The sequence below is a fragment of the Boleophthalmus pectinirostris genome, unplaced genomic scaffold, assembly GCF_026225935.1.
Source record: "Boleophthalmus pectinirostris isolate CB_2022bp ecotype Guang Dong unplaced genomic scaffold, ASM2622593v1 HiC_scaffold_11, whole genome shotgun sequence".
NCBI classification, from domain to species: domain Eukaryota; kingdom Metazoa; phylum Chordata; class Actinopteri; order Gobiiformes; family Gobiidae; genus Boleophthalmus; species Boleophthalmus pectinirostris.
This window is the reverse complement of record NW_026570994.1, coordinates 1,647,623-1,719,111: the sequence shown is the minus strand read 5'-3', so window position 1 is coordinate 1,719,111 and position 71,489 is coordinate 1,647,623. Positions and strand designations below refer to the sequence as shown.

The 71,489-nt window shown below is 39.7% G+C and overlaps 4 protein-coding genes and 1 long non-coding RNA gene across 8 annotated transcripts; 1 reads left to right on the top strand and 4 right to left on the bottom strand.

Moving 5' to 3' along the window:
* Positions 1-29,843: 29,843 nt before the first annotated feature.
* mrps9 (mitochondrial ribosomal protein S9) lies at positions 29,844-41,943 on the top strand. The gene is made up of 11 exons (XM_055166505.1): positions 29,844-29,953; positions 31,548-31,730; positions 34,342-34,404; positions 35,121-35,151; positions 35,242-35,321; positions 38,986-39,071; positions 39,151-39,226; positions 39,684-39,852; positions 40,130-40,238; positions 41,159-41,328; positions 41,767-41,943. The coding sequence occupies exons 1-11, from the start codon at positions 29,855-29,857 to the stop codon at positions 41,856-41,858; spliced, it is 1,158 nt and encodes a 385-aa protein (XP_055022480.1). The 5' UTR covers positions 29,844-29,854; the 3' UTR covers positions 41,859-41,943.
* Positions 41,944-43,444: 1,501 nt separating this feature from the next.
* LOC129411636 (uncharacterized) lies at positions 43,445-43,882 on the bottom strand. The gene is made up of 3 exons (XR_008633398.1): positions 43,791-43,882; positions 43,599-43,697; positions 43,445-43,469 (listed from the first exon to the last, which is right to left on the bottom strand). It is a non-coding gene; the product is annotated as an uncharacterized LOC129411636 (long non-coding RNA).
* Positions 43,883-53,284: 9,402 nt separating this feature from the next.
* On the bottom strand, positions 53,285-56,295 carry LOC110161368 (zinc finger protein 892-like). The gene is made up of 3 exons (XM_020926102.2): positions 55,972-56,295; positions 55,787-55,886; positions 53,285-54,822 (listed from the first exon to the last, which is right to left on the bottom strand). Exons 1-3 carry the CDS (start codon positions 56,225-56,227, stop codon positions 54,096-54,098), a joined length of 1,083 nt encoding a protein of 360 aa, XP_020781761.2. The 5' UTR covers positions 56,228-56,295; the 3' UTR covers positions 53,285-54,095.
* A 1,615-nt stretch (positions 56,296-57,910) lies between these two features.
* Positions 57,911-64,631, bottom strand: LOC110161373 (uncharacterized). Of its 4 annotated transcripts, XM_055164727.1 has the most exons (6): positions 64,255-64,631; positions 64,070-64,169; positions 62,273-62,327; positions 61,686-61,774; positions 61,326-61,546; positions 59,477-59,615 (listed from the first exon to the last, which is right to left on the bottom strand). In XM_055164727.1, the coding sequence occupies exons 1-5, from the start codon at positions 64,514-64,516 to the stop codon at positions 61,348-61,350; spliced, it is 705 nt and encodes a 234-aa protein (XP_055020702.1). In that variant the 5' UTR covers positions 64,517-64,631; the 3' UTR covers positions 59,477-59,615; positions 61,326-61,347. The 4 variants fall into 4 exon arrangements, with proteins under 4 accessions (XP_020781767.1, XP_055020695.1, XP_055020702.1 ...); XM_020926108.2 differs by lacking the exon at positions 61,326-61,546 and having other exon boundaries at positions 57,911-59,615; XM_055164722.1 differs by lacking the exon at positions 59,477-59,615 and having other exon boundaries at positions 59,638-61,546.
* Positions 64,632-66,118: 1,487 nt separating this feature from the next.
* Positions 66,119-68,994, bottom strand: LOC110161369 (zinc finger protein 771-like). Its single transcript, XM_020926103.2, has 3 exons — positions 68,657-68,994; positions 68,472-68,571; positions 66,119-67,815 (listed from the first exon to the last, which is right to left on the bottom strand). Exons 1-3 carry the CDS (start codon positions 68,919-68,921, stop codon positions 67,089-67,091), a joined length of 1,092 nt encoding a protein of 363 aa, XP_020781762.2. The 5' UTR covers positions 68,922-68,994; the 3' UTR covers positions 66,119-67,088.
* Between the last annotated feature and the right edge of the window lie 2,495 nt (positions 68,995-71,489).

Genomic DNA, 71,489 nt, shown 5'->3' with positions numbered 1-71,489 from the left:
AACACAGACTCAGAATGATGTGCAACGTTGGTTTACAAATGTATAAAAGCACTTACGAATTGTTTCCTTTGGCCAAGCGAACTGTGTGGTAAAAGTCTGATTCTGTGCGTAAATGTGCACACCAAACTGTTACAACAACGTATTTCAATGTCCACGTATAAAAATATTGGCTAAAATGCTTGACACAGGCCTTGGGTTACTGCGTCCTCGGTTTGTTTACATTTGGCACTGTCAGGCCTCACCTTCAACATGGACCGGTCAAGAATGTATTTCCAGGACAACGTTTAGAAAATCACAGAAAATTCATTCTAAGCAAACGCCAGTGCTGTAAACAAATGTTAATAAAATAAAAGTGATATAATGTGTGTTATCATGTACAGTGTAGGCCCTCGCAGACTGGTGTTTGTGTGAGCTCGGTGTGAGTGCTGCTGTGGCCCGTCTGCTCCTCTGTGTGGCGGGGTGAGAGAGCGCTGACAGCCGCTGGAGCACGGGGCACTGGGTCACTCGCGTTTATTGATTGTGTCTCTTGTGCACTTTGCTGCAGATGAACGGTGAAGCGCTGTTGACATGATTCATATCAGGAGTGCTCTCTTAAACCACAGCTCACATCTCTGTAGTGTCTGAGGCTCCACTCTTTCTGCACATGCTTTGTGAGCAGTGGTATAATGGGCATTACAGCAGGCCTCTTCTCTTCACGTTAAAGCCATGAAATCTTCACGGCTGCGCTTCAAACTTTCTTTCTCTTTGAGTCGTCTTACGCCTATTCAGCAAAACTCACAAAACGTGTCTTCTCGCTGCTGGATTTGAATTTCGCGGATGATTTCCCATACTAGTTGCTTAGCAACGATTTGAATGTTATAGAGAAGTAGGCATCATTTTTCTTTGTCTCCATTAGTGAAAGTGGCAGCCACACACTCTCATGTAGTGTCAGATGTTCAGAGTGGCTCTGGTTGGCTCCAACCTAAACTCTAGAGTAACAGCGAGCTTAGATTTCTGACAAACACAGCGCCTGAGCTGCACGTCACAGCAACTGGGCTACAGTTTAAACTATTTATTATAAGAACATAATATGTGTGTGATAATTATAGTGAAACTAATACTTTGCACGAGCTCATCACGCAAAACAGCTTTTACCCAAAAAGCTATGTTTACATTATTATTATAATGCATATTATAACAATTATTTCAGTAGGATGTACGGTCTTTTATGTCACAAATTGGAAAATAAACTCTATATTATGTATTTAACCCCTTCCCCAATAAGCAAACAACATGAAATAACAGTTGAATATAATATTTACAGTTTAACAGTAATAAATGTATTACGCGTAAAACCGCACCAACAAACTGGGCCCAGGCTAATTCATCCAAGAGGCTTTCTAGTTGCAAAGTATCAACACATTATAGTTTTATTAAAATAAATTGAAACATAGAAATTGGGCATTACATATTTATATAGAACCATTTCGAAAGGGAGGTCACGTCCCCGAACAGTTTACTCACATTGATATCCGTTAATACTCTTAAACGTTTCCAATAATTGCGCGCACATGTTATAGTATACACTGGGACCGTGGGTTTCATTTCACTCGGGTAAAAATAGCAGAGGAGGACGTGCTGCTGTTACAGTCTACCTTGCCTTGCCTACCTTGACACGGGCTCATTATGCATGCAGCTCCAGCGCTCCTCTCTGTAGCAGCAGTCACATGATAAGCCCGCTACGCTCCCCGACGCACAAGACCTTCACCGCGCTCCAGCTTTCCCCTCGCTGCTACCAAGTTAACTCGAACAAATCCCATCCAGACCTGCGCGCTTTACCGTGCCTGCACATATACCCATCTCCAAAAAAAAAAAAAACATCCCTCAGTGTGCCAACAGCCCGTGTGCAGAAATATCCCAATCTAAGAAGAGATTTTAGCGGCACAAAAAGAGTTTAAATCTTATAATGGGTTTTGATCCGCCTATTCTCCGACAGCTTTGCCTTTTTCATGGCTCTTCAAAACCGTGTTGGCAGCAGCATGACGCACGCCAGGCCTGCTCAGAGCTGCGTTCAGGCCTTGGAGCACTTCTCTGCAGTTCCATAGCTATGTGGGTTTGGGTGCATATTTCACGTGCACGTTATCCTAGCGCGCTTTTGAAAGTTCACGCGAATCTACAAGCACGTTGAACCCAGCACATGTTATGTTAGCTGGCTCATCATTCATCAATCACTCGGCACTGTCAAAGCTGGAGCGTGTAATCTATTAGAATGACCTCTAATCACCTAAATTTGCTTTACACATCCGCTTAAGGAAAAAGGTCTCGTGTGTAAAGGTTCCGTGCGTAAAAATCACATGCTTTGCTTTTTATGACTTATAGGTCACCGTTTTTTGTGAAATACACAGTTACAACGGATACAAACATTTTAATATCCATGATTTTTGCGTAACAGCGTAAATACAGGAATATTTCCAGTTTAATATGTGTTTCCAAATGTTGCGTCCAACTGCACAGCATTCTGAGCGTTAAAGACTGTTTTAAACTACATTGAACTTTTATACATGTTTTAAATTGATACGGTTTTTTTGGTTACGAACACGCACTGTTTATAGGTAGATCACAATACACATCAAGACACTTCCTATAGATAATCAAAACATGTTAAATAAATAATACATATTTATTTATGTCTCAGTGCGTCTGGAACATGTCCGGTGTTGTGGTCACCTTAGCCAGTGTACCTGTGGTCGCCAAAACAACATTACGCACGCCTCTCCCAGTCTCCCATCCTCATACTGTATTTACTCCACGTGTCGAGCGCATGAATATGGATTATTTCTGAGCTCTTCTCCGCGGGGAGCCTTCCTTTTTTCCACGTCCTCATGGATTTATGTGAGCAGCGCAAAGAAAGAGAGAAAGAAAAAATGAAGGAAGGAGAGGCAAGGAGGCTCAGGCGAGATACGGTGTCTGCGTGTGTCTGCTGCTTTCTGATGACAGTTATTTTACAGTAAGTATAGTAGGATTGCCTCACACTGATCACGTGGCTTACGTTACGCATACTGTCATTATTATATGGAGTTTATGATGTTCACCTTAGTTCACTTCACACTTCATTACCGTGGCTTGGAAATGAGGGAAAACTGGTGATTTATTTTAATGTCTTCAGGGAAAATGCATACTACTGTTGTTGTTATTATTATTTAAATTGCATTATTATTATTATTATTATTATTATTATTATTATTATTATTATTATTATTATTATTGTATTATTTTATAGAATATTTTATATTGTTTTACATGGTAAATACAAACACAAAATAGGATTAACCTACATTTTCATTATATGGGCATGGTTTAATTTTGCAATATATTTACAGTTTTTATTACACAGTTTTGAGGGGGAAAATAGCCAAAATACAGATGCGTAATTTCATACCATGAAGGCGAAAGATTTTAACTTGAAAAAAGTGTTTATTTACGGATCTAAAGTATTTATTTTTGTCTGAACTTTAGAGCCTTCAACTATGACTATTTATGTTGTAGCGTAAGTTAAAAAAAAAAAAAAAAAAAAAAAAAAAGAGAGAAAAAAATATTATACATTACGTACTTATTTGGTCTAATTTGAGGTTACGGTAGAAAACCACCTCAAAATGGACCATGGTAGCCTGAACCTGGTTTAGTCCTTGTTTGTTCTGGTTTGGAAACGGTCTAATTTTGGTTTAGAATTGGTTTAGTCCTGGTTTAGTCTTGGTTTAGTTCTGGTTTAGTCCTGGTTTAGTCCTGGTTTAGTTCTGGTTTAATCCTGGTTTAGTCCTGGTTTAGTCTTGGTTTAGTCCTGGTTTAGTTCTGGTTTAATCCTGGTTTAGTCCTGGTTTAGTCCTGGTTTAGTCTTGGTTTAGTCCTGGTTTAGTCCTCACATTCACAGTCAGCCACTGCACGAGCCCTGGAGTCTTCTAGAACTTCTATGGCGCGCTCTCGACTATGGCCAGGTCAGGGTACGCTACAACAAGGTAATTCAATAGGCTATTTTAATCCAATAAACTTGATTTCATGGGCCTATAACATAACGTGTAAACTTATATGGCACACTACATGACCTTAAACCAAATTCTTTCATTTAACAGGTTGTAACAGCTCAGAAGAACAACATTTTTTCAGCCAAACTTTGAAATTCTACGCCTTTTTAAGTCTATGAGGCTATTTCCCGCGTCGTGTACAATGTAGCGAGCGTGCTTCAAAGTAGCCTCCACTTATGTCTAGTAAGTAGCCTAACACATGGCAAAGGTCACCAAATAAAGAAGAACATTTTATTAAAAGACTGAAAATAAGTGAATACGTCGAGTTTGAACGTCGTCAAGAAAAAAAAACAAGGTAAGTGTAGGCGAAAATATAGCCTCCAGTTGTGCTTTATGGTTCATTAGCTAACATTTAGGCTAGTTCAGTTATGAAGAGGCTAGGCAAGCTACATTTTATGAGCATATTTGCACTTTTTAATATTGCTGCATAAAGGGTTGACATTACGTAGTTTATGCAAATTAGACGACAGAATTAATTTGATAAATCTATGGAAACTGTAGGCCTATAAACATTAATAATAGCCTACTAACAAAATAGGCTTATAGTAAGGCAATAAAATAGACTGTAGATTTGCATTACAGAAGTGGTTTTAACTGTGTACTTTTGTCAAAACTGGATTTAGATAAATTAGGCTTGCATTGACTCTAGACCTCTCAAATGACATGTTTTCATAAGCCTACATATTTATTTAATTTTACGATATTTAATCTTATAAAACATAGGCCTATTGCAGCCTATTTATACTCTGTTCATTCATGTCATACTGGAACAACTTTTCAAAACGTCACCAGGCCTAATAACCTAGTAGTCAATATCATGGCTCTTGTAAATGTCACACTCACTGCATTTAAAATCAGCTGTTACGTTGTAAACATAAACTCCATGTATCATTACGCATACACTTTACATAATTCTCCATAGACCCATCACTCGTCGATGTGGGACGTGTCTGTGAGCTTCTCCGGCCTTACAGCGACACCCCGTGGTCGTCTGAGGTACAGCCCGCTCTTTATTCACATTATCTCACAAAATCATCTGGTTTCATTTACAAAACATGACATTTAAGGTGGCTTCAGACTGGATTAATTTTTTAACTTTTAATTGGGTCTTCTTTTAAAGATTAAGGATGTTCTTTTATGTTTTAAGCTATTGTTTTAGTGTGTAATAAAATGTTAGGCATTTTCAGCTCTCAAAGGATTTTTTTTTTTTTTTTTTAAGTAGGGAGTATTTATCATGGTGTTGATGAACGCAAAACATAATAGATTTGTTGTCTTTATACTTTTTTGCATTTTATCATAGCAACAAGAAATAAGCCACATATTTCAGCACAGTTAAGGTAACTTTATTAACAATAGCAGCACAGTGGGATACTGAATAGTAAACCTAGAAGAGCCCCTATGTAATGGTTTCTTGTTATTGTATGAAACCATCACTTACTTACCTGGCATATGTATTTCATTATTAAGACTATATTACATAACGTACGGTAGTTGTATAACACAAAACTGACAAACTCAGAGACAAATAGACTAACTGTTGACAGTGTAATTATGCCATTTGGCTGATGTGGAGTTGTAAAGTGTTATCATTAGACCAGTTTTGGACAGAAGAGTTTCAACTTGTTAACCATCACTCAGCACTTTGATTGATAATACTGAATATTATTTAGGGTTAAACCATCATTACAGTTCAGTGAATGTTTTAGTACTTATGACCTATTATAATTTCTATAATGCTGTTATTATTATTATTTCTTTATCATGTAGGCTATCCAATATAAGCAAACTTTATTTTTGTAGCACTTTACAACAATAACAACTGAACGAAAGTGCTTTAAGTGCACAAAAATATGTTCTGCCATGTCCATCTTGAAAACAAAATAAAACAACGGGTGTTTTGCATAGAAGTTTATCCCGTAGGGGTGGGACGAGACACAATTTCCTCAAAATGAGACGTGAGACAAGATTGGGTCCTCGAAAACAAGACAAGACAAGATTTTGTCACACTTTGTAATACATAAATTGTGCGTTCCAGTTCACAATGTTGACCTCATTTTAGATTTTAATATTTCTGTTGCTGTCGCATTGCTTTTTTGGAACTGCAGCTTCTCAAGAGGTGTGCCTCACTAGTACTCAACCCTTTTTACCTTATTCAAATGTAAACACATGGACAAAAGATCATTTTTCTCTTGTGTTCACAATCTTGTGTCAGTTTTATCTCACAGGATTATGTGGTATGAGAACAGGTATTTCTTTGCCCTTTTTGTCTGGCCACCTTATCACTCTGTTTAGGGAAAAATAAAGGAAAAGACGTTATGTAAGCAGTCTATGTAGTTTAATATAGCCAGGCATTCAGTAACATGCAATATTTAAAACCTATGCCCTCTCCATGTTTCTCTACAGTCTACAGTGAATCCAACTACAACACATTCTTGATCCTGGGATGAAAGAAGGCCCGGCTCCGCTTCACCGGTCGCCACGGTAACCAGGAAGCTAGTTAGCGATCTTTCACTTGGTCTTGTGCTGTTTATTTGTATGACACACAGGAGACAGATCTGGAGTGCGGAGCGGAGTACAATCGCACCCGTGGGTGGGACCAGGCACTGATTGGGCCCCTAATCATTCCAGCTTCAAGTTGACATTTAAACGGTAGGTACGAGAAGAATGTGCGTGATTTGGGTTTCACAAGTGCAGGGGGGAAATATTATTATGTGGAACTGTCATTAGCACCACGTTTAGTAATCAGAATTTTGCAAAAGCACAGATTTGGGAAGGTATAAAAATTAGAAGGAAAGGTGTAATATGGGTTGAATACATTATTGTGATGTGAGATGTAGGTTAAGTTACATGAAGCAAAAGGCACAAAAACAGCTTCCCAATGAACATTTCCTCAACAACTAGGCTACATCTAATCCGACTGTTTTGTAGCTGACACGAAATAATTATTCGATAAAATACAGTGATAAAGTCATGCCTTGGTTGCACACCTATCAGTCACTCAAACCAAAGTACAGATTTTTGTAGTAAAAATACTTGCCTCCAAAAGCCTATTTTTGGTTTTCTCTTCAAAACAACACAGATTCACACACATCCATCACACAGCACACACAGTACACACAGTGACATATCATGACATACAGATGACATAACTGATGTGAACAATCTATGGTTTAGGTTTTATTTTTGAGAATATTAGACAACCCAAAATATATTTTCTTAAATAACTTCACTTTTGTACTTGAACTTGCTTTTATTTTATTTTTTTTACTTTACTAATAAATGCGGTGTATCTGTTGGTGGATAATTTGACCCATCTGTGCTGGGTTAGGGCTATAGTCCTTCAGTCATCTTGTTTTTTATTGACTAATTATTGTATCAAAACTTATAAGGAAATATAAGGAAAACCAAAACAGAAAGGGGAATGGAAAGATTAATGTACCTTTTCACTTATGAAGATGCTATATATTGTACTAATCGTTAACATAGATTTTACAAAAGATCTTAATTTTGGCTGGGCACTGGGCATGTCTTCAGTTGACAAAGAATTTATTGTGTCGACTACAGTCCGGCAACTTGGCTGGAGCAGTGGACTTAGAACTACAACTTGCTGATGGTTTATTGTGCATTATGTGAGTTAATATCTATATGTTATTCAGACTCTCCTCCCACCTACAATAGTCTTCTTGATCCTTAACAGACTATACAGTCTATAGCAAAACTTCTTGATCTCCCTCAAACTCAGAATTGAACCGGCATCCCCACGCGTCCGCCCGGGCTCCCGTCTTATTGCTCACGCTCAAACGTTTCCACGGCCAAAGTGTCAAAAAGCCGGCGAGCGATTCAAAGAACTGGACGCCCACTGCCTCTCAGCCAGCCCAGCCGTGCCAATGCTGCCAAGAATCAAAGAGAGAGAGAGAAGATTCACTCTTCGCCAACGGTGACTTGTAACCTCCAAAAGTAGAAGAATCTCCGATGCCGTGCCAGTACTTTGTGTTCAGGAGTACACATCACACAGAGGGTGTACTTCTTAAACAATGCCTTTAAAGAGCTCAATAACTTTATAGATCATACATTTGGTAAAGAAGAGACAAACCGTGCCAAGTCTTGTTCTTCGGATAATAAGACATGAGTTTGGACAGATGGCGCAAAGAAGAGGGAGAACTGTCTTTTTCTTATATCATTTATCTGTCTGGCCTAGTTTTATTTTTAACAGGAGGTTATTGATTTCTATATTCACATATTTTTTCATACATTTGTGTAAGACTATAGGAACTAACTTTGGTTACTCTTTAATTGAATAGTTACTTGAAATTTGTTTCAACCAAAGACTCAAAGCACTGAAACTGTTAAGAGCACTGGGGGACAGCATCCAAAGCTCTACTGACTAATACATTTTCATGGGTAAATATTACACATTATGACATTGCCAATATCTACCTTGTGTTTTTCAATTATAGGTCTTTTAATTGTGTTGAAAAAACTTTCCTCAGGTGGGCTGAGTTTTTAGCACTTTTGCCTCACAGCAAGGAGGTTCTGAGTTTGCATGTTTCTGAGTCTGGGTGGGTTTCCTCCTGGCACTCCAGTTCCCCTCATCAATCCCAAACATGCACCATAGGTCAAAGCCTCCAGCTAAGGTAGTCCTTACCAAGCCTAGCTCAAGATCTGGAGATGGGTCCCTGAGCCCTGCACTGTGGTGTGCACTGTGCTCACTGCTCCTGAGGAGATGCCCCAGTGGCATTCAAGGATGGGTCGAATTCAGAGGACAATTTATCTACAGGGACAATAAAGGCTTACCTTAACCTTAGATCTGACCTGTAACTTGGCCTGGTAGTGTCATCTGTTTGTCTCCAAAGATAAGCTACCATACTGTGTATTATTTCAGGCAACGTAATAGCATCTCCAGGGTGAGCTACAACATCCTTGAAGTTTGTGCTGCATCACTCACCAGAAAAGTTACATAATGCACCTTTAATGATCTCTTATTTCATTATGCCGCATGTGCTGTATTTTTTGCTAACCCGTGTATGCTTTCCAGTGTCCTGAATGTCCTGGATCGCTGACACCCCCCACACACCCCCAGCAGCAGATGGATCAATGGGACAGGGGCGACTCACTCCCTCACCACCACCACAGCAGCAGTAGAAGCAGAGGCTCTGTCCCAGCTCAGGTCAGGCATCCCAGCAGGACCCCCCACCACCCCCCGCCGGCTTCAGCAGCAGTTACCAAGGTGACAGCATGTCAGGGAGCCACCAGGGAAGGGGAGGGTGGAGGTGCGGAGGGGGGGCACCATGCATCACCGCCTCTGATGGCTTTGTCAATACTGGTTAGACCCACAGGGAGCCCGGGCCGCAGTGACACACCGGACAGGCCCCTCCGGAGAGCACACACACACACACACACACACATACACTGTACACACAAGGCACAAATAGACATCAAGTTTATTTACTCTAGGAGACTGGAAAATGTACTCACAAACGCTGGTGTTGAACAATATGGCATAGGTAGTAGTGAAATGGCAGAATGCTTACTTCAGAAATATTGTTCTCAGATTTCAGGAAAAATTATTGTGATTTTTCAAACAAATATTGAGATAAGCTTTGTAATATATCAAGTTATAGGTCAGTGCATATTCTCTACACAAGCTTTTTAGAGAAGTCTGAAATGTTAACTGCAACATTATTCACTTGTATTCAGTATTTTAAAAAATGCATTCCTCTACATGCTTGTGTAGAGATCTGACTACCATATTATACATTATTAGAGAACATAAAACAGACAGGGTATTTTATAGTTAAATAGTTGCAGTCTTTGCAACCAAAACTGGATTTGATTGCAATCAATATTTTAGCCCTATCACATTCTAGTTATACTTCACATCAAATAATATGTTTGTGCTTTTTTCTAGCTACTTCTGGCTACAGGTGCCTCGGCTTGATAAACATAAACATCTGTTAACTTGCACCATGGCAATACCCAAGAAATATAGGTTATGTGTTGTACCCAAAAACACAACAATAGTGTGAACTTCAAACCAACAACCTTCCTAATAAGACAACTGCTTTAAGACCTGAGCCACTATCACTGACAACATTAAAGGATCGGCAAAATTAAACACACATCACATATTTCTGTATACTTTGGATTAAGCATTGCTAAACCCAGTAGCAAAAGCAAGGTAGCAGCTCAAATGCAAATGTGTTGTGAGCGAGGTGATTGCGCGGCTGGTCCGTCTGGCTCCGTGTGCCATTAACCCAAGCGGAGGGGGCCTAAAACGCACCCGCAGCCTCCACAGTTCTCGTGTCTAACCATTTCCAGCCTGGTTTTAATAGATTACTAATGATCGCTTCCAGGTATTTCAAAGTTACACATTAGGGATGCAACTTGGTAATCCGAATGCTTTTCCTGTTGTGTGCGATAGTGTTTTCAGACGTGTTTGGATTTAAGGCAGTGGTGGAAGAGAGAGAGGGGTTTTAAGGAGGTTTGCGACCAGAAATAAGCACCAAATCTCGGGTTTCTATCTGAGGTGTAAGTAGTGGAAGTGCGGTTGGGGGGGGATATGCCAAGCTCCCCTTATTCCCTCTGTATCCAATCTGACCAATCCTCTTAACAGCTCCTCCGACTTGAGCTATGCCCTCCCCGGAAAAGCTGCTCCTTCTTCTTTCATTGGGCCTATTATGTCAATGTTTAATGCGCGGAGAGGGAGCGCAGAGGTAAAAATAATATGACAGAAACGCTTAGTGCCGAGATGTCGAACGTTCAGGATTCACACTTGTGTTGGGAAGTACAGGCAGTGCAGCAGATATTTCTTACTGTAAATGCGATCGGAAAACAGAGCTGTCAGATTCTGGAACACTGTGTAAAATGTTGAAGGGTAGAACTGAACGTCGGATTTTGGGTGGCAAAGATAGAGCAGTGGAATAGTGGTATTTCTCTCCATTTGACAAAAGATTACCAACATTTCCCATGATTTAAGAGGGACAAAAATCCAAACTTCCATGAAGTGAATACCACATTTTGTTTTAAATACAATATATTAAAAACATATCTTTGTTTCCTTTCAACTTGCCTTGTAACATGCAGTGTTTAGACAACTGAATTTTCTTTTTTACTTTAGATCTTCTTCCAAATGCCATATTTGTCTATTTATGCTGGCTTGGGTCCAGTACAAAATGTGAAATCCCAGTGCAACCCCAACCTCTGGGCAGGTATGAAACTAGATACAGTACATATAATTCCTTGGAAAACACAGCCAACAGAAAGAATTATCTTTACAGTTAGTAGATTAGGTCAATCACAACATCTATAGTTCAAAATTTAGCTGGAGGAGAGGTCAGAATTTTATGATAGAATTTGTGATTTAACTGGCAGATGGTTCATATCGCTGTATTTACTAGTCCTGTCCACATGAAACAAAAACTGGTACAAAGATCAATGTAATCTCTGTCATCATAAATAAACAAAATTGAAATGTTGTTTTGGCTTCAGAAAGTGGTGCCATTATTCAACCCAAAAATGTGATTGCAGTTGAAATGATTTTAGGTCATGAGATTTCTATGGCAAATTTGTGGATCCAATCCCAAACAAATAATAATAAGATTCAACATATATGGATCATCTCTCCTAGAGCTATATGAGACACCCTGCCCTTTATCTGAATTTATGATGTCCACAAAGTCTAGATTGAGAACCAGCCTCTTGAGTTATAGATAAGTTTATAGACCTATTTTTGGGTGACAGTGGCTTGTGCTTTAAATGTTTAAATAAACCAACAACCAAGTGTATCGTGTTATTGTGCCCTTGAGCAAGGCATTTTACCCACATTGCTTTTACACTAACCTCCCAATTCATTCATTTATTCCATCCAATCTCTACTGACCCAAATCCATTCTCCAGTGCCCCACTATTGAGCCCCTGCCTATAACACTGCCGTAGAACCAGGTCTGGTAGTAAATCTGTACAATGTAAAATTCATGCACACAGCTGTAGGAATATTTATGATCAGCAAACATGGAGGCTGCTTACGCTCAAACACCATGCGATCGTCTTCCGCTGCCACTGAAAAGCCTCGCGCGCCGAAATAAAAGTAATTAATTGGTGTTATACACGAAGGACATAATTATCTTTCCCCGTAACTGGCACATATTTAATTACTGGTAATTGTTCCCGAGCCTTGTTCAAAAGTGTTGCACGCCAGACAGTTGTGATATATTATAGGCTAATCCTGTTCCTGATACTCAGTCAATTAGGGAATGTGTGTCAAAGAGCAGGCAGTAAACAGCAGAAAGAGAGAGAGAGAGAGAGGGGCCGCTGGGACAAAAGACATGCCAGACACAGATATTAACAAGATTATAAAACTATTAACCACATTTCTGTTGTTTACATTTGGTAGAAAGCAAACACGTTGATTTAAAGTGTAATAGGCAGATAAATGCTAACACATGTTTCGCCTAAGTAAAGTATGTTTTTCTTGGCGGCCAATTAGTTAAGTCCACTTTTAAATTTAGTTTAAATAATTGTTAATTAATGTGTTTGACAATTTGGTCTTAATGTAATTTGTTTAGTGTATCATTTTTCAGCTCGTAGGCTGTATGCAATGTAAGCATTCTATTTTTTCATTTAAACTTTAAAAACAATGCATCCGGTTATTCTATGCATCATCCGTTCCTATAGTCCTTCAGTGATCTTCTACCAAGACCTTTGTTAAATGGAGGCAGCAAAGGCAGTATTTCATCAACTTTTAGTTAGATTAAAAATGTATATAATGAAATATGTAAGGAGGTGTACAAAAGATACACATTTAGTGAGGATGGGTGAGATATCAATTCCAGTGTCAGTATGTGTAATATCTTATTTTCCCAGAAATCGTATCAGTCCAATATACAGTAAATGTGTTTTTTCTGCACTGTCCCAGTCTGTGTGTGCATATGTCACTCACTCCCAGTTTGTCTTGCAACAGATTTGTCTTTTTGAACAGACAACAAAAATGGAAATAGAGTAATTAGGATAAATATGGCTGTATGTTTACACAGTCAGGCAACAAATTATTTTATACTCCAGAAAAATACATTGTCTTATTTTTACAAAAGTGAAAAGTTAATGTGTGAACTATAACTTCATATAAATGTGTGGGCATTGCTCTGGGTTTTAAAATCTTTATACTAGAAATAATTGGTTCATCAGCCTCAACTGCAAGACAAATATTGTATAACAGTATCGCCTCGAAAAATCCACATGGGACCATCTCTACTGAAAATAGCAGACTGCTAACCTCTAGCACATGCACCACACTCAGTAACTTCACCCATTACATCCTTGGCTCTCTGCAGTTCCTTCAGCTCCCCCACCCCTACACACCTCTCATGTCCCCTGCCCTCAGGTGCTAATGCCCGCCGGCCCGGAGCGCAGCCATTCCCACTCATTTCGCAACAAAAAGGCCACATCTACTGATTAACACCACTGCTACTTTTCTCGCTAGGCTAGGTCCCATTTAGAGAGGAGCTAAATTTACTCCCCCACGGTTTGCCGTAGGGGGCGCCAGGCGGGGGCGGTTGTGAGGAGGGGGGGTCCGGTTGCTGCTGCCGGTGGGGCCCTTGAACATGAGGTTTAATAAGTAAACAGGAGAGGAAAGGAGAACAGCGCTTGTGATCACTGGCTTATTTGGTCATGCTAGCCCCCCGGTACACGCCGCTACCAGCTGATTAGCCCTGCCGATTGTACCTTGTAATTGCAGTGCCTTGACCCCCTCTAGGCAAATATTAGATTTTAGTGGTTTAACCTTTCCAGTCATCAGTTTGCGGGGGGGTAAATTGCCCGGCCAGATGTTAAGGAGCGCAGTGGTAGTCCTGATCAGAAGAAGGGGGAACAAAAAAACTACCAACCTTTTCCGTAAAGAACATGGCGTCCGTCTGCAGCGCTGATTTGCGATCCTTATCCGTCCCCCCTCTCTCTGATGTCAGGTTGCAAGTGAGATGTATTATTTAAAAACACTGGAGTGGCGGTCATTAGCGGCCGGCGAGTGATCAATGAGGAGATCAATGGTAGATATTAACCCGGCAATCAGGGCTTCAGAGCAGGCAGCTGGAGAGGGCTGTAGGCCTGAACTACCTGCTCACATACAAGAGGCTTGTTAGCAGAAGCAGGTGTAGGTGGCATATTCTCATGAAATGTTGAAGGAACTAGAACAATGTCATTATAAAGAAAAAAACTATATGTAAGAACTGAAACTTAAAACCTTTTACCTTCTAATCTATGGTAAAAAAGTTAGTCTGAATGAGGGACGACACTGACCCCATGTAATCTAAGCCTGCCTAAGGTGGTGTGTACAGGATATGAGTTCTTGTAACTGTATTTTTTATGTATGTTAAATTATTTATTATTCTGTACACAGTAATTATATGTCTGAATGTTTCTTATTAATCTTTGTCTTGAAATTAATTTTATTTGTCTTTCCAATTTAAGTGCATCTTATTTTACTGCCTCCTCTTGACTATTTACAGATTGCAAAGTTATCATTACAACACTCACATGGAAGTCTGTGGACCTATTCAGTGATGGCATATGTGCAGCAGACAAATTTTGTATTATTTTGGAAATTTTCAGATAATTAAAAACACATTTTTATTATTTCTCTAGCAAACAACAAATTGCTAACCAAACAAAGAGGTGTTGGGGTCGTCCGCCGTCCTCATGTTCCATTTTTCCACAGAACACCGGGTCAAACGTGCACCAATTATACAGTGCACTCCTCACATAAAGAGCATTATTTTCCCCTGTCCCGCTCTGTAATACGCCTGTGATTGATGCATGACTCTCGCTCCAAGCCTGAGTCCACATGAAATGGAAACAATATGAGAACTGTCTCAGAGGCCATTTTGTTTTTTCTTTTTTTTACAAAACATTCACCCAGATATGTAAATGTGTTGTCCAGACCTGACCACATTCCTAACAGCTGCGCATGGTTCGGATTATTTTGTTGGGAGTTGAGAGTTTTCAGACAAAACAAAAGTGTGCTTTATGAGGTTACCATACTCAGAAGTGGGCTGTTGCAGCAATAATAATACTCAAGTTGAAGTTACTGTACTCAGCAGAATTCATTGAAAATATTGGTATTGGTGATGATGTAAAAGGTGTTAGTAATGTTAGATTTTTCGTCAATATATTCAATATATTTATGTTGAAATTTATATATTTCAACAGTGAAATTTTAGATAATAAAAACCATTGTCAAGATACATATTACTAAGTGCATAGAAATGTCCAGGCACTATATAATTTTTTATTTTAAATATTTTTTCCCCATATGTAGGCTTCTAAAAGCACTTGTATCCATCTACCCTGGTATGAAAGTTTTACTAACATGGAATTTTTATGATACTATGCACTTGAACTTAAAATAACATTAAGGTAAAATGGGTGAAAAGAGTTGGGAGAGACATTCATCAAATTAAGCTGGGAACCTTACGCCACTGAGGCTGGCAAAGTTACTCACATATGTTCTGCAACCAGAGCCCTATTCCATGACTCTTATTGGACCATAATGGCGGAGCAGACAGCTGTGGGAACCTCTGGAGGTCGGGACAGGACCTGGCTGTCAGTGTTGCGAGGTGCAGCCAGCGGAAGTTTTTCTTGGGTCACTCTCTTGCATTTCCACAAGGCTCCAGTTACCCACCCTTCTCCCCTCTCCCCTCTTTCCTCCCCCTTCTTCCCCATCTGCGTCTCCAAGGCAGCACCTAATAGTTTCCTTCCTCCTCCTACACTCTCACCTGAACACTCTTGGTCTTTTTCAGGGCGCGGAGATGGACCCAGGTAACTCGATACGGCGCCCCCACAGCCCTCGGAGGAGCAGACGGGAGCAGAGGGCCGGAGGACAGGAGGAGAAGAGGAGGAGTGGAGGAGGGAGAGGGGGGTAGCCAAAGTGGTTCCATGTGACGGATGGAAGGGGAGTCTGGGAAAGACAGGGATTGACACCTAAGAGACCAGCGCATGTTCTGATTCGCAAAGAGGTAAGGCAGAGGTATGTGGCAAGGAAGTTACCCTTAAAATATCTAAAAACACAACACTAGTTGAATCTAGTAACTACGATAATCACCACTGGTTATGACATTGCTAATAAAGTTAAATAAAGTGGTGTCAGATCCATTTTAAAAACTGCCTTTAGTGATTCTTAAAAAATAAAAATTGGAGAACAAAGTGAATAGAGAGCAGAGGGCATGTATGAGGGTTGGTGAAAACGGTTGATCAGAGCACTGACATCTTGAATGCAGGAGCACAAAGATTACTCAAGCATGCATAAATCACTCTAAATACAACTTTGAGCAAATACATTATAGCATATTTAAAAGCTCTTAAAGGTCAAGTGTGTAATATTAAAAGTCAAACTATGTTGTCTTTGTATTGTAATATATTTGGTTCAATTCACAAGTGCTGCTTGACCAGGGAGTTACTAAACTGCATTATATTCTTTTTTTTCCCTGAAAAAGACAAATGTATTATATTCTATTACCAGAATTTATTTGTCACACATGTACTCTCAGTATATAACTGTCAGTACAATTCTTGTTTGGATAAAATCACCAAAAGCAGCAACACTTGGAGAACACATTGCGGTAAAGCCTGCTGTATAGTTATAATCTATGACACCCGTGGATTATTATGTCAAAATTTGCACAATTTAAATCACAATATTCATCTAAAAGGACTTCATAAAAGAAACAAATCTTCATGTTTTCCACCTTAGAAAACAGCAGTGTTCTATTCGAGCTGACGTCGATGTGAATGTCATCCCCACCAAGAGTTGGCAACTCCTATGAATAGCCCCACATCACTAGAGAGCAGTGGATTTTTTTCATTTGTACCAAAACTAATCCTGAGTGTATCATGATTAAGAATATAAGTATGCACAGAGCAGTGGACGTATGTCAGTGCTGTGAAAACGGAGGATGATCTGCAATGAGGCGTCTTGACAATATGCGATTAAAGATCACTCAAATATGCACCAATCACTCCATATACAACTTCAGAGGGGAAATGACAAGGGAAAACAATTATAACATGGTTAAAAGTTCTGAAAGGTTGATTATGTATTATAGTCTGCTTTAAGACAACATAACTCTCCAGTTTATGCATTTTATAAAGCTTGAAAATCTTGAATCCACATGCAGATTACCTAAAAATGTCACCATGTTCCATCACAACTGGACTTATTTTTGTCATGCTCCTTTCTGCTTCTCCACACCAGGAGTTTGCTGACACCTGTCTTCAATGGGGAAAACACTTTTCCAGATCTTGAGCTGCACATGGCTACTGTTTACAGCCAAGAAGAAGGTCCCAAGTCCAAAGTCAGTATGCCCTAACACACATTTCGTCATTACTTTGTGAATGACTTACTTGGTCAGAAGAAAATATTTGCTAAAATCACAACTTAACTGAAACAAAAATAGCCTAGAGTCAATATGTTAACTGCTGTTACATAACAGTCTCAACATCATTGTGATAATATAGATTATGAACTTTGGAGCCGACACACTGGGACTCACATATGTATATTTTAAGTAAAACCTCAAGTAGTCTGTAAAATTAGAAGCTGAATTAGATCCTCTATCCAGACATACCGTAGTTATAGAGTAGACTCAAAACCTATCATGCTATTAATTTCTAAGTACCCAAATTTGATCCTTCTCAACTGCTGGGTTAGGACCTAAAAGTAGGTCACATGGATGTTAAAAATAGTTAGTTTTAAGATAATTTGATTCTTCAATATATTGCACAAAGTTTTATATACCTACATGAAATTGTGATAGGAACTTTGCAAAACCAACCAGAATTACTGATGTAGATTATGACTGCCAAAGTCATGATCAAAACTAGTAGTGATAATGGCGAGAAAGCGTAAGATGCTTTATTGATCCCAAGAGAAATTCAGGTTTTGGTTGTGCAAATTGTACTATACTCATTTGAAGATTCAAGATTTTATTGCCATTGCCATAGAAAACAACAAGATTACAAATAAGTGCTGAACTTAAAAAAAATCACACAGGACTAAATGTAACCTTTTCTTTAAATGATCTTGAGCTTCAGAACATTGGTAACATAAAAGATCGTCTATTCTTTGTGTTGAAAATGACATTCTATTATATATATATTGACAAATGAAGATGGTAATCCTTAGCATCAAATCAAGTTTGAAATTTTAGTAAAATTGCCAATTCATTTCTGTTCTTAAAGTCACAGAATGTAATTTTCTAGGCCAAAAAAAAAAGCAATTGTTGTTTTTTTTTTCAGTTTGGTTGCTAATTGCATTAAAAAACATGTGTCCTTACTGTGAGCAGGTTTGCATTTCCACAAACCTGACTTTTACATGGCCTGGAGGAGCCTCCTACTGCTTGTTTACACGGAAATGTCATTCCTTTAGCTATAATTCCACAGTATGGCATGGATCTTATCTCTTATATTAACTTTTCCATAGAATCTTACCAAACTCCAGAAAGTGACATATTGTACCTTTAATATTTGATTTGCTTGCATTGCTTTGAAATTAAATACTGCTATTTTATAGATATTTCAATGCCCTCTCATTATGCCATATATGTGTTTGATATCCACACATGAACTTTTATTCTCACGCAGTAATAAAACAACAATATTGCTCCCAACTATGAATTTCACCTTCAATTCATGCTGAGCAATTACAGCCCCAAAATATATTAGAACTTTATAAACTGCAAAACAGCGTCACATTTGTGTTCTAATTTCCATTTTATTTGTATATTTTTCCTTGCGCATCCTCCCCTCCTCAGCGCTCTAATATCTGCCGACATCTCTGGCCGCCCAATCTGTTGCACGCTCCGTTCATTTCACGCGCTGCCAGGAGTGCTTTGTAATTATCCTGATATTGATGAAGGCTGATTCGGGCAGGTAATCGGCAGCAGTTCGCCCGTTTTTTACGCGTCTCAGCAAAACGTCTCTATCCATTACCAGTGGCAAATTAATTTCCACTCATTGGCCATACTTGTTGATAATCCATGCAGAGATGGGTGTCAGTGTGTGTGTGTATGTGTGTGCGTGTGTATCTGTGTGTGTTTGTGTGGGAGTGGGAGCAGGGGGGGTCTGACGTAGCAGCTGGTGCAGGTTGATTCACATAAAATGAAAGTGCTAGGTTGAAGACTTTAGGTGGACTGTAAAGTAGTGTTATCACATACTAACATTTCAAACTCAACTTTGACACTAAGTAATAGTAATTAGTTACTCAATACAGATGATCATTTAAAAAAGACTCTTTATTTAGACAACAGAATGCGATTTTCAACATAAAATGATAGTACTTTGTTATGTCTTACCATGTGTTTTTTTATCTTTGTAATCCCTCAGTAGTCCAGGTAGGTTCCATAGTGGTCCATGGGTGAATACTAGTCTGTGTGCTCTTATAGTTGTTCTGATACAGCTCAACATCATTTTAAAGCTATTCAGGAAAGGCTCATTTCAGTCCTCTCAATGTGACTCTTTTAGTATTGATATTCGCTCAATGTGTAAAATATCTACTTTCGATACTAGTTTTAGTGTGGATTACTTTAGTGTCTCATTTGGTCAGTGTTGGGGAGTAACTGATTACATGTACTGGAGTTATGTAATCAGAGTACAAATTATGAGTAACTGTATTTGGTTACAGTTACTGTTTCAATGAGTGGTAATTGGATTACAGTTACTTTGTTGAAATAAATGGATTACATGGTGGTATTTTCCTGTTTTCACATTTCGGGCTAAATCCCCAGGTCTAAACTAGATTTAAACCAGATCTAAACCAGGACTAAACCAGGTCTAAACCAGGACTAAACCAGGTCTAAACTAGTTCTAAACCAGATCTAAACTAGGACTAAACCAGGTCTAAAACCAGGTCTAAACTAGATCTAAACCAGATCTAAACCAGATCTAAACCAGGTCTTAAACCAGGTCTAAACTAGATTTACATCAGGTCTAAACCAGGACTAAACCAGGTCTAAAACCAGGTCTAAACTAGATCTAAACCAGGTCTAAACCAGGACTAAACCAGGACTAAAACCAGGTCTAAACCAGGTCTAAACCAGGACTAAACCAGGACTAAAACCAGGTCTAAACCAGGTCTAAACCAGGACTAAACCAGGACTAAACCAGGATTTAACAGGACTAAATCATGCTGCGTGGACGTGTCTCCTCCTCTTCTATCAATAATATTTTTAATACGGTTAAGTAAAGTCTGGGCTTTTTATTTTCTTTTAGCAGATAAAATGTCTTATGTTACGATATCCTCGTCTTTGCTTCTCTACAGCAAATCAAGTAATCCAAAGTATTCAGATTACATTACTCACTTTAAGTAATTTAATGGATTACGTTACAAACTACATTCTGGGATATGTAATCTGTAATCTGTAGGAGAATACATTTTAAAAGTAACCTTCCCAACACTGGATTTGGTTAAAGCTATGGTAAAATGAAAGTAATACTTAAAGGTGCATGATGTAACTTTTCTGGAGGAAGACCAGTTACCTGCTTGCTGCTATGGGAATATTATTGCTTTGCCTGCATTGGAATGCTCCACACTTTTCCATGGAGACAAGCATGTAACTCTAACCAGGGCAATCCTGTGGTAGTCAATGAACCCTTTTCTATTGATTAGTTGTTTTAGTTGAATATTGTGGTTTACAATGAACAATGATGGCCCCACGTGAGGACGGCCCCACGTCCCACGTGGGCCCACCACCCGCAGGAGGATCCATATGGGGCCGGTGCAGAGAGATCTGGGCAGCAGTCGACGGCGGGGGCCTCGGCGACCGGATCTCCGGACATGGAGACTAGCTCTGGGGACATGGAATGTCACCTCGCTGGGGGAGAAGGAGCCTGAGCTTGTGCGGGAGGTTGAGCGTTACCGACTAGATATAGTCGGCCTCACCTCCATGCACAGTTTGGGCTCTGGAACCCAACTCCTTGAGAGGGGCTGGACTCTCCATTTCTCTGGCGTTGGCCGTGGGGAGCGGCGGCGGGCTGGTGTGGGCCTGCTCATTGCCCCACAGCTCAGCCGCTGTGTGTTGGAGTTCACCCCGGTGAACGAGAGGGTCGCGTCCCTGCGCCATCGGGTCGGGGACAGGTCTCTCACTGTGGTGTCGGCCTACGGGCTGAACAGCAGTGCTGAGTACCCGGCCTTCTTGGAGTCCCTGGGAGGGGTACTAGACAGTGCACCGACCGGGGACTCCGTTGTTCGCCTGTTGGACTTCAACGCCCACGTGGGCAACGACAGTGACACTTGGAGAGGGGTGATTGGGAGGAACAGCCTCCCTGATCTGAACCCGAGCGGTGTTTTGTTATTGGACTTCTGTGCTAGTCACAGTTTGTCCATAACGAACACCATGTTCGAGCACAAGGGTGTCCATAAGTGCACGTGGCACCAGGATGCCCTAGGCCGGAGGTCGATGATCGACTTTGTAGTCGTGTCATCTGATCTCCGGCCGTGTGTCTTGGACACTCGGGTGAAGAGAGGGGCTGAGCTGTCAACAGATCACCACCTTTTTGTGAGTTGGGTTCGCTGGCAGAGGAGGAAGCCGGAAAGACCTGGCAGGCCCAAGCGTGTAGTGAGGGTCTGTTGGGAATGTCTGTCGGAGCCCTCTGTCAGAGGGCCTTTCACCTCGCACCTCCGGGAGGACTTCTACCGGATTCCGGGGGAGGCTGGAGATATGGAGTCCGAGTGGGCTTCGTTCTCGGCCTCTAATGTCGATGCGGATGCTCGGAGCTGTGGGCATAAGGTCTGTGGTGCCTGTCGCAGCGGCAATCCCCGAACCCGGTGGTGGACACCGGAAGTAAGGGATACTGTCAAGCTGAAGAAGGAGTCCTATCGGGCCTTGTTGGCTCGTGGGACTCCTGAGGCAGCTGACGGGTACCGGCGGGCCAAGCGTGCTGCAGCCCGTGTGGTCGCGGAGGCAAAAACTTGGAGCTGGGAGGAGTTCGGGGAGGCCATGGAGAAGGACTATTGGACGGCCTCAAAGAGATCCTGGCAAACCATCCGGCGCCTCAGGAGGGGGAAGCAGTTCTTCACCAACACTGTTTACAGTGCGGGGGGAGAGCTGTTGACCTCGACTGGGGACGTTGTCTGGCGGTGGAAGTAATACTTTGAGGATCTCCTCAGTCCCACCGTCACGTCTTCCGAGGAGGAAGCCGAGGCTGGGGACTTGGAGATGGACTCATCCATCACCCTGGCTGAAGTCACTGAGGTGGTTGGCAAGCTCCTTGGTGGCAAGGCTCCGGGGTTCGATGAGATCCGTCCTGAGTACCTTAAGTCTCTGGATGTTGTGGGGCTGTCTTGGCTGACACGCCTCTTCAACATCGCGTGGCGGTCAGGGACAGTGTCCTTGGACTGGCAAACCGGGGTGGTGGTCCCTCTGTATAAGAAGGGGGACTGGAGGTGTGTTCCAACTATAGGGGGATCACACTCCTCAGCCTTCCCGGTAAGGTCTATGCCAGGGTACTGGAGAGGAGAATCCGGCCAATAGTCGAACCTCGGATCCAGGAAGAGCAGTGTGGTTTTCGTCCTGGCCGTGGAACACTGGACCAGCTCTACACTCTCCATCGGGTGCTCGAGGGTTCATGGGAGTTTGCCCAACCAGTTCACATGTGTTTTGTGGATCTGGAGAAGGCATTCGACCGTGTCCCTCGTGGTGTCCTGTGGGGGGTGCTTTGGGAGTATGGGGTCCGGGGCCCTTTGCTAAGGGCTGTCTGGTCCCTGTATGACCGGAGCAGGAGCTGTGTTTGCATTGCCGGCAGTAAGTCAGACCTGTTCTCGGTGCATGTTGGACTCTGCCAAGGCTGCCCTTTGTCACCTGTTCTGTTCATTGTGTTTATTGACAGAATTTCTAGGCGCAGTCAGGGGCCGGAGGGGGTCCGGTTTGGGGACCACAGGATTTCATCCCTGCTGTTTGCAGACGATGTTGTCCTGTTGGCTTCATCGAACCAGGACCTGCAATGTGCACTGGGACGGTTTGCAGCCGAGTGTGAAGCGGCTGGGATGAAGATCAGCTCTTCCAAGTCCGAGGCCATGGTTCTCGACCGGAAAAAGGTGGCTTGCCCTCTCCGGGTGGGTGGAGAGTCTTTGCCTCAAGTGGAGGAGTTCAAGTATCTCGGGGTCTTGTTCACGAGTGAGGGGAGGACGGAACGTGGGATTGACAGGCGGATCGGTGCAGCTTCGGCAGTGATGCGGTCGCTGTATCGGACCTTTGTGGTGAAGAGGGAGCTGAGCCGAAAGGCGAAGCTCTCGATTTACCGGTCTTCGTTCCTACTCTCACCTATGGTCATGAGCTCTGGGTAGTGAACGAAAGGACGAGATCGCGGATACAAGCGCTCGAAATGAGTTTCCTCAGCAGGGTGGCTGGGCGCTCCCTTAGAGATAGGGTGAGGAGCTCAGTCACACGGGAGGAGCTCGGAGTAGAGCCGCTGCTCCTCCACGTCAAGAGGAGTCAGTTGAGGTGGCTCGGGCATCTGTTCCGGATGCCTCCTGGGCGCCTTCCTCGGGAGGTGTTCTGGGCATGTCCCACCGGGAGGAGGCCCCGGGGAAGACCCAGGACACGCTGGAGGTACTATGTCTCTCGGCTGGCCTGGGAACACCTCGGGGTTCCCCCGGAGGAGCTGGAGGACGTGTCTGGGGTGAAGGAAGTCTGGGAGTCCCTACTTAGGCTGCTGCCCCAGCGACCCGGCCCCGGATAAGTGGACGAAAATGGATGGATGGATGGACAATGAACAAAATATTAACAACATTCTACATTTATCACAAAAATTATATCGACACCATCTTATGTTAAAGGAGACATATTATGTAAAATAGACTTTTATGGGTTTTTAACCATGTCGTAATGATGTTCTATCATCATTAACTCTGAGTTGTGTTTTGACTGAATATATACATACAGAACACGTCTGATTAATTCTCTATTGTCCTTTCATCTACCCCATATTTCCACCTTCTGTTCTGTACTGAGCTGATACTAATGTATGATTTTTGTGTAGCTGTTTTTTTGTTGTTTTTTTTTGATTTTCCAAAACTGATATTAAGCTTTTAAAATCTATAGTATAGGCTACATTTATGTTAAAATATAGTGATGTTAATAGTTATAGTGAAGTAAAATAATAATAAATGAAATGTATTGATTGGTATAGATATTCATATTTTCAGTCATTTAGTTCATTTGAAAAAAATAATAAAAAATAGCGGAGCCAGATATCAGCAAAATTTCCAATATCTGAAGAAATCCTCAAATATCACCAATAACCTATATCACATAGCCATTTTTTTTAACAATAGAAATGGCTCTGTGATGAGGCCAGGCTTATCCGTTGTGCAGTTTTGAACGGAAAGTCAGTGATGTCTGTTATGTGCTTTTAAATCAATGAAAAAAATGTAAAAAAAAATCATCTTTGTGTTACAATACTAAATGCTCCATAAAAGCATAATATGTCTTCTTTAGGCATTACCGGACCATGGCACAAATTGAATCCACCACAACAGCACATCTGACAGCCTAAACTCTACACTAATGTGCTTATACATTGTGCTGGATGTCTCCCTCCCTCCACCAGCTGATCTGAATGACCACTTATCCCTAAACACCTCGTATCTACACGCCTGCACCAGGGCACTGTGGGTAAATAAATTCACTTTAACAGAATAAACTAGCTGGAGCCACGCGGGCCTTTTTGAGCGGACATGTTTGCAGCACAGGGGCCATAATGGATTCTTTTAGCTCCGTGAACGCTTTACGACCATGACAGCCACGTTGGGGCTTATCCCTCCACACGGGGCTAAGGATATTAGAGAATCAGCGTAAAGGAGCGCAGCTGAAATGATGACTGGAGAAAGGCTCAGCGCGCTCGTATTATAAGCCCTCCATTCCCCATGACTACTTCACTGGCAGTGGGAAAAGGGAGACTTGGCACCGCTCCATCATACTATGATAGCCTCCTGTGTTTAGATGTTGTAGCTACACACAGTTAGGATGTTTATTAACATGGTGTTCAGTGTCAATGGAGAAATGTTACAAAGGGATTAATGTAAATATGTCTTTACTGGTAGGAGTGGCCATGTTGTCTGTAGTTTTTGTCTGTGTTCACTTGTTATTCAAAACTATACAAAAGTTTTTTTTTTCAACTTGTAATACGAAACTTAGACTTAGACAAACTTTATTGATCTACAAGGGAAATTTCTTGCACACAGTAGCTCACACATCACAATATGTTGTAATAACAAAGAGTAAAAATGTAAATGTAATGATAAATTCTAAATAAGTAGCAAAAAAATGGCAAGAGACTGGTGCCTGGTGTAAGGCTTCACTTTGTCATTTTTCTGATGGAGGGTCAGTCACCTACTTGTCTCCATGGAAACGTTATTGTTTTGCCTGGAATGGTCTAGAGTATGGCATCAAACTTGTCTTATCATAGGCCACATTAGCGGTCAGATCTGTGGAGAGGCGACCCCACTTAAAATAAGAATTTATGTTCAGTGTTTCCATTTAATACAGCAGACTATGGTGGCCCCCCCATAGTCTTACATAGGCCCCAGAATAAATAAACTGGACAATATATTGGCAAAACCATACCAGACTTTGTTGCTCCTTATCTTATAAACTTATAAAAGCATTTATACTCCCCAAAATGTGTCAATAAAACATACTGTATGCAATAAACAAATGCAAGATAGATATACTAGATGTACAGTAACATTTCTATGACAGTTACATAGTACAGCTTTTAGAGTAACAGTCCATAATAGTATTTTTAATGCAGTTCTTTCTAAACCTGAGAACTAAGGGTAAATCAATAAAGAGCTCATTCATTGATTCAACCTCTCACAATTTAAGATGGAACCCAAACGTTAAACTACAGTAAGGTCATCCCTTCGTGAAACAGGATATGTAGTTTTATAAATGTCTGAAATGTAACTTTTTCTTTTCTTACCACCGGATCCATGACAGTGCATCTATAATACCAAAGGTGGAAAGAAACTTTTGTTGTAAATTGTTGTGTGTTCAGTGTAGCACTAGTAATACTTTTTTTTTAATTATATACATACATGATTTTAGTTTAGTATTGAGATAATGATGTTTTAATATACTTTTTGACACAGCTTGCTTATATTAAAATAAAAAATGCACATGCATAAATTAGCTGTCAAACTATTAAAAAAACAACTAAAAGCTTGTAAATTCTAACTTTCTAGCTAGCTTTTTTGCTAAGAATGATTGTTTTATTATTTAAAACTGTACCTCTTGCTAGTATTTTCGGCGATTTCCTATAAAACACATTTCATACACAAATCATTGTACAGTCCACCATTTCTTTCAGTACATTTACCAAACTTTAGCAGACCTCCTCGTTCCCAAAGCACCCTAATGTTGTCAGAGATGGACCACTACAGTTTCATGATTAATCTGCCTCCCCTCGCCCCCTACTGTGAATTAAAGAACGCAGGTGCACGCCATTTTTCTCACGGAGCAGGAGCGCGCTGGTGGCTAAAAACGGGGCCAAACACAGTCCATCATGGGCCCGTCCACAGCCCACCCCGGGGTGCCTGTATCGACCGGTACGGGGCACAGTCACGGTGATTAATCTGTGGGTGTCACGGCTCCAACTCTATCAAAGTATTACAAGAGAAGACACACAATATGACTGAATTCTATTTACTATAGATACAGAAATGTAACCATCAGTACAATGGGTCATAAGATTATACAGAGATTGTGACTTTGAGGGAAAATTTGAATATCGCGTGAAGCGTCAATAATCGGAAAATCGTCAAAAAGTTGCAAAAAGAGTGGATATAAAGTACAGAAACAAGCTACATGTCATTACATTATATTGCTATTCGTGAAAATAAAACAAAAACTTAAAGCATTATGTAACTTTTCAGGCGGGGAGTCTGCCCATTCCTTGTTCATGTGGAAATGTTATTGCTCTGTATAGGACATTTTACTGAATGGCAGTATCTATTTAGCATTCATTTAATTCTGGATGTTTTTAGCGTGGTCGCCTCTCTCCACATGACCTGTAACTTTGCCTGGTGATCTCCCTGTTTATGGAGATTTTTATTTATTTATGTATTTATTTAGTTATGTATTTAATAGGGACAGTGCATATTAATGAACATCTACAACACAGCAGTGTAAATGTGCCAGATTATAGCATAGAATAGAATAGAATATAGCATAGAATATAGAATGCAATGCTAATTTCCATCTGTTGTCCCTAGGCAGGCACCACAAATTTAACAGAGAAAAAACAACAAAAACAAGTGACAGTTCTAAACTAAAAGTGTCCACAAATCTGGTTTTCCTTTAGCCACTGTTTCAAGTGGGATATGAAAGTGGCAAGTGTTGGAGTCTCTATTATAGTCTCTAGATAGATATTGTAGCGTCTCCCGGTAATGAATGGACAAATAGTTTACAAGTATCGCTTTATTGTGAGAACTGAATTGGTTACTGTCGGCCATAACCACACCAATACAATCCGGTTAACAGTCCAATAGGTCCCGCTCAAACTCAGACCTCGCTACTCACAGAACCAACCAAATAAAATAGAAAAAACCCTCTCCTCACAAACCTTCTTCCTGACGTAATCCCAGCGCCGCCCCAACTTTCATCCAATCACGTAGGCCATGAGCTTAACATAACACATCAAATAACAGTTATAAAACAGGAACAAGGTTTTAACTATTAAAATATTGCAGGTTGCTACCATATGTTTAATGCCGTACTGTGGAACATTCCAGGCAAATCAATAACATGTCCATGGAGACAAGCAGGTGATGGTCCATCCACCAGAAACCTTGCGTCACCTTTAAGATATATTTGTTTTGAACCCCTTTTATAATTTTTATACATTTTTAAAATAGTCTCTATTCACACTTATGTCACAAACCAGAAAGACGTTTGGAAACATGTGATGAAAACTTCTGGTGTAGTTCTCGACACTGGACTCACCAGTCAACTGTGATAAAATCCATTGAAGTAAATGTGATCAGTGGTAAAATGAAGACTGCAGACGTATGTGCTGTTTAGAATCATCTAGAGTTTGTCGCCTCATCTCTTCTAATTACATGTACCCAGTGCACTCGGAGATGTGTATCAGTGGGGAAATTATGAAAACTGAGGTATGGTTGGAATTGTTGATTAACTGAACATAACAGAATGCCACAATGACATGTAGAAGAAGAAAACTGGGACATTTTCTCATTTTTCCAAGATTCTGTCAGTCTTCCTACCGCGAACAGAACCCACCGGAAGTTGTGATTACATGTTTCCAAATGTCTTCGTGGTTTGTGACATAAGCATGAAAAGAGCCTGTTATTGGGTTCGACATTATTACATTATCTTATCGTCAATGCATGACATAAATAAGCCAATGGTTAAGTGGAAATGGCCCAACAAGTCACATTATAATGAAAACAAATACAGAAAATGTATCATCATCTGTATGGATAAATTCATACAAAATTCATATGATTCAGTGTACCTTCTTTTTTATATTGCATAAAAGTGGTGTATATGTTAAACTCAGTCTTGCTTTTTACATTCCCAGAGTGTCCTTAAGCACAGCATGGGCCCACTCCTGCATCTACTAGAACATTGAAGCTTGTCCACACCAGTTTCAAATAATCAGCCTCTTCAAAGTGAACTATAAACATGTGGTTCCACTGTGTCCTCTGTAAGTCCTTTGTCTCAGAGCATCCACTTCCTGTTTGGATTTACACTTTCTTTTACCACACAATAGTTTTTTGTACCACAACTTTATGACATCTCATGTTTTTGATTATGTATACTCTATATGTTTAACTTTATGTCTTCTTTTACAGTTCGTCCTTCTTATGAAACACTTTTGTCCCTCAGATGTGGTCAGATATGGTTATTGGTTATAATATTTGTACTAATATGTTGTTAAGCCCTCTCATGCCCTACAACACATGTGAATAAAATGTACAGATGTTGCTTTTTGAAATTTGGACCATCACTCGGGCATTTGTGAGCTTCAGTTGTCCGTCATCTTTGCCCGTTCACAGCTAAACAAGACGCAGATGGTAGGAAGCTTCACGGAGAAGGATGAAAGATATATTCAAAGAGAAATTAAATGAAAACAGTGTTGTCACAATATGGGAATTATATGAAGTGTTAGCAGTTGCCATTAGGCGCTTTTATTAAATATGTATTTTAAACATTGTTCTTGCGCAAATCCAAAATAAAACAGTCTAGTCGTGGTCCAAAATATCAGCTGTAATTCATTTTTGTCACTATATTATAGCACGCTGTTAGTAAGGTGTGTTGGGTAGAGTAGCCAAAAATTGTACTCAAGTAAGAGAAATGCTGCTACAAAATAATAAAAAATTACTTGAGTAGAAATACAAAGCAGTGATTCAACAAATTAAATTTAAAGAGTAAAAAAGTATTTGGGAAAACTACTACTCATTAAGAGTAATTTAAAGTGAATGTAATTGGAAAGACAAATAAATAAATACACACAATTAGGTATTTTCGAAAGATAAACACAAAAATTTGGAAAACTAAATCATATATGAAAAAGCTGTACTATAAATAGACCATTATATATTTTTCTTTGGCTTTGTTTTGGCCAAAGCAGGGAAGCAAAAATATTTGTATTAGTATTGTGTTTTTAGTTTTAAACAGGAAAAAGAAAAGAAAAAAGACAAGACATGCATACAAATAAAAAAATATATATATGACTTTTTGTCCTTCTCTGACGTAACTTCCGCCCGTGCGTCACCTGTCATAGCAAACATGGCGGCGCCCTGTTTGCGCACCGTGGGTTCTCTTGCAACAAAATGTGGACATTGCTGCAAAAATATTAACAGAATCTCATGTCATTTCAGCGCACAGGTAAAGCGGAGTTTTTTATGCATCCAATGAACCTGCTGTGTGGCCTTAATGAGCGCGTTCTTCTGTAAATATTATTCAATATTCAATTCCGCTGTACACTGACGTCCTTGATAGCGGCTGTCAGTAGCATCCTTGCGCTGAAACAGAATTTATCAAATACGAGCTTATTGATTTCTATTTGGCCTGCTTAATTGCGAGTTTAAAGTCGTTCGTGTACTGTAGTTTTGTATGAAAACAATTTAACAACGCTATAATACTACACAAATGTAGTGTGTGCATGGAGTCGCTCTGATACTGCAATAAAATATGACAACATTAGTCAGCAAGTAAATAGAAAGCGTTCAACATGCAATTCAATACACACAGAGTTGGGAAGGTTACTTTTAAAATGTATTCCCCTACAGAATACATATCCCAAAATGTAGTTTGTAACGTAATCCATTAAATTACTTAAGGGGAGTAACGTAATCTGAATACATTGGATTACTTGATATTGTTATGCTTTTGAAAACTACATGAATGTACCAACCACATCCTGAAAATTCATGTTTGTTCTCTTCAAATTGTCTGTTGAGCCCAAGTCTCTATGAACAGACTTTTGTTTACTGTAGAGAAGGAAAGACCAGGATCTTAACATGAGATGTTTTGTTTTATCTGCTAAATAAAAAGAAAACAAAAACTCCAGTCTTTATTTAACGATATTAAAAATATTATTGATAGAGAAATTATTTTTATATGAGGCCACTGCTGCCTTAAAGTATGTCCACCTACTGCTAAGTGTCATATTGTTTAGACCTGGTTTTGGACTTTGTTTTAGTCCTAGTTTAGTCCTGGTTTTAGTTCTAGTTTAGTCCTGGTTTAGTCCTGGTTTTAGACCTGGTTTAGTCCTAGTTTTAGTCCTGGTTTAGCCCAAAATGTGAAAACAGGAAAATACTGACATGTAATCCATTTGTTTCAACAAAGTAACTCTAATCCAATTACCACTCATTGAAACTGAATACAGTTACTCATAATTTGTACTCTGATTACATAATGCCGGTACATGTAATCTGTTATTCCCCAACACTGAATACACAGAACTATATTCTGTCATCTGTGCTTTTCATTAAATGGACAAACATTTGGCAGTCTTTCCCATTAATAGGTGAGACTTTAGTATCCCATCATAACCACATTTTTCCCTTCCCATAGTTTAAAAACAAGCCAAACGAAACATTTATAATTATAGAGGTAACAAAAAGTATAAGTTTATCTGTAAAATTACTGCTTTTTTGATTAATAAATTCCATTTATACTCCAACAGTTGTACTAATTAAATGATTCAAATATGCATTGCTTGTGCCAGCATAATCTCAGTATAAACTTGTGAGAAAAGGGCTATGATAACTGAAATGTTTGAACAAATTTTTTGTTTAAAGAAGTTCAACTGCATCATGATAGTAATGAACATTGGGCATTTTTGCTAATCTCTCAAAAAAGATGAGATGTTTTGTCATTGCCTTTCTGATGCTGTTAAGGGTATTCAAATTCTAATATAAAAGTCAATAAAGTGAAAGTTTTGTGCAATGTTATAAATATATGATGTTTTCCTCAGATGGTCCGGAGGCCTCTGAGTGTGAGTGCGTCCCTGCTCAAAAAGAACCAGGCTGCATCAGGGCCAGAGAAGTACACGCCAGAGTTCATCCAGAAACAGGTCGAAGAGTATAACATCGGCAAGAGGCACCTGGCCAACATGATGGGAGAGGACCCTGATACCTTCACACAGGAAGATGTCGATGTAAGGAACAAATTTGTTATTCATCACACCATTAGGACACAGGAATCAATGATCACACAAACTGCAAAGTAGAGCTAAACAATGTTTACAAAATAATGAATTCTGATGATATTACATTGGACAGCACATGTAGGCAAAGTATATGCTCCAAGCAGCATAATGAACACTCTTAAATTAATTTACCTAAAATACACTAGGACGTATTAAACCCTATTTAGGACCTAATTGTTGTTAATTGTACAGTTTAAATTATTAATGAATATGAAATAGTTTCAGTAATAATGTCTCAAAGTTTTCAAACATAATCGTCTGGCTTGATGAATTAGTTTTTTTTACCATGTTCCCAAATGATGTCCACACATTAACTCACTGTCCACCATAAGATGGTGAGTATTTATCTTTTCACAACTCTGCAAAAAGTATAGAGATATAGAGCAGAAAGGGTTGCCTATGTAAGTGAGTAGAACTAGCTGGGCACCACTGTGCACCCAACCAGTTGGCAGCAAAAAAACAAACAAACATGGAGCAACACTAGTTCCTTGTAAATGAAACATTCTCCTGGACTATATCCCTTTAAAATGAATAATTACAAATTAAGAGCCTGGTTAGTTGAAGTGATTTTAGAATCAGAAGATGTTTAGTGGCCCAACATCCTTGTTGGAATGGGAGACCTCTGGGAATGCCAGGTGCCCTAGTGGGGCACCTTCAAGTATGGACTGAATAAATAGTGTTGTACAGTGCTTTGGATGCTTTATAATACATTATTATTATGGCTGTTAAACATACCATTTTATCCAGGTCAGAGAAGTTGTATTACATTAAATTCTCATTTCATCATAGTTTTGTGGGCAATTTTCCAGAATATCAGCGAGTAATGCAGTAATTACATTTGCACCAAATGGCCATATAAGGTTTTCACGTTTTTACCCGCTTCAGTGTATAATGACAATTTATATTTAAAAGTAATACTAGCTACATCTTATTATTTGCTCCACACTTACTAAAATGTTGTGTTATCTATGTATTTAGCTCCCACATTGGGCAGCTGTGTAAGCTGTGTAATCAAATGAAGTTAGTTTGCCAAGATCAGAAAATTAGCAAGTACAAATTTCCCTAATTTTGTCTTTTTGTCTTCACGACACTGACAGAAAGCCAGAACCGCTCAAAGCATTACAGACACTGATGCACCTTTACCGGGACAGGTGGTGGTCTTTGAAACCTCCTGATAGCATCGTCACGGCTAATCTGCTGCGTCAGGCTTGTTAGCGACACCCCAAATCCGCACAATTCCTCCGTCTGACAATAAATTAGCCTTTTCTGCTCTGAGCATTTAGCCCGATTTCCCCTGCGTCCCTCAATCGTAATGAAGAGAGATGTTGGCCGTGGACTGTGAAAGCCAAAGCGACGGGTGCAGGCAGGAGCAGAAGAGAATGGAGGTAACAGGGTAAAATCAAGTAGGACTTGAGATGCTCAGGTGTAGAGCTGATGAAGACCAAAGCAAAACCTTTCAGATGTTTACAGGCAGACAGAAAAGTGAGCGCTGGTGGATCGGCGTTTAGACATGAAGATGTCACAATGTGGCTGTAGAATCATTTTAATTGCCAATTTTAAGGTAAATGGATGATTATCCTTGTACAAAGACAGACAAGGTTTTATTTATTTTGAGGTATCCCTCTTTCTTCCTTTGATGGAATGCAAAAAGGAACTCTTTAAAGGCATAGTATGTAACTTTTCTGGAGTAGGATTCACCACCTGCTTGTCTGTAGTCACTGCTTTTACCTGGAATGTTCCACATCTCTATGGAGACAAGCAAGCCAATTTCCCCTTTCCACAAATATATATATATATATATATTTTTTTTTTTAAGTTATTTTGAGCAACAAAAACATTTGTAATTGAAGGAATGAAGTTGAATGCTCTGCTGTTGAACATTCCAGGCAAATAAATATCACAAGAATAACATGGCCTCACAATAATTTTCTCCATCAGCTTTTTTACATTACTTTCTAAAAATTTGTGATTATTGGGCACAGCATGTTAACCATGACTATCTCTACTTACAGCATTACAGAATTACACCTTGTAATCCACCCATCCAACCAATAATGTAACCATTTTTAACCAAATATTTATTTCAACACTTAAAAATACAGTCACCACCACCACCTTTGGGTTTTCTCTGTACAATCTTAGTATTTCTCAGCTTTTTTGTCTTGCATTTCCAATTCCTGACTGCTCTAATGACAGCACCCTGCTCTGCTCCAATCTGGGTATTTAACAGAAATGTTGTGGATATGAGGGAGACAAACAGCCTGCTCCTGTCCGCTGTAACACGACCATCTGCTGGTGACACAACCGCACCTGAACTCAGAATGAACCGTCCTGTCCCATGTCTCTAAACCTGTCCACTCTCAGCTGGTCGTCCCCTCAAGTTTGCGAGTTGCCACAGTAACAGTCCCTGGCCTTCCCTTGAACCCTCGGCCAGCAGATTGCTCCTGTCACTGTCCCTGCCTTCCGCGACTGCGACCTCTGTGGCGTGGACGTGTCAGCCGTGTCACAGCTCATCACTGTTGTTCAGTTTTTTATTATTTTTACTCTTTTTTGTTCCCAGAGAAGCATCGCATATCTCTTCCCCTCAGGACTGTTTGAGAAGAAGGCCCGTCCACTCATGAAGGTAAAAATTGGATCTATAGTAAAGATAAATGTGCAACTTTAAGCATGGTTATGTATATATGATATTATAGTAAGAAAATGGACAGATTAATCAATTTATTTCATTTATTTATTAGTTTGGAATGAAGTGCAGTTTACAATTATTTCCATGTTACAGTTAAAAGACTTAGTTAATGTGATATGACATTTCCAGTTAACTAATACATATACTGCGTTTTTCAGTGGGGGTGGGCCGATATACATTTTTTTGAGCCAATACCGAGATTTGTCTTGCTGTTGGGACCACTAAACGATATCCGCCGTTACTCATATTGTGCTTTTATAATCTAGAGTGCAGACCAAATTTATGTGTTATTATGAAGTTCACAAATTAACTTTGGTAAATAAATAAATCTCTTTTGTGTAAATATTTATCTGGGATATAAATTAATATTTTTCCTTATTTAGTCTGCTCAAAAAGACAAATCTGATGCACTGAGGACAAACTGGGAGTGACACATGGGCACGCAGAGATTAGGACAGTGTAGAAAAAATATGGGAGTAAAATATCAGCAAAATTTTCAGGCCGATACCGATATCTGGGGAAAACCAATGTACCATCCCTAATTGACAGAGACTAGTGGCATATACAATTATTCTATATCAGTAACCAAGTTGGTGAAATATACATATTCTGTTTTGGTGTATTTAAGTTTTTTTGTTGTATTTTATTTCCAGCATCCAGATGAAATATTTCCCAAGCAAAGAGGTAAGAAAGCCAACTCTGTTCAACAAAATTGTGTTACTTTTTTTGGAATAACTGACCTATTTGTATATGAATGTATTTTTTTATATTTAGCAATCCAATGGGACACAGATGGCCGGCCATTCCACTTTTTATTCTACACGGGCAAACAGTCCTACTACTCCCTCATGCACGTAAGTATGCTCAAGATGAAATGCAGTGTTTTATTTGAGAGGGAGAAGGTGAAGCTCAACCCACCTGCACCCACAGCACCCTCGGGTCATATCCCATTCAGAGAGGGAGAGTTCAGAGGAGCCACGGGTGTCCCAGAGGAGCACCCACGTCAGACCCTCTTCTCCGCACAGACAGGAGCAGCTGAGAGGGCCCGGGGGGGTGAGGAGAGAGGGGGGGAGATTAGGGGGGACCAGGAGGACAGGACAGAAAAGTACAGCGGATTAAAGGCGGATCCCTGGGGTACCCCTCAAGCTAACTCCGCTACAGTTTGTTGATAATGGCCACTGCCTGATTGCGTCGCGTCCTTTTCAATCAAGTGAGGAAAGACAACGATGACGACTCTGAACATTGTTAAAGGTCCAATCATACGCAAAATTTACTCGCAGCCGTGTTAGAATGTTTTTACCTCATCAAAACCATACCATGAATTTGAGTATTCCTGCGTCACTGGGGTATCTATATCTCCAAAGCTCAAAATAATCTTTCCATATGCAGGATTTGTGCATTGATCATGTGTGAATGAGAGAAAACACAACTCCAGGTCTGTTTGTGATGAGGAAGCAACATTATAACAAAAACAGCATATGCCCTAAACTGTATCTAAAGCTCACATATCATTTGACTGCGGTTATATTTACCAGTTTAAACTCTGTAATGTTGAGCGCTGAGAATGATTCAGAAGTATCAGTAAAAGTGGCGAACGCCTGTCCTTTCTCGTTATGTTGCGAGCGGCGTCCCGTCTGCAGCGTCAGCATTGTCCCTTCACTGCTCCCGTCTGCTCCTCCGAGGATTGGGGGTAGAGGGGTGAGGGGGGCACTGAGAGACCCCAAGAGATGCAAAACGTAATAGCCCAACCATGCAAAGCCATTCTCTTAACACACGCCCAGGCTTCTACCTTAGTCTTAGATCGTTTGCAGTTCAGGGTTGTCTCCAATTACTGGCTATCAACATGAAAAATAAGTTGTCTTCTCTGTCAGCATTCTTCTAAAACCATTTTTATTCTTTGCAATGGCATCAAATAACTGTAGTTTGTACCTAAAGCTGACATGCATATTGTAAGAGTCAATCAGTTCACAGTGCATTTTTTCCGTGCAAACGACATTACAGTTTTTACTTAAATGAAAGGAATGAAGGAAAAAATTAGACAAGGGGGCAGTCTTCCAAAATTCCAAAAACGATACAATAATAACTATGTTCAAGATGTGTGGATTTGGGTTTAAAAATAGCCCCTCACCCATACACTAATATTTCTGCCTGTTCTTCATCTGATATTTTGACTATCAGATTTTTCTAGCATAAATACGTCCTATTCCTCCCTCTCTTTGCCCTTGTTCTCACCTTCTCCTTTCACATTTTGGGCTGAGGCGTATCTTTGAGGCCCGGTCCCTGACACATGCCCTGCGGCCACACTCGGCGCCCCCTGCTGTCACTTTAAATAGGTGTGTCAGACATGTCTGGGAGCCCCGTCACTCTCCCTAACCCCCTTTATTCATTTTCTCCATCAGCCCGTGGCGCGATGAGGCGTGCTTCCAGGAGAGGGCGGTGGCGTGTAAGGCGGCTCCTCTGGCTGTTGTTGTTGCTGCGTCGCGGTCGGGACAGTATTAACCTGAGCTCTGCTCCATTGAACCTAGTTATGGACGCAACCCGAAGGAGAGCGGCCGTGATTTATACAGAGCACACTACTCCAGGCTTTCCCAGTGGAGTTAGTGCATTTAACAAGTGAAGGGGCAAACAAAACAAACATCTTGCAGTCATAAATAAAATGTTATATGCTTATTTCCTCATCAATGACTAAACAATAACATTACCAGGGGAAAATGACTTGCAAATCTGATAAACCAGGGCAAAAACTATGGCAAAATAGTGTGTATAATAAGAACTGAGGCACCTTGTGTGATTAATGTACTTATAACAGAGAACAGTGTTTACAGTTTGGGTCATCATGTTGGTATTAGTGCATGTATAATGGATTAATAACTTGTATAAAAAATAAATAAATACAAATTAGTATTAGTAGTTGGTTGCAAAAGTACTGTATCGCAATAACACCAAGGTTTTCCAAATTTTTAAAGAATATGTTAAAAACGCAGATTTTGACTTTACTCATTAAGTCCAAAATCAGCCTTGATTTAATCCTGGTTCTCTTAATTTAATTAATTTTTTTTGCTGTTCTTGTTGTTATTGAGTCAAAATATCAGTATCAGTATCAGTAATATGGATTATTAGACCTAAGTGTATTATAATAGAGCTTTCAAAAGTAAAACGGCATGCTTTTACTCACCAGTGTACTGTAACTACACTTTGATTGTCCCAACTTAAATATATAGTGCGTTTAATAGCTTTTTTATCACTGTAGTACAATCCCAGACCTGTGCGACTCTTCAAAAACACCCCCGCAAAATAAAAGTCCACTCCAGCTGTCTCCATAACCGGTTAAACGGATCTAGATTTCTTTCATGCTCCTGATCCAAGCGCATTATTCCACACTATTGTCAAGTCTCAGTGTTAGCAAACATGTAGCACAAGCCTTATCCCGGACCGCTGTCCTCTTCCGCGCATTTTCTATTACACTTTTTTTTTTTTTTTTCCGGGAAAATTGGTTTTGCTTGATGTTTGCTCTTTTTGGCACTCCCCCCTCCTCCCCCTCCTCCTCCTCCTCTCGCCCGATGCCGGCCGGAGTGGCGGAGGGGATTAGGCGCACTCTATCAAGAAGAAATTAAACAAACATGCGGGGAATAATTGACGGGGAAATGAGTTCTCACCCAGGAGCCCGAGCGGAGGCATAGGGTGGGGTGTGTAGGGAGGGGGTGAAGGGGTGAGGGTGGATGGAGCATGTAGCCTATGGGGTTTGACTGGCATGGATATGGGGCATGACTTGGTGGATTTATACTATCATGCCATCTTGGAATATTTGATGTGTGGTTTTGTTGAATTGGATTTACCATGTTACATTTCTTACTATAAACTAGGGTTGTCAAAAGTATATAGAAAGTCAGATACAAATCGATACTAAAACTAGTATCAAAACTAGATCATCTTTTGAGCAGATATCAATTCTAAAAAAGTCCCATTTACAGGACGGATATGAATCTTTCCTGAAGAGCTTTAAAGTGATCTGATCTTGAAAATCACATTCCATTGTCTAAAGAAAGAGTTTTGTTTTTTATGGTCACTGTGGTATCAGTATTGAGTATCGAAATCAAGTTTGAATTTTAGTATCGTGACTATTAACACTATTTGTCCCATATCTTGCCTATATGGGAATAAATGTGTTTTTCCAGCTCATATGTAAATAAGAAAACCTAAATGTTGTCTAAGTGTTGTCTCATTTTAGGCTTTCTTTTGATTGTGTTTTATCTTATTAATTTTTTTAACTAGATAAATTATCTCAGGTTTTTGGGCACCTGAAAAGTAACCACTTAATTCTTTGAAAATCCTGGTATACATTTATTTAAAGCTAGCATTTTTTTTCTATTTTGAATACATTTAATACATTAATTAGCAAAAAAGGTGCAGATTCAAATAAGATAACATACAGTTACTCTTGCTTCCATTGCTTTTCATTTATTCTTGTAAGAAATGTGTGATCTATACTTATTCTTCAACCGTTATTTCTCTTTCCAGGAGTTGTACGGCAAAGTCCTGGGCGTGGAGAGGTACCAGGACCGCATGAGAGCCAAGGGGCTTTTCAGCAAAGACGACCGGAAGATGTGAGTCTAACGCTTAGAAATAAAATCAGATTATGCTTTGTCACTGAATTATCTGACTTGAGTTTCGTGTGATTTCCAGCGTACTTGGAACCAGCCGGTGGTTGAGCAAAGAGGAGCTGGAGGCACAGTTAGTAGAGACCATCTCCTCCCAGGATGTAAGGAAACCATGAAACACTTTTGGAATTGTATAAACCTACTAAAAACAACTGACAACAAAAAAGCAGTAGTATTAAATATAGGTAAAGTCCATGCATTGCTGAGATGATGGAATGGAGGACAGAGAAACATGAATTGAGAAGCAGTGGGATAGACTGCACTTCCCAACTTACCCACCAGATGCCACTAGTTCATAATTTTTGAGGAATATGCAACATACAGTTTTGCTGTTACAATTTTAACCTTTAAACTTTCATGTATTTTTTGTACAATATTTTAACCTTGAGGACAGAAGTTGCATTCTCTCACTGAGCCCAATAATGTTATTCATGTGAAATGCCATTCCATTTTTGCCAAGTCTTTTTAATTGTTTCCATGGTAACTTGTGCAGAATGGAAAATATGATTGTAGAAGGTGAATAAATATATAAAATTGGACATATTATTTCCCTATCAGTACACTCGCCTGATCCAGCTGATGGAGCGGCTCGTGGCCATGCCGTATGGCGCCATAGAGCAGGAGTTTGTCATGAGTTTCCGGCAGCAGCTGGACTCTCTGGCCAAGAGTCAGGTGATCCAACCGCTCCAGAGGGACGAGCAGGGAGTTGCCTTCAGCACAGCAGAAGGTATGTCATTTCAGTTCAAAAACTGAAAATTGAATTGTCTGAAACAAAAAGCAGAAATATTCTTCTAGGAAGATCAACTGTTTTTTGGTAAGATTTGAGTGATAAAAAGTTCTTAAAGTTCAATACCCAATTATTATTATAAACTAAACTTGTGTGGACCTGGGCTGATGCAGAAATGCATTTGATTACAATTCCAGGGCTTACAGTTTTAATTCAGTTTTTAATTATAATACAGTATAGTATCTAGTATCACCAAGTGAACTTGTGTTGTGTGCAGGTCGGCGGAAATCATCCACCTGCTCAGTGCTGCTCAGAGACTGTGGCTCTGGTCAGATCTCCATTAATGGCCTCAGCTACATCCTCTACTTCCCTGTTCTCCAGGACAGGTACAGGCCCAGCTCCTTCCACGCCTCTGCTTTATCAAACCTCTGTCTGTGAAGAAAACACAAATACTAAACTGACTTTCTGAAGCTCATCATAATGTTGTTCTTCATCTAAAACACTAGTATTTGTTTCATTTCCACATAACCACACCATTTTTCCTAACCTCTTGGCATTACTTGTTATATTATTTTAATGCTTTACTGTAGAGCGTAGATCTGCTGGCATCACCTTGGCAGCTGGAAGGGTTAAAAATATTGCAGTAGAAGTCATCGAATACCTAATACCATTGTTCAAAAAGAACAAACTGTTGCCAAAGAAAATGTTTTTTTATGCATCTGGAGTAAATTATCTCAAGTTAGATAGTTATGACCCATGCAATTATCAGAGTATATGAAAGCCAGAGTCCTTTAAAACACTTTCTACCACTAGTTTTTAAAGAAGCTGAAGTGCTTTGCAACTTGGCGTGTGTATTTATCTGCTGCTACTGAGTTAATTACACAGTTGAGCGCATGTGTGCTGTGTGAGTGTGTGTGTCTGTACTGTCATTGAGTGCGGCCGCATAGACCCCGTAGCAGCTACAGACCGTACCAGCCGTGGGCAGCTGACTCAGATCATACAAAGAGAGACGTACTGTATCTTTTGAATAAAGTCACTTCTCTGAGGTCAGGGAATGGACTTGTGAGCATATTGTAGTTGGCAAAACAGTGACTTGAGAATCCAGGTTATTGCTGCACAGCATTTCATGGGTCTTTAGTGTTAAGCGGAGACAAAGGAAAGAAGGGTGAATACTGCTAACAGAGTGCACGTTTGGCTGTGAGGCAGTACACAGAGCAGCTTTTGCTCTTAAGCATAAAAACATGATCTAAAATGATGGTGGATTATATGTATCTAAAGCCCTGTCTGTCTTATGCTCGTGTGTCAGGGAGCAGCTGATGTTTCCGTTCCAGTTCACCAACACTCTGGGCCGCTTCGACCTGCAGTGCACTGTGGAGGGAGGGGGGCGCTCAGGCCAGGTGGGGGCGCTGCGCCTCGCCATCTCCCGCGCCCTGCTCAGCTTTCTGCCAGAGGAAGACATGGAGAACCTCCGGCAAGGTGAGCAGCAAGATCTTGACATGTACACCATGAAACAATTCAGGAATACTGCAAAGTGCAGGCATGTCATTTTGTGTATCTTAAATCATGTAAATGGTAAAGTTTGTATCAACTGGACAATTGTGAAAGGCCTATCAGGGAAATGGGTTGGACAAAGAATCAGTGTCTCTCAGATTCTGTCTATAAATAGTTTATTATAAACTTACCAAAGTATCCTGTCTGATATGGAGATTTATGCTGATATTAATGCTGATATTAATATTCCTTGTTTGAATGGAACTAATTTAAACCTTGTAATTTCTAATTCATTTGCCCTGATGTGAGGGCCATGTTCAGCCTGACAGTACTGACATTCAGTCAGCAGGTGGCAGCATTTACGCTCTCATAGCCTTTGTATAGTATTTTAATTTCATCTTCTTTTCCCCATCCCCTGTTTAGCTGGCCTGTTGACCCCTGACCCCAGAGTGAGGGAGAGGAAGAAGCCGGGTCAGGAGGGAGCCAGGAGAAAATTCACCTGGAAGAAGCGCTGAGGTCTGCTCTGTGACAGCAGCCACTCTATTAATATTCTATTAAACTCTTGTAAATGTGCCTGAAATAAATATTGTTTTTGTACAATTTCAGTCTTTTTATTGTTTAATAGATCATCAGATTATGTACAGTCAAAAGCGAAATGTTGTACAAACAAGTCACCACAAGAGGTCAGTGCTGCCACACACTTGACACGACCTGTTTGGTCAGAGCATAGTTCTTATTCTAGATCCATGGCTCAGACTAAAGGCCTGCACTTCATGAAGTAGACTTAATCTGTCAAATAAAACTGGACTTGAGACACTTTATGCTCAGAGCTCATAGTGCCTCCGAAAATCAAATAAAAATTCACTGTGGGGATCCCTCACACTGGGCTGTTTTTCCACCAGTGCTTTGGCCTTCCTCTTGTAATGAAGGCTCTCACGATAAACACTCATTTTGGATACAGGCAAATTATTCATTGCATTAGTGGCCACGAAATCTGACAGAAGGTCTGTTTTCAATTGTAACAAGTTCATCATTATGACTCACAGCATTTTTCACTAATACTTATAACTCTTCTCAGAAACAAATCAAGACAAAAAACTAACTAGCTATCCCTTGAAGGTTTTTGGAGCAACCGTGTGAGGGTCTTGAATGAAGAAAGACTTGATTTCTGGAAAAAGGCAGTGAATGTTTAACAAGATCAACAAGCTTCACAGACGCACCACACAGCACGTTCTGTAAGGCTCATCAGTGTTTAATATGAGGTTAGATTTAGTTCAACTGTGTTAACATCAGCACATCTACTAACAAACCTTCAAAAGTGTCTTTGGCAGCGTCAATACAAGGAGAGCTCTCAATTTCAGGCCTTTCAAATAAACTTACAGAAACTGAGGAGTGTGAACACAATCTTTACATGTGATCTGAGTTCTTATAATCTTATTTCTGTCATTTACTCATCTACATTTATTTATCTCCATGTGACACATTTCCCCCTCACTTGGTGAATTTTTAGGCCCCAATGAACTAAATATTTGCCATAACCTCAGTCTATTAATAATATCAGAATGTATTTTTAAAATAAAGACAGTGAACTGATGCTTTCGTGAGAACCATTATAAAATAAAGACTAAACACCAAGAGTACAAAAACAGGGAGCTGGTGGCATCCATATAACTAAGGGTGCTTATGAAAAAGGACACTCTGTTAGAAAATATTTAAAGTCTTTATTTTGAGAGGGCAAGTTTAGTCATCCTCTTCATCAGTGCTTGGCAGGTCCTGTTGTATTTCTTCCCCCGAGCATCTACACAAGAGCATTTCAATGTTCTTCAAGTTGTGTTTATATTTGTCACACATTTGTAGACTTTTGTGTGGGCTGTGGCAGTGACGTACAGGCCGACCTGGTGTGGGCGGGGCACCGTGAGCAGAACCAGCTGCACAGACAACAGTTAACAGTGATCAGAGTGTTCAACAAGTCACAGTGAATTTATCCTGAGCTCTAGTACTGTCTGATGTGAGTGACTCTAGTAGTGTGTAACATGTGAGTGTGGGCGAGACTTTAACACACCTGAACATAGTGGGCGTCGCCCACGTGCAGCCACAGCGAGGGCAGACCACCGCCAACCTGCAGGCTGATAAAACAACATACATGTTATTCTACATATACAAACACATCAGTGAGACTATGGTTACGTTTTCTTTAACCTCATGATTCAGATTATATAGAGAATAGCTGCTCTAGGAGTGTGTGTCTGACTCACCGGGGGGTAGGGGGAGCCTGGTGTCCACATCTGAAAGACAGTCACAGGGGCTTCCTGTGGGGCAGAGTTCAGGGGCTGTGGGGGGCTACCGCACATATGCTGACCAGCAAGAGGCAAACGTGTTTGTTTTTCATACAGCATTTAAGCGTTCTTTATAATGGACATAAACAGTGTCTTTTGTGAAGGGCTTACCTGGTGAGCACCACCACGCTGCCCACCCACAGGGGGCGCCAGAGAGGAAGCAGAGGGGGGTCCAGGACTGCGGCTCCTAGGCGGCTAACTGACATAAAAAAAGAGTACATTTATGTAGACTAAATTCATGTATGTCATCTTAGATTAAAAAAAAAAAACATACAAAAGACAAAGAAGAGACTGACCTGAAAGCCAGAGCTGTGCACAGGTGAGACAGAGGAGGAGGGTCCAGGGTTGTCCTCTCTCTGGAGCTACAACATCACAAACACAAAGGTCACACACATGTTTCTACAACAACACAACAACCACACTACTGTCTTTACACACACACTACTGTCTTTACACACACACTACTGTCTTTACACACACACACTGCACACTACTGTCTTTACACACACTACTTTACACACACTACTGTCTTTACACACACACTACTGTCTTTTACACACACACTACTGTCTTTACACACACACTACTGTCTTTACACACACTACTGTCTTTACACACACACTACTGTCTTTACACACACACTACTGTCTTTACACACACTACTGTCTTTACACACACACTACTGTCTTTACACACACACTACTGTCTTTACACACACTACTGTCTTTACACACACTACTGTCTTTACACACACACTACTGTCTTTACACACACACTACTGTCTTTTCACACACACTACTGTCTTTACACACACTACTGTCTTTACACACACTACTGTCTTTACACACACACTACTGTCTTTACACACACACTACTGTCTTTACACACACACTACTGTCTTTACACACACTACTGTCTTTACACACACACTACTGTCTTTACACACACACTACTGTCTTTACACACACACTACTGTCTTTACACACACACTACTGTCTTTACACACACTACTGTCTTTACACACACTACTGTCTTTACACACTACTGTCTTTACACACACACTACTGTCTTTACACACACACTACTGTCTTTACACACACACACACTACTGTCTTTACACACACACTACTGTCTTTACACACACACTACTGTCTTTACACACACTACTGTCTTTACACACACACTACTGTCTTTACACACACACTACTGTCTTTACACACACACTACTGTCTTTACAGAGACACTACTGTCTTTACACACACACTACTGTCTTTACAGAGACACTACTGTCTTTACACACACTACTGTCTTTACAGAGACACTGTCTTTCCAACACTGTCCCTAGAGAACAGAGTCGATGTGAGCAGGCCGACCTGTGTGGAAGGGGGAAGAGTGGACCCTCCCAGGACCCCCACACTGGGCTCTCTTAGTGGGTCCCAGGCGTCGGAGACCTCTTCTTCTTCCTGCTGCACTCCTGTCAGACAAAAAAACACACAAATCAACAAGGCAAAATAGATAAAACTGGGCTGCAAAATTAATCTCAGTAAAAATTGAAAAAACGAAAAAGACTGAAATTTAAGATTAAATAAAGTCTTAAAATACACTCTCATATTGTGTAAAAACATGATTTTTAATTATTTATTTATCCATCTATCTGAGATAGATAAGGATTTATATTCAGACGCCTATAGTCAATATTGTCCTGTCAGTTTTATCAAAACACTGCTTTGTACATTCCTCCACCTCGGTCCTAGAACACAGCTCTGCTCCATCCTCCGGGCCGATGTTGTGCCATGAATTCCATGAATGTTCGGAACAGTTTTCCGGAGACACTCGGGCCTCGACTCTGCTCCAGACCGCGCCCCGCGGGGCTCAGGGCAGCTGACACCCGATCACGCTTTGTGGACACCCTGCTCCACAGACTCAGGCTTCTCGCTCTCTCATGTCCAAGATTAGTCCTGGTTTAGTCCTGGTTTAGTTCTGGTTTAGTTCTGGTTTAGTCCTGGTTTAGTTCTGGTTTAGTCCTGGTTTAGTTCTGGTTTAGTCCTAATGTAGTACTGGTTTAGTCCTGGTTTAGTCCTGGTTTAGACTCTGGGAGGCGCTGTATCACCCCACAGCTAAATCTTTTATTCCTTCTGCCATAAAACTTTTAAATGGAAAGTCCATTTGCTCTTGTGTCCCTGATGCACTGAAGTTTGATTGTACGGCGTCTGTTTTTCTTTTTCTTTTATGATTTCTAGATTGTGCTCGACCAGAGATGTGTGAACTGAACTGCCCTTTGGGATTAATAAAGTTGTTGATTGATTGACTAAGATCTGGGCAAAACAACAACATTCAAACCAGTCTCTGAACCTCTGACCCCGGGTCTTTTGAAGGGTAAACCACTGATATGTCTCCATGGAGACGTGGAGTATTGCAGTAAACCAAACTATCTCTATAAAGACAAAATGAGAAAGCTCCCAGGTCAAGTTACAAGTCAGATCTGTGGAGTGACAAGTGTCACATTCATAATGTTATACACACACTTAAAACAGCTCAAACTTATAATAAGTTTCATAGATACATTTAGTGATATCCTGTCTCACTTTCCAGTTAAAAGAATAGCATCTCCATGGAGACAAGCAAGTAGCGGACTCCAATCAGAAAAGTTACATAATGCCCCTTTAAGTAAACTGTAATCAACAATACAATGTACATGTACTTTAAAAATGTTTATTTTTTTCTTATTTTTAAAAAAACAACAGAATTTCAAATCAACCTTCTGTTTATTGACAAATTTCTGTACATTTTTTCAGGGTGGTCTTCTGATCAGCTCCATCTCTGGTTCTTCTCGTCAGTTTCATCAAATCACTTCTGATCAGCTCCTGTTCTTCATCTTCTGGAGACATGGTTCTTCTGGTCAGCTTCATCACGTCACTTCTGAGCAGCTCCTGTTCTTCATCTTCTGGAGACATGGTTCTTCTGGTCAGCTTCATCACGTCACTTCTGAGCAGCTCCTGTTCTTCATCTTCTGGCAGTAGTGGACTGGCAGTTGTTCTGGAAAAACGTCTGTCTGCTGGTGGACCGGTCTTCAATTTCCACCGTGGGGGAAAATTCCAGGGCTGTTTTTAGGTCCCAATCTGCCCCTGTCTTCTGGAGATACAGTTCTTCTAGTCAGCTTCATCAAATCACTTTTGATATGCTCTTGTGCTTCATCTTCTGGAGACACGGTTCTTCTCGTGAGCTTCATCACGTCACTTCTGATCAGCTCCTGTTCGTCATCTTCTGGAGACATGTCTTTTTCTCGTCAGCTTCATTAGATCTCAGGACCACAGGGCTCAGATGGCCCCTCCAAACCAGTCACCATGGGAACAGAAACAGAAACAGAAACAGAGTTAAAGCGTGTGCACATTAACATTCTAAGCTACTATGGAATTATTTCTTACCTCATGTTTGTTTATTATTAGAGTCAAGTGATTTTAATAAGTCAAGATGACTTACAATAAAACACCTAAACCTAGAGAGGAGAAGCTCTCCCATCTCTCAAGTTACAATTCTTAACAGTACTGTAAAAAAATGTACTGCCAAGAATTGTAAGTGCAGAGATGGGAGTGAGTTCACTGACTTTTACAAGAAAACAAAACAAACACCCAATGTAGAGAAGTAGGGAGTGTCCCACTGACTGGTGAGTCAGTGAACAAACCCACATCTCCAGATACAATCATTCAAAACAGTACAAGTCTCCAAAGAGACTGTTTACAAAGACTTTCAGTAAAAGACACATTTGATTGGATTTGAAATGGTACGGTCCAGGCCGTACAACGTGAATCCAACACAACAAGAACAGGAGATATGAGTGAACAAAGCCACACCTCCACACTTTCTCATTATTCTCAGAGTTATTAGAAGGAGATTTGCAGTTGTTGAGGATATGGCCTCACTGCCTTCAAGCTCCGTATAATAGACTTTTTTTGTATAACACAGTTAGTGTTTAGTAGTTGTAATACTAAGTACTATAAAACACACTCTCACCGCTGACCCTCCTATGCCCAGAAAAACACACGTTTACAGTAAATGCAAGGTGTACTATACAGGAATTTCTGATTTCTGATTCAATTGAAATCAATTAGCACCCGAGCACTTTTTCAGTACAAACTAACCTTGTGTATTACATGTATTATAATAAGATAGTTACCAATCACTCACTTCAAATATAGTCAATGATAAAACTTTACATTTTATCATCAAAGTTTTTATGAAATCCTATCTAATAATCCTTGCTTTTTTCCTACTTAAAAACTATAACTCATTTTCACCTCAAACTCAAGGAACAGTAAAAAGTCAAGGTGCACTATGCAGGAATTTCTATCAAACTCTAGTACTCAAATACAATTTAACATAAATTAGATTTTTTTAGTCTTTGAAAAGAGTAAAATGTATTATTATTATTATTATTATTATTTAATTAATATTATTATTATTATTATTATTATTGTTGTTTTGCTTGTTGAAATCCTACATAGTGTTCCCTACTTTTTTGTACTTTTTTTGTTTCTTATATATATATATATATATATATAAATCTGTATAAAAATCAAAAATCTGTATAAATCAAAAAGTATAAGGTGTACTATGCAGGAATTTCTGTAAAACTGCAGTACTCAGATTTGAATTCAGAATAAAAATTACAGTTAATTCAACAAAAAAAGGTTATGTCTTATCACCAATGTTTGTCGTTTTATGAAATCCTACATAGTATTCCTTACCTTCAATCTATTCATTTTAAAAAATCAATCAATCAAGAAATCTATTAATAAATCTATCAATAAATCAATCAATAAATCAATCAGGAAATCAATTAAGAAATCTATCAAGAAATCAACCAAGAAATCAATTGGATGATGGGCGTAGTTGAAGGTGGTAAAAATTGAGCCAAGCTCTGAGTCTCAGAGGCTGAGTTCAGTCCTCGTCCGACTCCGAGTCTTGGAGCAGGTGGTGGTACTGGAACCTGAAGTGTCCAGACGTCCCAAAGGAGGTGGTGGGGCCTGGGTCGGAGGTGGTGGGGCCTGGGTCGGAGGTGATGGGGCCTGGGTGGGAGGAGGAGAGGCACGGTCGCTTGGAGCTAGGGTCGTCCTGTTCTTCATCATCTTCATGCTTCTTCTTATTTGACTCATCTTACCTTCGGGGACGAGGTCCCGGTGGTCGAGGAGGAGGGTGGAGCCGTAGGTCATGGTGAAGTTGAAGTAGTTTCGGTTTGGTGCTTTTCAAACCTTGAAAACAGTGAACAGAGAGTTAGTGAGTGTTGTGACTGAGTTTTAGAACCGCTGATGGGAGAATAAGAGATGAAAACCAAAGTTACTTACAAGTGTCCGCAGAGCGTTCAACAGGTTTTCTCTCAGGTGAGAAGGGAGCAACTGAGCGCGCGCAGCGGCTTATATAGTGCGTCTGTTCTGTTGCTATGGCCCCGGCGCACCACGCCCCTCCTGACCGCGCGTCTTTACGCCTTTGACCTGTCAGTCTAGTCGGAGTACTCAGCTCATTTTAATTCACAAGACACTGAGCTTTATATCACAAAATTAAATCGATTAAACTTTACCGACCCGTATAATGCCCCCGGGGGTTTTTAAAAATATTTCCGCTGAAGAAGAAGAAGAAGAAGAAGAAGAAGAAGAAGAAGTCCCAGATCTGCAGGAAACCACCAAACCAACCAAAACTGCTCTGATTGACGAGCCTCTGTGATCAACACTGATGTTCCTGTTAATACCACGGCTCTCCTCATCTCAAGTGTCATCATGAACTCATCAAATAGAAACATGTAGAACTTTGTACAAACTCACCACATCAGCCCGGAGCAGAAGATGGTCCAGAGGTTCCGTTCTCCATGTGCTGGGTCCAGACGGGGGAGAGTAAGACCAGTGCTTGATGGACTGGGTCCGAGCGGTTCCGTGTCGTCGTCTGCGTGCTGGTTCCGTGCGGGGAAAGAGAGAATGTTCTGTGGACTACAGATCCGGACGGTCTGCTCCGGTCCTCCGCGCTCAAGAACCGCGGCTGGTTCCGAGGTGGAGCAGCATCCGGACAGAAGCGTGAGTCCAGTTTGGTTGGTTTTATGTTGTTCTGAGCGTCCATCCTCCGCGCTCTTGGTTCTTCTCGGGGAAAGTTCTTCTCAGGCCGAGACACCTCACACCACTCCCCGCTCCAGCTCCTCTGAGCCTGGACAGAACCGGAGCTGCTCCCGCTGGGTCAGGACTCTGGTTTGGATCTAGTCCGACTGTATTTCTCACACTAGACTAAAAGCAGGACATTTTTAAAGTTGAATCAGTTGAATAGGCTATTGCCTATTGCCATAAAAAGATTTGGTTAATTAAAAGTCTACGATATAAAAGAAGGAGAACTTGGCACATCAGTTACTTGAGCTGGTGCGTTGGAGGAGACGGAGCCCAAGAAAAAAGAGAAAAATCACACACGTCTTACTTGTAAATTGTGAGATTTATTAGGACAAACTGCGCAACGTTTCGGCACTAGACCTTCGTCAGGTAAACAGAATGAGAGCTCAGGTGGCCATCTTAAATAGCACCCAAGGGTGACAGGTCATAAAGAAATAGTGTACCAAAACCCCCAAATTCACAGAACAAAGACAATCAACATGTAGTGTAATAATAATGATTCTAATAATAATACTAATGAAATATTAATCATAGTACAAAAATCATAGAACAATAATAGAAAAATAAGAAGAATATCTGGATACATATAGTGAAAATATACTGTCTGTATTTGCCTGACGAAGGCCTAGTGCTGAAACATTGCACGGTTTGTCCTAATAAATCTCACAATTTACAAGTAAGACGTGTGCGGGATTTTTCTCCATGTTAATTAAAAGTCTAAAATAACAAATCCTGGTTGCTACGTGAACACAGGGAACGCCGGGGCCTCTCAGTGATCTGTGTGTGCAGAGGTACACACCCCCATTTTTGACTCACTCTGGAGCCACACGTTCACACTTTGGTTCTTGCTCTGATCTTCGTGTGTTACTCTGTTTTGGCCATTGTTGGCAAAATAATTCGGAAATGAGTCTGGAGAACAATCTGGTATTGTGCTGGAGTCGTACAGCGTGAGTCAGCCGATTTGTCAATTACTGCCAAAATGGCGACACCAAGTGCGTGACGAGCCGGTGTGACGTCAGCTCCCGGAGCTCTAGAAACAGCTCTTGAGGTCAAAATAAGACCATCTAAGGCAGGAGTGTTCACACTTTTTCATCATGTGAGCTATTTACAAAATGACCAAGTCAAAATGATCGACCTAATACAAAGCCAAACAAACTGCACTGAAACACTCTGTGCCCCTTTTTTGGACCCTCCCCCACAGTTTGAGAACCTCTTCTTTAAGAGAACTTCCTCTGGCACTTTACACAAAACTGTGAAAAAAGTGAAGGAAGATTTTTAAACCTGTTTTTTAAAGTTCCAAACTGGAGTTACATTCTTTTCTGGTTTTGCAGTGATATTTACCAGCCTCTGCACGTTTACCAAACCAAACACACATCGTGACAAACACAGATGCATTTGTCACTTTTGTTAGACAAACTTCAGCCAAATGTGGCAGTAGGTCTGTTCTGTAGATCCGCTCTATGCTGTAGACCTGCTTTGTGCCAACACTGGAACACAAATTTAGACTGGTTTTTGCTTCACGTTTGGTCTTGCTCTTCTAATCAGCCGCACTGTGGGAGGGGCTTGTGTTCGCTGTACGCAGGAAGGAGCGAGAGCGTGAAAAGGCGAGGGGCGGCGTGCTGACGTGAGGCAGATGGACAGGTAGGATGTTTAGGAAGTTGAACCTGCCCTGTGATGCACGCTGGTACACGAGGGCACACGCTGTCGCAGACGAGCCGTGCATAGGGAGCGTGTGTGTTTGTGATGCGCCGTAGAGTCTCCGCGGGTTTCAAATGAGCGCACAGGCTGCACTGAGACGCCCCACACGCTCCTGCACCCGCTACAAGTTTATTACCAACAGCAGCAGCCGTAATGAAATATGATCACACTTGTTGAGTGTCAGACCTCGAGTGAGAGACAAGACCGAGTCCAAACGCGAGTCCGAGACGAGACACGGCGATCTACCCACATGACCTCGGCGATTGACGTATTGAGCACCCCTGATCTAAGGACATCGAACGATAAAAACTGGATGTAAAATCAGAAAGTGCCAACTTGAGTAGTCTCCCCAAATATTTTTACTCTTAGCTACTTAACCAATTTTTTGGACTTCTACTTTTTACTTAGACTTGAGAAATATTTTTTTGAAGTAACATTACTCTTACTTTAGTACAATTTGTGGCTACATTTGATTTGAGGAGAGAGGCGCTGTAAAACCGTGTAAAACCAGGACAACAGGTGACAACAATGAAATAAACATAAGAGACATTATTTTACCACCAACATGTTTGTATTTATCACTTGAAATAGCTCATAAATAGCAAAAAGTGACAAAAGCTTTATGTTCACAGCAATAAATGAATATGAATATTTTTTATGTTTCTTGCAGCGCTCCTTCAGATATGATTTAGTTTTCCCCATTTCTGTGTCTATCTTTTGAAAATAACAAATCTTTAAGTTATTCTTACTTGAGTAGTAGTTTTTTCAAATATTTTTTACTCTTGAGTAATTTATAGGACTGCTACTTTCTACTTCTTTTTTGAGTATTTTGAAGTATTACTATCAATTTTGGCTACTCTACCAACCTGTGCTTATATGTTAAATAAATGTAAGCTTTTTCTTTGCACTTATTACTTATTTTTGAAGTACAATAACATTTGTACTGAGCTGTATTAGAGGGTCAATCTATTCATTCATCTGTCTAGTCATGGCTGTGGTTACATGCACATTCAAAAACTGATTGAATATTGGAGTTATAAAAATATTGAAATGACATAAGAAGCCAAATCAACTCCTTTCTTTCTGATCACGGTCCCTCTGAAAACAAACATCACATTTTGCTGTTTACATGCCATTTTTGCAGGGTCTAAAAATCAGAGTAGAATCATATTTTGGTGTGTGTGTGTGTGGAGGCATAAAGTAGTTCAAATATTAGAACTGAATGTGGTATTTTCTGTGGCAGTACATTGGTATTGCACAATTATGATTTAACTTTCCCTTGCCTTTGTTTCTGAAGGAAGGAAGAAGAGATGCTGTTTCAGAGAGACGTTTGAAGACATTATAAATTACTGTGGTTGGCAGTTTCTAGGTTTGTAATGACCAAAAATGAATGAGTGTAAACACCCACACAATATGATTCTTTTCTGGTCATAGGTCGTCCACAGTTTTAGGAGCATCTGCTGACACATCTGCTGAATAGAGAGAGACTGGTAGGTCCACAACTCAACTACAAACAAGATCTGTGTGTGAAAATGAAATATATTACATAAAAATAGAAAGCACTAATTATAACGAGTGAGTGACAGGTCTCCCACTCTTTAGCCCTATTCAGACCGTTTTATCTTTTTAATACACTGATACTTAAGATTAAAAACCTATCAATAGTTCATTGATTTAATATAACAAATAGACCCACTTAGAAATTAAAACTCTTTTCTGTTAAATTAAAACAGGCATTAACCATTTCTTTCTTTATTGGTGCAACTGTACAATGGATGCAAGTGTACTGTATGGAAAACACAGCCAACCTAATTGGTTAAAAACACTTTAAAATATACACAGTATATACACATGGACAGACAATTCACATATCCATTTGTTTTCAGTCATTGTTTTCACAAACTATGACTTAATGCTCCTTCTGACAACAATAAAATATGTTCAAGGGAATAAATAATTAAGATCTTCTCTTTTAAGGCCATAGTGATAATGTCACATTACATAGTGTATCACATATGCTGTTACTACACTAAATATAAAACAGAAGTTATAATTACGCCACTTTAATGACAGTGCTTACTTGCGTCTGTCTTAAGGTCAGAATGTTTTGTGTCTTTATCGTTGTAGAGTCATGTTATGTATATGTGCACGCACTGCTAATCTTGGAGTTTACATCTCTACAAACATGTTCTGAAGCTGAAAGAAAGGGCTCACAGAAAACAATGTAATAACATCACTCCCCCTTCAGAGCACTATTACAATACAGTCTGCATGGATCTCGCTAATCAAACAACTGCACATGGCATCAATTGGGTGATGTAGGCTTGCACAGTCTTACAGCTAACCACAAGGAGGGTTTGAACAGAGCCCGGGAGAGATCGCTAACTTACCAAAACATGTATGGAGGACATCTAAAACCTCTTAAGGCACACTTTTGATGAGGGACATTATAACATGGTTATAACATGAACAAAGCTAAAAGGAAAAAAAATAAATAAATAATTCATTGACATAGACCTAAAAATCACTGCTCATTGCTTTGGCTTTGGTTTCACCGGAGTATTTTGACTGTATTTTACCGGTGTGTTCCCATGTGTGACCGCAGACCCTTCGCCTGAATAAAGGCCCTGCCGCAGAGCGAACAGCTGTAAGGTTTCTCCCCTGTGTGTATCTTTCGGTGGTCGCTCAGCTGAGATTTCTGTGAGAAGGCCTTCAGACAGAAGGAACAGCTGTAAGGTTTTTCACCTGTGTGCGTGGTCATGTGGGCTTTGAGATGAGATCTCATCCGAAATCCTTTGTCACAGACTGGACAACTGAGCGGTACTTCTCCTGTATGTGTTACTAAGTGGTACTTCAGTGCTGCAATTTGGGCAAAAGTTTTATTACAGACAGAACAGCTGTGTGGTCTTTCCCCCGAGTGAAGTCTAAAGTGGATTTTTAAATTTCGGTTTGATGCAAATCTCTTTAGACAAATAGAGCATTGGTGTTTCTTCTTCTCTGCTCCTTCGGCTGTTCCTGACATGTCTCCATTGTCGTCACTGGTCTCTGGGGCAGACTTGTATATGGAGAATAGACTGGAGTTTTCTGTAGTGGCTCTGACCTGGACTTGGTTGTAGTGGTCTCCATCAGCCTCTGAACAGCTGAATGGAGCTCTGCAGTCTTCATCATTGTCAAAGAGCTCTGTGTCTCCCTCAGTCCTAATGTCCTCTCCCAGTGTGTCCTCTCTGGGTTCACTTTGTCTTTGTTCAAACAGTGGGGACGCTTCTGTCTTCACATGGACTCCACTGAACTCTGGGACAAGCCTGAAAAATAAATCACAGTGATACTTAATTTAATTATAAAATATGTTAAAGCATTATAAAAAGGTCCTAAATTATGCTGAATTGACTCTTGTGAGCTTTAAACTATGTTTAAATGCTCTGACTTCATCAAAAACATACCCAGAGTTGTATTTTGTTTCATTCACGCATGTTTGAATAACCCTTTTAAAACTCCAAATGCTCTGTTCCACCTTGTGATGCCATGAAACGATACTTTTCAAATTAACACCTATCATCTGTTTGAGAGAAAAACTCTTAATATGTAGAGTTTGTGTGTTAAAGAAATGTGAATGCAGTGTGTCAAATCCCTCAGTCGTCCAGGTAGAATCCAAGGCAAATGGAGAAATTCAAATTATCAACTGGATAAAAGTTTATTTTGGTTAAACTGAAGAAACAGCTTGGATGAGCTGCAGAACATATTCGACCAAAATAAACTTTTGTCCAGTTGACAAATTGAATTTCTCCTTTTGCCATGTGTGAATGAAACAAAATACAACACCAGGTCTGTTTGTGATGGGGAAACAACATTAGAACAGAACAGAAAAATCAGAGTAATATTACACAATGGATTTGATGAATGTCTTCTGTGATGCTTAAATTAGGGTCGCACAATTAATCGTAATCTTTTCGAAATCCCAAAATGAATGGACACAAGTAGCAAAATCACAATTTTTTTTCCAAATACCATAATTTCCTTCACTAATAAAATGTCCAGTTTTATTCTGCATAACAACTGCTAACCCTGTAGTCACATCTGTACAAACATGTTCTGAAATGTGATTCATGGATTAGTTTGTCAATTCATATTTTAGTCTTTTTGTCAATTAATTCTTTGCAAGTTCTTATCTGTATGAAACTTCTTCTCACAGTTTAGAGCCTGCACTGTTCACAATGCAATATTTGTGAGTATTATTTAGTTAGGTGTGTTCCAATAGTTGACACTCACACTTGTAGCTGTTCTTCCTCCTGTTTGACGGTCTGTTCCTCTGGCTCCTCTTTAATCTCATCAGGGACAGTCAGAGTTTTCACTGAGGGAATCTGAACGCCTGTAGGACAGAATGGACAAATAAGAAATGCAGAAATGAAGCAATTCATATGACAAACATCATCATAAAGGAGTAAAGGCAGTACTGGCGGTAGATGAGGGTGTAATCTCATATGAGTGGGGTAATAGTGGCAGTCTGGACACGGACTGTGCTGGTGCCGCTCTGTGCAGCACGACTCTCGGGTTCAGAACCGAGTCCAGGGCCTCCTGTTTCCTCTGGTTCTCCTCTTTGGAGCGGCGCAGTTCCTCTTCATATTCCGCTATCGTCCCTTCAAACAGCGCAAAGATCTCCTCCGCAGCCGCAATCAGCCTCTCGTTCAGCAGATCTCTGAGCCGGTGCATTTTCAACACGCTCACGTTGTTTTTAGCTTTAGCCTCGAGCTAACCGCAGAGAGACGGGCGAGGGGGATGTTGTGCGCATGCGCTAAAAAGACAACCAAAACCGCTGTAACTAAACAAAATACTTTTAATTATTTGTAACTTATAGTGATGGCTTTGTGTCTGTGTCTGATATAAAGAAGACAGTAATGTAGCCTTTAAATAAATCACCTTTTTACTGACAAAACGGCTTTAATGGGGGTTCCAGGTCAGGTCTGTGGAAAGGCTACACGGCTCGCAGTACAGTCAGTGTTGGGGAGTAACAGATTACATGTACCAGAGTTACATAATCAGAGTACAAATTATGAGTGACTGTATTCAGTTACAGTTACTGTTTCAGTGAGTGGTAATTGGATTACAGTTACTTTGTTGAATTAAATGGATTACACGGCGATATTTTCCTGTTTTCACATTTTGGGCTATATCCCTTTTTTTTTTTTTTTCTTTTCTTTTTTTTTCTCGGTAATTCCACTCATTGCCGAAATCTAACCTACATCTCCATGAAGACAACTAAGTTTAATGCCTTAGCGTGGAACATTTTACTAAACCTGGTCTAAACCAGGACTAAACCAGTCTAAACCAGGACTAAACCAGGACTAAACCAGGACTTAACCCAGGTCTAAACCAGGACTAAACCAGGACTAAAACCAGGTCTAAACTAGATCTAAACTCGGTCTAAATTAGGTCTAAACCAGGACTAAACCAGGTCTAAACCAGGACTAAACCAGGACTAAACCAGGTCTAAACCAGGACTAAACCAGGTCTAAACCAGGACTAAACCAGGACTAAACCAGGTCTAAAACAGGACTAAACAGGTCTAAACCAGGTCTAAACCAGGACTAAACCAGGACTAAACCAGGTCTAAACCAGGACTAAACCAGGTCTAAACCAGGACTAAACCAGGACTAAACCACTAAACCAGGTCTAAACCAGGACTAAACCAGGTCTAAACCAGGACTAAACCAGGACTAAACCAGGACTAAACCAGGACTAAACCATGCTTGTGGACGTGTCTCCTCCTCTTCTATCAATAATATTTTTGTATTTGGTTCAGTAAAGTCTGGGCTTTTCATTTTCTTTTAGCAGACAAAACTTATTATGTGAAGAAATCCGAGTCTTTGCTTCTCTACAGCAAATCAAGTAATCCAAAGTATTCAGATTATGTTACTCACTTTAAGTAATTTAATGGATTACATTACAAACTACATTTTGGTGTATGTAATCTGTAATCTGTAGGGGAATACATTTTAAAAGTCACCTTCCCAACACTGAGTACAGATGCATGTTAATAATAAAATAATAATGCATCAGATGTATTTAGCTCTTTCATACAAGGCAATGTAGGTGAGGTGCCTTTCCTACAGACACAGCAACAGTGTTAGTGACGGGCGCTCCACTGTGGCACCTGGAATTCCCAGTGCTCTGTTATATTTGTTAGCCTATATTTATAACATACCAATTTTTTTTTTAAAGAGATGGATTTTTATAATTGCCAAGTTTAATGCCATACTGTGGAACATTCCGGACAAAGCTACAACTTCTCTAGAGGGTTGAATAAATAACTTCTTTTGGGCTACTCATTGTGTTTCATTCTGTTATCTGTCTTTTTATTTATTAAACTAGATAGTCATGTGAGCAGGTATCTGGGCTCTAGGTACAAATCATCTTGGTGGGCCCACACTCGTTGTCTAATGAACAATGTATATTCAAAGACTTTGTGAGGGGCCCCTCCTTGCACTTTGCCCTGGGGAAACAGTATCCTTTACCCGCCCAAGTCAACGCCCCTGTCGAGTCTATTCCTTAGTATCCAAATCGATTTTGAAATGTTAGTATCATGACAGCACAAGTCAGAGGCATAAAGCAGTTCCAGTATTATTATGAAATTATTGTGTTTCCTGTAGCAGTGGATCGTTCTTCAAAATGTGTTGTTGTGATAGACCTCATTGAATGAAGGTAGACTTGGGTAACTTTTGGCTTTACACAATTTGTAACTTCATTTTGTTTTTGTTTCAGGAGGAAGGCAGAAGAGATGCCGTCTTTTCTTCCAGACTTACTGTAGCTGACAGTTTAAGGTTTGTAATTACCAAAAGTCCATTAGCATAAAACCCACACTGTATTAAACATATGTCTGAGTGTTCTTTTTTTGGTTATAGAAGGTTGTCTACAGTTTGAAAAGCATTTGTTGACACTTCTGCTGAGTAGAGAGAGCCTGGTAAGTCCACAACTCGACTTGGGTTCAATAATATATCACACTTATTAAAATGAAGTACATTGTAGTACAGTACAATGTCATGTAAAACAATGCCATGTTAGTCAATAGTTTAAATGTAGAGAAATGTGGCATGCACACTTTACACATGAAACAAGATCTGTGTGAGAAAATTTTATGAAAAATAAAACCAAACAGCAGTAGTTGTAACAGGTCTCCTACTCTATATTAACATAAGATAAGATATTTCAGATTGAAACCTAGAAGAAAAAAGTTCATAACCATGGTTCAATACAACAAATAGACCCACTTAGAAACAGCCCGGCAGTTCTGTTTGAATGGCTTGAATGTCACTATGTGCTGTGGTCTCCATTGGTGCGCAGTAACGTCCCACACCTCGCGCTTCACATGCTCCATGATTTGCCTGTACTGGGATACTATTTTGCCAGTCATCAAGCACATTACAAGTGGCACCACTTGTACTTGCCATGGTCTCGGGAAACTTTTGAATGTGCCAACAATGTAAACATCTTGACACCTCCTGAGCTTAGAAAAATTTTCATCACTACAAAAAAAAAATAAATAAAAAATACTCCCCATCCATTGTCCTAATGAGACAGAAATCTCGATCCACACCATGTTTCCACTCATTCATTTTCAATGATAAAATCGTCCACATTATTAGGAATCAGAGGAAAAAGTGATGCTCGTTTTCTGTTCAGTCTGGAACGAACATTGCTAAATTCAGGTATCTGGTCAGGATCTGTATCAGCGACGACTTCATTATATACTCTTTTAAGGGATTTTGAAGGGTCAGCCACAAGCTTCTCTACCATCTTTTGTTTTACGGCACTGGACCTAATGACATCCGTGTCATCTGGATGATTGTGATTTGGCACTGGTTGGCCTAGAATCCGGATCTCTGGGTTTTGCTCCTCGAGGTCAAATGCGTTTGTTTTCACATAAGCATTGCAAACCTTTCGCCAACAACGCCAGTAGATTTTGTCCGGTTTGACTTTATTTTTCTGATATCTGTGGCCTTCATGTACCAAAATCTTCCCTCCGCGATTGCCTGGCTGTATGAATGCAAATGGTGAGGACTCTTCTGGCTTCACATCGACACCACTGTAGTCTGGGACAAAGCTGAAAAATAAATCATAACTTTATTTTATTATAAAATTTACACATACTAAAGCAATATTAAGCAACACATTTAGTAATGTCTTCTGCGATTCTTAAAGAAGACATCGTGCTTGTGTCTACATTATTTGTGTCATAATCTTTGACACCTGTGGAACAATTTGTTATAATTTGGACATTTTAAATGTCCAAATATGGATCTAAAACAGCTTCTTAAAACAAACAAGTTAGCTGACTTCTGTATTAGAAAACTGAGCTGACATCGCCCTAAACGTCATCACAAGGAGCAGCGCAGCTATCAGCACCTCTGATGGATGCTGCACATCACACTAGTGAGCTGCAGATTTTTTTTTTCCATTTTTACCACAATGACTGCGTAATGCTGACGAATCCTATTTGTATCACTAAGAATATTAAATTGGGGTGTGAGTGTGTGTAGAGCAGTGGACTCATGTCAGTGGCAGGAGTTGATAAAATGGGGTTTTGAAAATTAGTCGATTTTGCACAATAGGTCTGCTTTAAATTAGCGCTGCACTGTTAATCTAATCGAAGTTGCAAATTGAATGAACGCAAGTAGCAAAATCACAAAGGCTGCAGTTCTCCAAGTACCATAATTTCCTTCACAAGCAACAAAATATACTTTCTTATTCTGGATAAACTACTGCTAACCCCATCATTTAAATCTGCAAGTATTTTCAACAGGTACATTTTTAAATATAAAAAAATATTAGTTTCTATTGAACTTTTTCAAATGTCATGTATGCATAAATCTGTGTTTTTACATTAATATGAAGCATTTATAATTTTTTTTTTTTATGTACATTACTTAGCTACGTCCTTAAAAAATCATGTGGTGCGACCAAGAACAACCTTAACATTGTTTTATTTTCTAAAATGCTTGGGATTTTAGTCTAAATTGTGAGTAATATGAAGTGTATAGAAACAAACTGTTGGCATTTCTTTTGATTTTTAATGCATATTGATATTTTCTTTTGACGTTCAATGAGTCACCTGCGTGCGTTTAATTAACATAGTACTTTTTGCTGTTAATTGCATAAAATAAAAAAAAATCCCTAAAGAATACCATTCACCCGAGTATTATTAAAATTTCAGCCATAGAATTGAAATACCATATTTTTGTTTTAAGAAAATTACTGCTATTATTGGTCACACCATATAACGCATGATCACACCAAATGACGGGAAAACCTCATATTGGTCAAACAAATAACAATAAATTAGTAACAAATAAACTGCATGAAAAATGTATAATTACATACAAATTTATTACAGTTTAATACCCAGTGAAGATGAAAATTATCATTTTTTTCCCCGTTTCATTTCTACAACATTGTCATTTTTTCCTCACATTTAATTTTCATTGTCACTTGCAGTCACTTTAACAACCATAACACTTATGAACTTCACATTTGTGGCCTTTGTTGATATTCGTAAACAGATTTAATAAAAATAATAATAATTTCAGTTAAACAAGTGAAGGCAAGTGAAGACAAACTTTCATTTTTTTCCATTGCATTTCTACTTTTCTCATTAACAGTGCTTTCATTTTCATGACATGTCTATCATAATTTTTTTAACTCACAAACAGCTTAAGTTAACTTTGACGGATGTCTTTTAAAAAAACATTTATAAACAGATTTTATTTCCACTTTTCCTTTACACAACATTCTTATTTTTAAAAATGACAGTAACCTTGTGAACTTCACTTGTGAATTCATGGCCTAAGGAGAGCTGGTGAAATAGTGTCCATAGATGGCCGGGTGAGGTTTAATACCAGGTTTGCCATCTTTTTTCTGTTCCTGTAAGCCTTGGATGCAGCCTTCCATTTCTCTCTCTGCTTCTTTTTCTCTTCTTCTTGCAGCTCACTTGATTTAACATAAGGACTCTTTCCTTGTTGCTTTTTTCTCTGGTAGCTGAAACAGTTAGTACTGTATTATAAATCTATGGCATAGTCTCTTGTGTATAGTGCTGATGAAATGCATGTCCTACTCTGAACAGAGATAGTACGTATTACTATTGAAAATATTTCCTTTTCCACGTTTCAGAACAAACCTTTCTCTTCTCCTGGCAAGGTACTTTGCTCTTGCTGCAGGGTCAGAATTGACACGCTCCCTGTAGCGGGCAGTCTTTGACAGTGGCATCTGAGAAAAATAGATTTAAATATAGTTAAAAATATATACATATAGTCACATATGTTTATATATTTTCTCATTATACTGTATAAATATGAATTACAACTCATTGTTCCTGAAATACTAAAAAAGAAAAAAAAAGGCAAAGTCTTAAAATAAATCATTATTAATTGAAAATAACTTCAAAAGCAAAAAAAAAATTAACTCTGCAATGTATATGAGTAATGGAAAGTATCCTACAATGGTCGCACCACATGATATTGGATGCAACAAATGACGTTTTTTTATTTAGATTCAGTCAAAATTTACAGGCAAAGCAGTAGGTACTGTACAAAACTAACTTGTTTCTCACAAAGGGTCACCTTCAACTACATTATCAAAATATACATGTGTAAATCAAACTTCATTATTGTTACTGATTTCATTCACATGACATCCAAATGTGGCAACTGCATCCCAGTACTTAAAAACATGACTTCTTAAAATGAATGAAAGAGGGTTACAAACCTGCTTGCTGATTCCATGTGTCCTTTGCCAACTGGTCAATGATGCAACTTCCGCTCTTTCAGTCGAATTCAAAATAAAAGTCATAGTTATTTCTTGATAGTCGCACCACATGATAATTGAAACACGCTCGGACAATATTTGTTTGTATATTATGGGGGAAATACCTATTCAAGAAAGCGGAAATTTCATGTGAGACTACAAAACACCTCAGAAAATATTTCCAAAAAGAAAGAAAATAAATTTGATTAGATTTAGAGTCATTTTAAAGAAGTTTAAAAATCAGCAGTTAAGGGCGGACGGTTGCACCACATGACATTTTAACACTTAAGTACAAAAAACATGCATAATAACTAATGATTTCTTAAAAAATTATTTGGTTCCATGGAGGTCAGAGGTACTACAGATATGTGGTGAATTATTATGAAATTTCAACCTTTTTAACCGAAGAAATTGCAATAGATGCATCATGAATTTTGGACTTCCGCTCATTTTTTTTTCAGAAAAAATGAGCATCAAACCATCATGTTTGTTTTCCCAGTGGGATGTGTTTATTGACAAAGTCGATCTTTTCAAGTCTTTTGAACATATCACTTTTGTTTCTGGTTCTAATATTGTCATATTTTAGTTTTGGGATTCGGACGTTGTTAATTGCGTAATTGTTGGATCCTAACAGTGGAAAACGGCTCAAGAAATTTGTTTGCGAACTCCATAAATGCAAAAGGGAATCAGATCTGTGTGAATCTATGTGAAACCTCTGTTCAGACTGTTTCCCGTCCCAGCGGAATTGAAAAATAGTGAAAGGTAAAGTCAGGAAGGACCAAAAAAGGAAACCTTTGACTGCCTAAATCATCCAGAGTTTGCATTTTGTATGTAGAGCGCTCAACCTCGGTTATGAATTTAAAAAGTCAATGCCAAAGTGAAAGTCACCAACTGTTCACCAAGAAACACCTTCTACTACAAAGTGACCAAGACATGATGTTGTTGTAAAACCACAAGAACAAGAAAGTGCAGCTCAGTCTGTTTGTCTTCTGCACCTCTCGCTTAACAAACAGGATTTTGTTTTGTTGTCGCTCCATATACAAAATGTTCATTGCAAACTCGGGATGATTTCTTAGGCAGTCAAAGGTTTCCTTCTCGTCCTTCCTGTGGATCAATTCTGCCCATCGCCTTCACCTTTCACTATTTTTTCAATTCTGTTGGGAAGAGAAACAGTTTGAATGGAGGTTTCACATAGATTAACACAGATCTGATTCCCTTTTGCATTTATGGAGTTCGCAAACTTCCGAAGCCCATTTCCCGAGCCGTTAGGATCCAACAACCACACAATTACCATGTCCAAATCCCAAAACTAAAATATGACAATATCAGAACCAGAAACAAAAGTGATATGGTTCAAAAGACTTGAAAAGATCGACTTTGTCAATAGGCACATCCCACTGGGAAAACAAACATGGAGGTTTGATGCTCACTTTTTCAGAAAATCCTTCCCCGTGTGCATTGTGCAGTGACTGGAAGTCTGAAATTCCATGATGCATGTATTGGACAGAAAATTTAGGCGTCATGTCATTGACCTGCATACATGTTCGGAAATGTGATTCTTGTTTTAGTGAACTAAATGTGAACTCTGTACAGAGTCCTATTATTAAATTATAGATTGTAAATCTAATCACAATTCTTGCCAAATTAAATATTTTCTCCATGTTTTTCAGCCCCATCTACACGTGTCATCTACACTCCTGCACTGTTCACAATGCAATATTATATTTAGTTAGGTGTGTTCCAGTAGTTGACACTCACACTTGCAGCTGCTCTTCCTCCTGTTTGACGATCAGTTCCTCTGGCTCCTCTTTAATCTCATCAGGGACAGTCAGAACTTTCACTGAGGGAATTTCAACGCCTGTAGTACAGAATGGACAAATCAGAAATGCAGAAATGAAGCAATTCATTTGACAAACGTTAGTATAGACGAGTAAAGGCAGTACTCGAGGTAGATGAGGGTGTAATCTCATATGAGATAAAATCAGGCAGACTGGACACGGACTGTGCTGATGTCGCTCTGTGCAGCACGACTCTCGGACTCAGAACCGAGTCCAAAATCTCCTGTTTCCTCTGGTTCTCCTCTTTGGAGCGGCGCAGTTCCTCTTCATATTCCGCTATCGTCCCTTCAAACAGCGCAAAGATCTCCTCCGCAGCCGCAATCAGCAGCTCGTTCAGCAGGTCTCTGAGCCGGTGCATTTTAGACATGCTCACGCTGGTTTGAGCTAAAGCTTCGAGCTAAACGCAGAGAGACGGGAGAGGAGGATTCTCATAGAAATATAATCAAACATGAAGATGAATCCAAGATGGCACCACAGTATTGTTTTCAGTGGACTGTGCTCATTGGCTCACGGGACTCCCAAAAAATGTTCACTTCCTCAGTGCGGTGCAATGTCGCCACCAACTGATGAGGAGGGCGAACTGAAATGTGATTTACTAATCTACAGTAATGTACTATATGACATGATATGATGTGATACAATACAAAATAAAATAGAATAAAAACAGTGATCAAATAATAACTAAAGCAAAAATAATGAATCAAATCCTGTTCATCAAATTAATATCCCTAACAAACTTAAATAAATCGTAGAAACTATTCCTTGGGTGCTGCTGCAATACTTCTGTTGTGGAAAAAAATATGTATCTCTTGATGATAAATAATTAATCCATTTACGAAGTCTGATGAGTTTTTGGAATATAGACCTAGGTTTATTCTTGTTACAGCAGATATGGACAGGGCCTAGTCCTGCCCTGGCCAGAAGTATGTCCCTACTCCATTTGAGTCTCTCCCCAAGCATCTGCCCCAGAGCATCTGAGTTCTGAGTATTTATACAGAAACACACGTTACATACATATCAAAGCAGAGTGACTTTGGTTTCAGAGGCTGGTGCAAAATGAACATACAGTTGAGGACAGGTAAGACAGCAAAAGGTCTTCCTGAAGGAGGAGACAGTTGTGTCCGATGAACCTTTACACATGTTAATGACTGCTCTGGTCTCAGGTAGAAATCACATTCATTTACACAAAGACAGATTGAGGGAAATCTTTCCACAATGTACATTTCTATCACAGTTCTAGTCAGATTTCATTTTAAGGTCCTTGATCCCTTTCTTTTTTATATTTCTTTCCCCTGTGTATGTGCTAGATTATAATTTGCTATTTGCTTGTGGTGGTAGATCTCATAGAGTGAAGATATACTTCAAAGTCAGGGTGACTTTTGGCTTTACACAATTTGTAGCTTCATTTTGTTTTTGTTTCAGGAGGAAGGCAGAAGAGATGCCGTCTTTTCTTCCAGACTTACTGTAGTTGACAATTTAAGGTTTGTAATTACCAAAAGTCCATTAGCATAAAACCCACACTGTATTAAACATATGTCTGAGTGTTCTTTTTTTGGTTATAGAAGGTTGTCTACAGTTTGAAAAGCATTTGTTGACACTTCTGCTGGGTATAGAGAGCCTGGTAAGTCCACAACTCGACTTGGGTTCAATAATATATCACACTTATTAAAATGAAGTACATTGTAGTACAGTACAATGTCATGTAAAACAATGCCATGTTAGTCAATAGTTTAAATGTAGAGAAATGTGGTATACACATTTTACACATAAAACAAGATGTGTGTGAAAATTTTATGAAAAATAAAAACAAATAGCAGTAGTTGTAACAGGTCTCCCACTCATTTCAACCTGTTCCATCTATGTAGTACCCAAATATTTAAGATTAAAAACCTAGAACCAAAAGTTCAGAACCATGGTTCAATACAACAAATAGACCCACTTAGAAACTGTAAACTCAAAACAAGCATCGTCCATTTTTGAACACTTTCTTTATTGATGGAACTGTACAGTTTTGAATGGAAAACAGGCTCCACCAACCTAATATTGATTAGAAAAGTTGAAAATAAACAATGAACAGACAATTCACATAAGAGTTCATTTTCAGCCAAACTATGACCTAATGTTCATTCTGACAGCATTTAAATATGTTCAAGGGAAAAAGAGCTTCTCTTTTAAGGCCATAGTGATAATGTCACATTAAATAGTCTATCACACATGCTGCTACTACAACAAATATAGATACAGAATACAGAAGTTATAATTACACCACTTTAATGACAGTGCTCAGTTGCGTCTGTCTTAAGGTCAGAATGTTTTGTGTCTTTATCGTTGTAGAGTCATGTTATGTATATGTGCACACACCGCTAATCCTGGAGTTTACATCTCTACAAACATGTTCTGAAGCTGAAAGAGGGGCTATTTTTACTTCTCTGGGGTATTATCTGCTAACACATACTGTATTTAGATGACCATGTTACCTTTTATTGTTTTGAAAATCTTACTTGTTGAAAATAGTGTGCTCTCCACGCTAAGTCACCCCGCTTCAGAGCACTATCACAACACAATCAGCGTTCATCCCACTAATGAAACTACTGCACATCTTATCAGGTTTGTCAAGTTGTTGTGTAGAGTTTTGTATTATGTTTTAGTTGATTTATGGACAGTTGTCATGTGTGGGCGATGTAGGCTTGGGGGTGGAATATTGGACAGAATCTTACAGCGAACCGTAAGGAGGGTTTGAATAGAGCCCGGGAAAGATCATTCAATTCTTGAAACATGCATGGATGACATCTAAAACATCTTTAGACATGCTTTTGATGAGGGAACAATGTTATAACATGGTAACACAGAAAAATGATTTCACAAAATACCCCCTCTTTAAGAATAATTCAATGATGTCATCAGAGAACGGCGCTTGTTGCTTTATCCCTGCTGTTTTTTTACCGGTGCGTTGCCATGTGTGACCGCAGACCCTCCGACCGAAGAAAGGTCCTGTCACAGAGCGAACAGCTGAATGGTTTCTCCCCTGTGTGTATTTTCCTGTGTATTGTCAGATGACTCTTCTGTGAAAAAGACTTCAGACAGAAGGAACAGCTGTAAGGTTTTTCACCTGTGTGCGTGGTCATGTGGGCTTTAAGATGAGAGCTTATCCGAAATCCTTTGTCACAGACCGGACAACTGAGCGGTACTTCTCCTGTATGTGTTACTAAGTGGTACTTCAGTGCTGCAATTTGGGCAAAAGTTTTACTACAGAAGGAACAGCTGTGTGGTCTTTCCCCCGAGTGAAGTCTAAAGTGGATTTTTAAATTTCGGTTTCTCGCAAATCTCTTTAGACAAATAGAGCATTGGTGTTTCTTCCTCTCTGCTCCTTCGGCTGTTCCTGACATGTCTCCATTGTCGTCACTGGTCTCTGGGGCAGACTTGTATATGGGGAATAGACTGGAGTTTTCTGTAGTGGCTCTGACCTGGACTTGGTTGTAGTGGTCTCCATTAGCCTCTGAACAGCTGAATGGAGCTCTCCAGGCTTCATCATTGTCAAAGAGCTCTGTGTCTCCCTCAGTCCTAATGTCCTCTCCCAGTGTGTCCTCTCTGGGTTCACTTTGTCTTTGTTCAAACGGTGAGGACACTTCTGTCTTCACATGGACTCCACTGAACTCTGGGACAAGCCTGAAAAATAAATCACAACTTTATTTGATTATAAAATATTCATATATTAAAGCAATCTTAAGCAACACATTTAGTAATGTTTTCTGCAATGCTTAAAGAAGACATCGTGCTTGTGTCTACATTATTTCTGTGTCATAATCTTTGACACCTGTGGAACAATTTGTTATAATTTGGACATTTTAAATGTCCAAATATGGATCTAATGTGACTTCTTAATAGAAAGAAGTCTGCTACTTCCGCATTAGAAAACTGAGCTGACGTCGCCCTAAATGAGTTGAATTGAATGAAGACAATTAGCAAAATCACAAAGGCTGCAATTTTCCAAGTACCATCATTTTCTTCACAAACAACAAAATATACTTTCTTATTCTGCATAAACTACTGCTAACCCCATAGTTTAAATCTGTGTAAACATGTTTGGAAATGAGATTCTTGTATTAGTGAACTCTGAACAGAATCCTATTATCAAAATATAAATTGTAAATCTAATCACAGTCGCAATACTTGTCAGAAAAAATCTCAATTAGATATTTTCCCCAAATTGTTCATCCCCATCTCAAGTGTCCAAGTGTCTCTGTGGGCTCTAATCTGTATGAAATCTGCTTATCACGGTTTAATATTATTTAGTTAGGTGTGTTCCAATAGTTGACACTCACACTTGTAGCTGTTCTTCCTCCTGTTTGACGGTCTGTTCCTCTGGCTCCTCTTTAATCTCATCAGGGACAGTCAGAGTTTTCACTGAGGGAATCTGAACGCCTGTAGGACAGAATGGACAAATAAGAAATGCAGAAATGAAGCAATTCATATGACAAACATCATCATAAAGGAGTAAAGGCAGTACTGGCGGTAGATGAGGGTGTAATCTCATATGAGTGGGGTAATAGTGGCAGTCTGGACACGGACTGTGCTGGTGCCGCTCTGTGCAGCACGACTTTCGGGTTCAGAACCGAGTCCAGGGCCTCCTGTTTCCTCTGGTTCTCCTCTTTGAAGCGGCGCAGTTCCTCTTCATATTCCGCTATCGTCCCTTCAAACAGCGCAAAGATCTCCTCCGCAGCCGCAATCAGCCTCTCGTTCAGCAGATCTCTGAGCCGGTGCATTTTGTACATGCTCACGTTGTTTTTAGCTTTAGCTTCGAGCTAACCGCAGAGAGACGGGCGAGGGGGATGTTGTGCGCATGCGCCAATCTTTGCTAGCTACAAAAAACAAAAACGCTGAGCTCAATCATAAGTTAAGGTCGTATTAAATATTGACAGAACATATTAAGGAGAGTAGAACCTCTATAATAGGCCTATATGTAAATCACCTTTTTACTGACAATTAAAAAAAAAAAAAAAAGGAGTAAAACTGTCAGGCTTTAGAAACAGGCTTTAATTATGCTCTACTCCAGTCCCGGGCCAAGTTCCAGGTCAGATCTGTGGAAAAGCAGAGTTGGCAGAGGCACAGAAAGGCACAGAAAGGCACAGTAAGAATGCATGTTATAAATGTAAGTTATGTTTAAAATGTTTTATTTGAAAATTGAGTTTATAATTGAAAATTGCTAAGGTTAATGCCATACTGTGAAACATTACAGGTAAAGCCGTAACTTATCCACAGAGGACTCCCCAAAAGAAAAGTTTCATTGAGCACTTTTAATGTCACAACTTTTGATACTAAAATGATTAGGTAGGTCAGACCTGGACATTGTACAGCTCCCTGGCCCCACACGGCCCGTTGATCGACTGTGACCGGCCCGGTTAAGATCATCTGGAATTACAAAATAAACAGATTTTACATTTTTACCTCATGCATGAACTAAAGCTGCATTGCTTTGATTTGCTTTTATTATAAGATGTATTTTTTAAAGACATTTAGGCAGTCTCACTTTTTCATTGCTTAGTCATACCATAAACTCTTTCCAGTCTGACCAGCTCGTTAAAAACAATGCTATTTACTTTTTTTTAATTTTAATTTTATTTTTTTAAGAAATGCAATTAATATTAGGCAGAATTGAGTTGAGCATTTTGGCCTGACCCTCCACAAGATTTTGTTTCTCATGTGGCACCATGGAAAAAATAATTGCCCACCCCTGATTTAGATAATCCATCAAAGTTATATGCCTATTTATTGAACAGGCAAGTGTTATGTCATTAGAACATGTTGTGTATTTCATCTTGCAGATGGAGTTGGATTTTTCAAACAGGCTACGACCCTGAAGAAAAGAACTCACTGAACATGGAGGAGTCTATCCAGGTGAAATTTTATGTCACATATATCTTATTTGTTTCTGTTTTAGTTTTATAAAGTTATAATCCAATGTGTATGCCTCTCAAACCATAGTTACAGAATGGTTATTTCTTGAACCTGGCTTGATCTTTTAGCAGAAGTGGGTTAGAGTGGCCAGAAAATACTGAGTAACGTTGCTTCAAAATAATATTATAACTATCGGGACCTACAATCTGATTTATAATTTAAAGTCATTGTAAGTAACACAAATGGTCAAAGCATTTCATATTGTCAACAGATAGCTTTTGTTGCTTGTAGAGTTAAGAAGAATGAGTGTCACTTTAATAAAAAAATATTACTCAAGTAGGAGTAAAAGTATGCTGCAAGAAAAGTACTCAAGCAAATGTAACTGAATACTACCCATCTTCATCTTTTACCGACAGACATGCCAAGATAACAGCTCCAAAAATCATATTCACTTGTGACTTAATAATAAGGAGGAGGTCATTTGTAACTTTGATGAGGACTGTTTCTGTGCTATGGTGGGTGCGGAAACCAGACTGGAAGGCTTCATACCACTGATTGGAGTGAAGAGTGGAGTAATCTTGAAGCTGGGTGGATATGGAATGTTCAAGGGTTTTGGATAGGAACGGGAGGTTTGAGAGTTGTTTGGGTCGTCATGATCCAGACAGAGTATGGTGGTGACTGCAGCAAGCTTGAAGGCGGGGGGAACAGTTCCAGAGGTGTAAGTGATGAGTTTATAATGTCAAGGATGAGTGGGCTGAGGCAGGGGAGACATGTTTTGATCAGTGGAGGGGGGATGGGATCTAGTGCACATGAGGTATTTGGTGAAATCGGAGGTTGAAATGGGTGATAAGGTGGACAGGCAATTTTGTGAGGTACTAGGCAGGACAAGTTGGGAGTCAGAACTGGGAAGAGTGAAGGTAGTGTTGAGGAAAATAACCATTTTACTCGTGTGTTTGTTAGTTTCTGCTTACACTACAAAAATTACACTTGGAACAGAAATAAAGTCCAGATAATTTACTTATTCCAAAGTCATACTTGTACAAGGCGTCTGTGCTGACATTCCCATGCAAAGACTGAATATTTACGCCTATACAATGATTTTTATACTATAAACTATAGTGGGAAGCGACCGTGGTTTAGACTTGGTGCCTCTTCGTTGGTGCAGTCAGGCCTCTTGGCACGTTGCACAATCTTATCCAATTGTGACAAGGATCCCCCGGATTCATCTCACTCCCCTTACAGGAGTCTTGCTGGTCTGATCAGGGTGATGAGTCGTGAGTCAGTATATCCCTATCAATAAGTCCTTGCCCTATTTAGTTAATTGATTAGAAGTAAGAAATAAAATATCTTGTACATGAACTGAATCTATCTCTGTATCCCTCATCTGTAATCCAGTCCCTGTTTTTCTGGGTCATTGTATAATGAATTATAATAGTACAATAACA

What these genes read in the sequence shown, in the direction of transcription:
- mrps9 (XM_055166505.1), top strand. Translation starts at nt 29,855, where the DNA reads ATGGCGGCGCCCTGTTTGCGCACCGTGGGTTCTCTTGCAACAAAATGT. An exon ending in CATGTCATTTCAGCGCACAG is followed by an intron (nt 29,954 to 31,547) that starts GTAAAGCGGAGT and finishes TGTTTTCCTCAG; the next exon opens with ATGGTCCGGAGGCCTCTGAG. An exon ending in TGCCTTCAGCACAGCAGAAG is followed by an intron (nt 39,853 to 40,129) that starts GTATGTCATTTC and finishes TGTTGTGTGCAG; the next exon opens with GTCGGCGGAAATCATCCACC.
- LOC110161368 (XM_020926102.2), bottom strand. Translation starts at nt 56,227, where the DNA reads ATGCACCGGCTCAGAGATCTGCTGAACGAGAGGCTGATTGCGGCTGCG. An exon ending in TACACCCTCATCTACCGCCA is followed by an intron (nt 55,887 to 55,971) that starts GTACTGCCTTTA and finishes TCTGTCCTACAG; the next exon opens with GCGTTCAGATTCCCTCAGTG. An exon ending in GAGGAAGAACAGCTACAAGT is followed by an intron (nt 54,823 to 55,786) that starts GTGAGTGTCAAC and finishes TTTATTTTTCAG; the next exon opens with GCTTGTCCCAGAGTTCAGTG.
- LOC110161373 (XM_020926108.2), bottom strand. Translation starts at nt 64,516, where the DNA reads ATGTCTAAAATGCACCGGCTCAGAGACCTGCTGAACGAGCTGCTGATT. An exon ending in GAGGAAGAGCAGCTGCAAGT is followed by an intron (nt 62,328 to 64,069) that starts GTGAGTGTCAAC and finishes TTCGACTGAAAG; the next exon opens with AGCGGAAGTTGCATCATTGA. An exon ending in CACATGGAATCAGCAAGCAG is followed by an intron (nt 61,775 to 62,272) that starts GTTTGTAACCCT and finishes TATTTTTCTCAG; the next exon opens with ATGCCACTGTCAAAGACTGC.
- LOC110161369 (XM_020926103.2), bottom strand. Translation starts at nt 68,921, where the DNA reads ATGTACAAAATGCACCGGCTCAGAGATCTGCTGAACGAGAGGCTGATT. An exon ending in TACACCCTCATCTACCGCCA is followed by an intron (nt 68,572 to 68,656) that starts GTACTGCCTTTA and finishes TCTGTCCTACAG; the next exon opens with GCGTTCAGATTCCCTCAGTG. An exon ending in GAGGAAGAACAGCTACAAGT is followed by an intron (nt 67,816 to 68,471) that starts GTGAGTGTCAAC and finishes TTTATTTTTCAG; the next exon opens with GCTTGTCCCAGAGTTCAGTG.